This window comes from Marmota marmota, unplaced genomic scaffold (genome assembly GCF_001458135.2).
Source record: "Marmota marmota marmota unplaced genomic scaffold, marMar, whole genome shotgun sequence".
NCBI lineage: Eukaryota > Metazoa > Chordata > Mammalia > Rodentia > Sciuridae > Marmota > Marmota marmota.
In genome coordinates, this window is record NW_026000229.1 from 42,003,092 (window position 1) to 42,075,180 (window position 72,089).

Here is a 72,089-nt window from a genome sequence, read left to right on the forward strand (position 1 = left end):
GAGAATCTTTGTAATATGAGAAAAATTAAAGCACAATAGTGAAAGTAGTTAAAATTAAAAAGTAACTCCCTTATACATTTATAAGATATAATCCCCAAGCCTAAATCTTCAGAAATAATGTCCTATTGCTTCCAGTAGATGTGATATAGGAATAAGGGATAATAAAAAAAAATAGCTGTTCAAATGGTGAAGTTCTCAAGCAACATGAAAAATCACAAATGTGTAGTCAAAAGCCAGAAAGAAGTCTTAACCTGAACTTAAATGCCCTGGAAATAGTTAGGTCTCGATTTGCCAAATCCTCCCACTTGACCATTCAGGTTTTGTGGCACCATCTCTCCAGTCGAGGGTCAGTGAGCCCTCCAACCCCCAGGCACTTGCCCAGGGTGCCACCGATGTATGATGCTAGGTCATTATGGAACGCAGAACCAAGTACTCAGGCTTTTCTAATTTTCACAGAAAATGAACTTTAATTCAAAACTATGCCTGGCTAATTAAACTTTCCTGTGATCTAATTTGCTCTAATTATTTCCATAAATTGAGATGCAACAGGGGTTATATAAAATTATCCTAACAGAAAATTGGGTTTTAGTCTGAGTTTTAAGCAAAGATGGGGAGTGTCAAAATTGTTGCAGCCTGTTGCTGGATGTGGATACCATTAAACAAAAATCAGAACTGTAGAAAGTGAAATGCGTTTTTCTCCTCTCTGAAAGCTTAAACTTTCATTCTTTGAAAATACTTAAGACTGAGGTTATGTTGCACAAAGAGAGGGGAGGGTAAAAATCCGTGGGTAAAATGGAAATGGTTATCACAAATATAAAAATATTACGCTGAACCAGAGAAACTTCTGAGTTGCAACAAACACAGATATGGATGGAATTAGTTCATAGTTCAAACTGTTAAAATAGGCAAGAGTTTAGATGCTGGAATAGACTTCATTTCTGCTAACTAGGTCACTTTTTACTTATTCTAGTATAAACTTTGTAATCACACAGGACCTGGACTATACCCATGAGAATAACTGTCATCTCTAGAAGGCTTATGAAACTGCCTTATAAGTTTTTAATCAATTAAATAAATAAAATTAAACTCATCTATATCTTTAATGTACCTCATTGTAGTTCATTATGTAAGACCCCCATATGTTCTGTATCATTAGTGAAACATTCTCAGTGGTGTAATGTCTTATGTACACATGGGGTAAAGTAATGTGTTTTTCATTTCTTCTGCACATTTTATTACAGGGTGGAGATGCAGCAATTTTTCACTTAGGATTCCATTTTGGTGTGGGAAATGGGTAATAGACCTAGAGTCAAAGCTGCATCTAGTTCCTCTGATTTCAAAATTCAGCAACTGGTAACGTGTTGAGCATGGCTTTTCTACGTTCTTCTCTGGTCAGTGCTCAGGGACAGAGAGACGGTGGCCGTAGTCCCTGTGTGTCTTTTTTAAACCACCTGGGTGTGTATGATTTGAGGAATATGAATCCCTTTATTCTCAGCCCTTTCCGCCAATGATAATTGTAGTTAATGCTCCAACTCTTTAAAGGGAAATTTTAGTTTACGGAAGACAAGAAACCTAGGAGCCCCTACTTTCCAAATTTAGCTCTCTCAAATATTTGCTTTGGGGATGATACATTAGAGTTTATATTTTGTTTTGCTTGATTACTATAACCAGAGCTTTCTAATGACCTCATCAAAAAAGACAGCCTCTCTAGAGTGGCCTGTAACTCTCTGGATGACAGGAAAGGCTGTTCTATAATATCTTATAAATAGCTGGGAATGGATTCCACAGACTTTGTTTTTTAATGAAAGGTTACAAGCTACCACACAGAGATATGAAAGTTAAGTATTTCCAGGGGATGTTTCAGGGGCCCTAGTGTTAACAGCTTCTCCATTTTGCTGAGCTTATTTTAGCCTGCCCTTTCTCATTGATCTACAGCAACAGAAGAGCAGCTAACTTCTCATGGTGAGAGCACTAAATTGTCTGAAATGTTCTTCTCTTTTTCCATCCTTTGCCTCATCTTGGCCTAGGAAGGAGACGCAGCAGCAACCACAGCCCCCAGCTCCTCCCTGTTCAAGACCCATTTCCCTGAACTGTGCAGATTCTTCCTAAAAAGGAGGTCACTGTTACACAATGTTTCATTATAAGACCACTGCTGAGCAGAGAGTCAGTGGGGCTCAATTAAGCGTTCTTGGGGTATGTACGGCTGTCTGTTGTGGGTTCGTATGAGATAACATACTTCATTTTCTTGGGGTCCACCTAGCAATATTCACTTTTCCCATTCACCACTTGAAAATATCTATGACCTTTTCCATTCCTCTATTTTGTGTGGATTATGATTACAAAATTTGTTTCCTTTGAAGTGTCTGTGTTAGGATCAGAGAATTGGGTTAGGAAGAAACAGTTAAAAAAAAAAGTGAAAGGAAAGGACAGAAGAGACTCCCATGAGTTGTTGGGAAGTTAAAGTAAGGGCCCACAAGACATCAAGTCCCTGTTGTCTACTAAGTATCTCTTTAATAATAAGGTAGGGAGACAATGATGTTGAACAGTTGTGTTCTGTTCAGCATCACCTCCTTGTTTGACATTAAGCTTGATGTTTACCAAGGCCACAGCAGAACTGGTTCTCCCCACACTCCTCAAGCTGGGATGGTTGCAGGGAAGCCAGCACATGAATGACGTGATGGCTGTAGTATTTTGTTGCAACAAAAGAGCTGATGAAGAACACACACCCTGGCTATTGAGTGAGCTGGCTTCCCTGATGCTGCCCCTCTGCTTTGTTTTCTAAATTTCATACTCTACAGTGAAGAATGGGTACTCAAATATAATAAATTCAAACTGGAACTCAAAGCTAACTATTTGCTACTTCCTCTAACAGATTTCCATCTAATTCATCTGAAGTGCATAGCATCCAGCATGTGATATTCTGTTTGTAGACAGGAAGGACTTGCATACAGCTGTGCACATTATGTAGCAGACAGATGTGGGATCAGGGCTGCAGTTGATACAGTTCATGTGAAGAAAAAAAACAAAACAGTTCATTAATGCTAATTCTCTTTCTTACCAGGCTCACTATTTGACCCAGACCCTCCACTTGGTTTATCTGTGAAACTTAGTAGGTTCAGTTTCTTCTTAGTGTTCTACTGTTTCAGAAAGGAGTTAATTGTGTTAAAGCTTTTGGCTGAAATCTTGGATTCCAAACTTTAAAAAACTGAATGCTCTCACTTTCCCTCCTGCTTCCATAACTACCTTCTCCAGGGACTGGTGAGTTTAAGCTGAAATTGGATGGTTACAAGTGTTAACACCTGCTACAAGTTCATTCGTTTCTGCTGGTTTCTTAGCTGTGTCGGATGTTTCAACAGTTTACTCAGTAAAAGATGGAGAGGAGAGCAGTGGCCTTGTCATAGTGTGCCATTTTTATTCTCAGTGGCTTTTCTCATTTGCTGCCCTCACGGCCCTACTGCTTCTCCATTGTGACAGAGCCCTGTGCCCTTTGTATCCTCATTACCCACGGGTGCAGCAGTAGGACCAGTGAAGGGGGCCAATTGCTCACTTTTCTGAGGGAGCCAGAGGCATAAGGGGTAATTTTGAATTCTCTAGATTTTTTTTTCATAGCATATATGTAAGCTGGAGTTAGTGATGAACATGGCCTATTCTCCTAGTCAAGAAGATAAAATTTAAGGAGGTTTCAGACTAATGTGGGAAACAAGAAGCACATGAAAATATCTTATGAGCTACTCTCCAGAGTAAAAAAAAAAAAAAAAAATTGGAATGGATCTTATCTGGGAATCTGTAGTTAGGAAAGATGGGAGGAGGAATTGGGGAGAACAGCAAGAAGTAAGAGGTTATGGTGCCAGACTGAGCCCACCGCTCCCGTTCCTTCATTGTGAACTACTCAAGGCAGGAAAGTTCCCAGTTCAGAATGGCTTGCCCACCCACAGCTGCTCCCCTGAAGTAGAGGTCAGTCCCAAGTCAGCACAGTAGAGAGAGAGCACCTGGGAAGGTGGCATCCAGTCCCCAGTCTGATCGCCTCCAACTATGCAACCAGCATCCATTTACAAAGCTCTCCTGTTTGCGGAGATAGAGATTTTGAAGTAACCTACCCCTTCCATGGGCTCTGAGATGCTTCTCCCTTCATTCATCTCTTTCCTTTTCATTTTACCATTTAAGTCAACCTGTTATCTATGTCCTTCTATTTTCTGGAAGCACAAGTTATGCCCTGCTGTCCTATTTGGTAATCTGCCTTAACTTGCTGTTTATAAAGTCACTTCTTATTCCAAGTCTGTTGATATGTCCATGGCCTTGCCCAGCTAGTTCATTCTTCTGTTTCAGTTCTATCAAAGTCTTTCCTCGTCCCCAGAAGGTTTGATTCCATCTCTTTTCTGAATATCGAGGCAATGAACAACTAACAGTGATCCTAACTACACCACTTCATGCTGTTTGGTAAGATCTGAAATGAAGACATTTCTATTTCTCATTTGCACTTGAAGTATAGCATCTCTGAGCTCTCTCTAAAAGTCCCATTGACCCCAAACCCTGTTACAGAAGTTAGAGGTCTTAAGAAGTTCTTTCTTTCTTCTTCATTTTGATGGGATGGAATATGAGGCCAGGAAAGTTGAAATACTTTGCTCAACTTACTGCTTTTTCTTTAAAACATTTTAAAAACGTAAAATTTGCCTCATGGCTTGTTAAAATACAAATCGCTAAACTCTCTGACGGGGAAAGCGAATGACTGGAGGGGGAAAGCAGGGCTTTCTTCCTTTAAGTACTCTGCCAAATTGCCTCTAGATTGACCTCACCTGGAGGCTGAAGCTCTGAATGGCAAATCCGTCCATGATAGTGTCCAGCTGAGAAGCAGGAATCTCACTCGTACCTACTATAAATCTAGGAGTACTGCATCATGGAGACAAGTAGGGCATGGTATATTGATGACTCCTCAAAATGCAGCTGCAGATGGAGGTACATCAAGGACTTGTGGGCTGGCAGGGCTTTCCCATTACCAGTCACTGTTTAACATCACAGGATAGATGATCATATCCACGCAGAGACCCTATTAGGGTGGCCAAGGAAACACTGTGGGTAATTAACATCTCATCTTCGGATTCTGAGTCTGATTTAGTTCCATTGGAAAGGCCTAGAGGAGGCACGCAGTTCTTCCTTCAAGTGTCCAGGTGTAGGTGGGGTTTGAGAATTTGAGAAGCAGATTGAGATCAACCCCAATGCAGAGTGAGAACAGTGGAGGCACAGTGTGGCACAGGAGGACAGGAGCACAAGGGAAGGTACCTGATGCTGCTATGACTGCCTTTAAGCCACTGCTGTTGTCTTTTCCATACACAGATAAAAATTTACCCAAATTATTAAAGAGCTGAGAGAAAATTCCCATCACAATCACATGGATGTTCTGTCAACAGCAGTAACAGTAGCAGTTACAGAATAACTACAGATAATTACAATCATTTAATTCAAAGTACCAAGTCACTTCATGCAGAACATGACTCATTTATCATTATTGACCTTAGAAGAAGCAAATTTACCCAAATCAATAAAGGTTCCAAATATCCATTAGAGCAGACAGAGATTGGTTACAAGTGTTAGGAGCTTCTATATACCTGGATTAATAGGAGGAAGTAGATCTGGATGCTTTTGATTAATGAAGAGATTTTTTTTTTTCCTTTTGAGACAGTTATTTGAAACAGAATTGACCTTAATTTCTCCTTTAATTCATGTTATGGAAAGTCAGTTGTTTTTGTTAAGAAGTTTCATTCCCATTAGTTGCTGAAACATAGTGTAATTACAAAGAGAGGTAATCTATAAACAGGTAGAGTTCACCTTTGCTTTTAATGGACTCTTTGGGTGCTCCTGAATATTCATGTGGCAGAGATCAGTCTGGTGGGAAGGAACTAGACATCATTGGGTTTGTCTTTTAAATAACTGCAATCAGCTTCTTCATATTCAGACAAAATTCACCCAAATTATGAGGGAGGAGAGGAAAACAATCCCATCACAATTAAGTGGATGTTCTATAAACAACAGTAGCAGCAGCAGTTTTGGAGCAAGTACAGTTACAATCTCCCTGTAAGAGAAATAAGGTTTAGGTTGCTTTTGAGAATTCGGTTTTCAAAAATAAAATTGAATATTGAGGGAAATTGAAATAATAAGAAATCAGTTCAGACACTTAAACATCAAATAGGATAAATTGATCTCCATGTGTTTCACACCCACTAACTCACTTAGTCCTAATGCTGGGGACTAGAATGTGAGAAAGGTGAGAACTAGAGGGAAAATCCTCCTTCCTGCACAAGCTACAAGCAGAGTATGCCCCACCCAGCACCCCCACCCAAGGTCCTAGGATAGAGAATTCAGACTTGCAAGTGTCAAAAATGTGATAGATGGTGAATGCATTACCATGAAGTTAACTATTGTGAGAAAACGAGTTGTAATTCTATTTGTTCTAAAATTGTCAAAATTGCAAGGTCTCCTTCATGACATAAATTAAAATGATGAAAACCTATGAATGTCATCCCATAGGAAGACCTATCACTATAATGTCAGATTGTTCTCCTACTCTACTCACCAAACTCTCAATAATATCTCTGGATTTTTCTCTCCTATTGGCTGGTAGGGTAACTGAGACTGGGGCCATGGAGTCAAGGTCACCCTGATGCCAAGTGCATGTATATGGCCCCAACAGTCATCATCTTTCCACCATACTGTACTACCTCCAGGATTGTTTGGGTGATCCTTATCAGGCTAAACTCCCCACAAAGAGATCATCTAGAAGAACTAAATCAACAAGAATAAGTGATCTTTCTCCCTCCAGTGGGGGTTTCGTAGGATCAGGTGCAGCCTAGCCCACCCTTTACATTGATTTGTTCTTGTAAAGAAGCCAAATTCCACAGCCCTCTCACTGAATATGGAGATTAAAGTCCTTGAAGAACTGAGAAAATTCTCCCCAGCTAAAAATCGAGCACCGCAGGAAATCCAGGTACTGGCAGGGAAGGAATCAGCTGGAACCACTAAAGAAGCAATTGCTTCCTTAACACCATCTGGGGAAGAAAAGCTAGGGAGTGGAGGTTGACAACATGGAAGGAAAGCTCTAAAGGAAGAGGGGAAAATGCACAAGAAGCATAAGTCCCTGGGACTGAAAATTTGTTCCATTTGTGTTTCTCTGCAGGAAGAAATAAAGAAATGCTGACAAGGCATGCCAGTCTGAATCCCCTGAGCAGTTGGCCTGTTTGACTTTGTGTGATGGTGGGCCAACCTGTGTGCCTGCCGGCTCACACCACTGTAGCTCTTCAAACACATTCTATAGATCCCGCTAATAAATTCCGTTTGGCTGCAACCCTTTCCCAGTTCCAGGCAGTCGCCTCTGAAGTGTAAGTGCAGCCTGTCTTGAAGCCAGGCTACTGCCACTTACTGGTGATCTGTACCTCTTTGGAAAACTAATCTACACTGCATTTAAAGGCAGGAAGCGGAGTTTGAATGAAAATGCAGTACCATGGCTAGAGGACACAGCTCTCACACCTTCTGCAGCTCCAGAATAAGTGCTATGTTTTAAAAATATATATGTATGTGTTGGCAACATTGAAAAGGGGGCTAAAAAAACATCCCCCACAGAAGTGAGAGCAGCAGCAAAAGAACCGTTAGCGCCCTGCTGACAGGAACAATAGAGCATATGGACATCACACTGCGCTTGCCAAGCAGACTAGGGCAGGATGATCAAAATGGAGTCAATCTGCCTCTCTAATAGCAGAAGAATCGCCTGTGTGAACACTGTCTCCAAGTGTGCAAGAAGGCTCTCTAATTGCCTGAGGATGGAGGGAGAGTCAGTTCAAATTTTAGCCAGGCATGCTACTTCACTGGGTGTCTATATCTCAGAGCACATCCCCTGGTGAGTCTTAGGTGGCCAGCATCAGTGGATCCAACACCTGAAACTGCACTAAATCAGGACATCACCCATCATTGACTCTCACCTTCTTGACTGTCACAGGGGCGGGGCTAATTCAACTGCTGCATGGAGTGAGGCCTACAAAGCTCAGCTCAGGCTGATGGCTTTCGCTGTCCAATAGTAACTTCCTGATTCCCCACCTAATTTTCTTCCATAACCAATCCTGTGCCCCTTCTCATTATGGCTTTCCTTAGAGAAAAGAGCAGAAAGGATGCTAAAATCCAGATTATACAAATCCAGTCACCCTAAAGTTACCTTATGTCTATGTTTATTTGAAAATTGCTTTTGATAATAACGATTTTGGTATAGAGCTGCATTGTTTAGGTCATCAGAAGCAGGACTCTGATATGGCTAAGATTGTGGGTTTAGTGATCAAATAAGCTTGACATTTCTTAATAGTTCTACAAGTATCAGAATCAGATGGTAGGACAGACCAAGCAGAGCAGAGATGTTCTGGACAGGCTGCCCAGGGTAGGGCAAGGACACTGCACAAAAGCACAAAGGCATGGAAATGAGCCTAATGTGCTGTAAATCATCCTATTTCAAGGAGAAAAGAAAGAGGGGCCACAAGGACTGTAACCAGAAGGTGATTCCTGAGAACAGGATTCAGTCTGCCTTTCCAATTGGCTCAGGACAAAAGGTAATTAAAGTGCCAGGGAATGGATGAAGAACACCCATGTTCATTTACTCAACAGAAGTTGAAGACCAGCTATATGCAAGAAACTGGGGTAATATCTGAAAAGTCTAAAGGTGGATTTTTTTTTTTTTTTTTGGTAACAGGGATTGAACTCGGGGGTGCTTGACCACTGAGCCACATCCCAAGCCCCATTTTATATTTTATTTAGAGACAGAGTCTCACTGATTTGCTTAATGTCTTGTTTTTGCTGAGGCTGGCTTTGAGCTCATTATACTCCTGTCTCAGCCTCCTGATGTAGGTGGATTTTTAAACATTCATTTGGGACTAGCCTTTCAGAGGCAGGAAATCCTGCTACTGGGGATCTAGGGGATCATGAGACCAATTTAACCTGGGAAAACTAGGAATAAAAGGCAGGAATCTGATTATAATAAATATGGAGTACCATAAGTGCAGCAATCTTTTCTTTCTTATACCCCAGTGTATCCTAGTGCTCAGATTAAGATTGGCAAATAAGAGTGTTCAATAAGTGTCTATTGAAAGAGGAAAGAATTAAGATATATCAGAACTGAGATATAGATAAAAGAATTTTGATGTAATGTAAAAATTCGGATACTTAATCTGCAAATTGATTACATGGGTGTGTTCATTCAGTGAAAGTTCCTTGAGCTGTATACTTGTGATTTCTGTATCGCTACATACATATATTTTTTATCAAAATAAAAATAAATTTGGAAAGCCATTCAATGAGAAGCTGAGATATCAATTAAACCAAGATAAAGCCAATTTACCTAGAAGAATCCTTAGTCCATATAGGTTTGTCCAAAAGTTAAAGTTTGAAAAAATTGCTATCAGAATTATCAGTGATCTGAAGACTGAAATACTCAGGTTTCTGGGATGCAGGAAGGGAAACCAGTCAGTTTACTACTATGAAAGTTTACAATGCTTAAGATCAACACTTTTTTTTTTTAATTGCATCTTTACTGAAAGGGGAAAGGGACTGAAAGGAGAAAGCTGATGGCTTGATGGAGCCCATGAACCACCTTGAAAATGTTTTCCATTGCTGTGGATTAATTAGTAAATTATCTACCTGAAAGCTATGTTAAATCAGCACCCTAATGTTCTCTGTTTTTCCCCATACAAACTGATAGATCTAGCTGGGTGTGGTAGTGCACTCCTGTAATCCCAGTGACTAGGGAGGCTGAAGCAGGAGGATTGTGAGTTCAAAGCCAGCTTCAGCAAAAGTGAGGTGCTGATCAACTTGGTGAGACCCTGTCTCTAAATAAAATACAAAAATAGGGCTGAGGATGTGGTTTAGTGGTCAAGTGCCCCTGAATTCAATCCCCAATCCCCATTAAAAAAAAAAACAAAAAAACAACCTGATAGATCCAAAAAGCACACAGTCTAAATAGACCCATTGGGCCTTTTATTCTGATCCATGACTAAACTACTATCACTAACATAACTCTCAAAGGTATATTTAAAGCATAGATCCCTCCCCTGAGCTTCAGACTCATGTATCTAACTGCCTGTTCAACATCTCAACTTTTATGTCACCGGGCACTTGAAATTGTCACAAATATATCCAAATCTTTTAATCCTCACTTCCTCCCCTCCAGTTTAAACTACCATCGTGTTTCACCCAGACATCTATGAAAACATGCTTCCTGATCATCATCCTTCCAACCCTCAGCTTCCTATCATCTGTTTTGCAGACAAATGCTAGATGATTTTTAAAACATTAATGAATGACTTTTTTTTCCACTTGAAATGTTGCAATGTCTTCTCGTTGTACTTCCATTAAAAGCCAAAGTCCTTCCTGTGACATTCCAATCCTGATCCTGGATTATTGCTTCTACCCTTTAATTTCACCTCTCAGAGATACAGTCACAGTGATCTCCTGTTAGTTCTTTGAGTCTGTAAAATCATTTGCTGTCTCAGTCCCATTGTTCTTCTACTCATTCAATGGTTTAGTTTTCCTCCATTCTTGGATCACAACTAGAATGTCACCCATCACAACCTTCTGTGATAATCTTTCTTAAGCAGAGTTCTCTGCACCCCTCTGACCCGATTCATTTTTTTTTTAGTACTCATTATAATTTATTTACTTCAAATTGGTTTGTTTTATTGTATATTACCTATCTCCCCCACACTACTAAAAACTCCATGAAAGCAGAGCCATGTCTTTTCCTTACACTATCGACTCGGTACCCAGAAAATGCCTGGCAATAACAGGAGCAGAGTAAATTCTAGTTGAATGAGCAAATCTGCCATGTGGGAAAAAAGAAGAGAATGTATGAAAGAAAAGAAATAAGGGGGAAAGGAATGAAAGGAGATGGCAAATGGGCATTGGTATGAGCTTTGATGCTGATGAGGTTAAGGAAGAACTGAAATGTTGGCATATTATGTGCCAGGTGTGAAAAGAGGGGAGAACCTCAAACAACATAATTTCCTGTCAGACATAATTTTAACATACCAAAAAAGCATGTTCTCTCAACTAAAAGCCATTCAAATGCAAAAAATGGCTTCAAGAAAATTAATGTCATCATAGTAGATAGGACAATGCTAACCATCATAACAAATAAGTCTCCCAAGTTCAATGGTTTAACCCAGTAAAAGCTTATTTCTTCCTTGAATTAGACTTGAAGTCTAATATGGGGATTTACAGTTGGTTAGATCTTGAAGAGGTGAATGAAAGACTCTGCCGTCTTCAATTTGTGGCTCCCAATGTCACCTATGGGGTTGACTCCATTCCAGCTAACTGGCAGGGGTTGAAAAACAGGAAGAATAAGGAGTGGGGCATTTTCATTGTTGAGCCCCAGAAGTGGGGCATTCCATTTCTCATCACATTCCTTTGGCTGGAATACAGTTTCACAGCCTCACCTGACTGCAAAGGTGGTTGGGACATGAGGTTTATATTTTGTGTTCAGTAAGTAGAGGGAATGGGTGGGTAATCAGCTGGCGGTCTGTGTCAAAATATTCTTGTCTTGAAAAACGCCTTTCAAATATTTTATTCAAGTTATCAGCTATGTAAAAAAGAAAAGGTGTTTACAGCATGTGACTGGCAACTTTAAAAATAGAATGAGCTCATTTAACACACACTTTGTGATAAAAATTCCTTTAGGTGTTCTGGGGCACCTTCCTTGAAGTCCTAGTCAATCTTACTCATTCAAAAGTGAGCTGCAGGAGGCAGGGAAACGTGCTCTCTGCAAGAGTCCCTAAAGTGTTAATGTGCAAGGTCTGTGTGCAGAAGGCAAGCTGCCATAGATCTCACTGACTTTGGCAGCAACTCAAGGGTTATATTTTTCTCAGGGATGAAATATTCTTGGATAATTGTTCCAACATGTGAGACTCAGATTTTTTTCTTTTCTTTTTAAGATCTCAGGAAATAAAGACAGACAAAAATACCTACTAAGTTATCTAGTCCACCTCTTGGGAATCCAAGTAGATTTATATAGTTCCAGATATTTCACAGGATAATCCAGCTGTATGTGGAACAGCTAGCCACAGACCTCCCTGTCAGCCTGCCTTTATGGTGCATAACACAAAACCCCACACACGTGCACAATCATCATCCTCTCAAACACAGGCAGAACTGGCTTTATGGATGTGTGCAGAGTGAACAGATGCCTCTGAATGATGGTATGAGAGATGCTGGAAAAAGACTTCACGTCCAAAAATATTTCCCTACCTACTGTGGAATACTTTCCTAAAATTTTGCTATGATTGAATACATAATGTGAACCTCTCACCTTTGTGTGAATTAGGTCGCCAGATCCTTCTCCTCTAGTTCAACTTGTTAAGATTAAGACATCAATATCTTAAAGATAAAATAAGATAGAAAAAGGTAATTGTGGAGTATATTACCCTGTCCAGGATGAGGAAGCCAGAGAGGCAGCTCTGGGCACCTGCAAATAGGAACTAAGTGTGCAAAAAAGACATTTATGTCATTAGTAAGTAATGTAGATATTTAATCTTTTTCACTTATATTAAATTCAATTACAGCAATTCAGTTCTGCAAGATCAGTGATAAACTATATTTTTTTCTTTTGAATAAATTCCTATAATCAAATCATGTAATCTATTTCACCAAAATTTTTGAGTTGAGGGTTATGACTCCCTCTTGAGAGCCTCTTCTAATCTCCCCATTTCACAGACGAGAAATTGAGACCTAGAGGCATGAAGTTCTCACAGTGGCAAAGCTAGAACTATAACTCAAAAGTCTTCAGACTTCTCATTCATTCTTCTTTATATTATATGTTGATATTTAGTATTTAGTAAGTTTTTTCTCAGTGCTGGCAATTTGGATTACACAAAGAACAAATATAATAAGTGCCTGCATCCAAATATATTCATATTTGGGAGAGAGTATAATTAAACCTACACATATAAAATTCTTGGGAAAAAAGTATTGATATAAATAGGAAATACCTTTTTCCCTTTCTGAATGTTTTCTTCCTATGAAGAAAAATGGTAACTCGGGCTTCCCTCTACCATTGGAAGGTAGAATTTATTTGGAAAGAATAACCAGGCATGCATAATTCTGCTCTGTTCTGCTTGTGAGTATTCCTGACTAAAGAAGGCTCAAGTTCTCTTCTGCATCTTCACACTCTAAGTCTTACTAGATAAAGTGGATAAATCCATCCAACTTAGAGCTTCAGTTACAAGGCCCAATGAATCTCATACTAAGCTAGGTCCTCTCATGTAATCTTTCCTCTTTGTTTTATTCAAGTTGTTTAATTCTAGATTTGACAAGAAAAGTGCTATTTATTAGTGGCCCCCTTGGACAATAATTGCCAAATAGTTTGGGATTTGAAATAAGGGTGAGTTATTGTAGAAAATGGACCTCATGATGTCACCCATAAGAGTATAAAAGATGAGAGCAGGCATGGTGGCCTATGCCTGCATTGTAATCCCAGTGGCTTAGGGACCAAGGCAGGAGGATCTCATGTTAGAGGCCCATCTCAGCAACTTAGCAAGACTTTGTCTCAAAACAAAAATTAAAAAGGGCTGGGGATGTAGCTGGACTCAATATCTAGCACCAAAAAAAAAGAGAGAGAAAAAAAGAGAGAAGGTGGGGGATAAGAAGGAGGAAGAGGAGAAAAAGAAAGAAAAAAAAAGGAGAGAATATATAAAATTGAAAAAGAGAAGGATGTCACAGGGAAGGAAAAATTACAACTGACCAGTGAAGACACTAACTGTTCATAGAAAGTAGAGAATGTGTGTTGAGGAAGACAAGACTAAAATCTCACTATAAGAAGAAAGTTCCCAGTCAGAGGTTGCAAACTTCAAAATCTTCAAGGGCTAGACAGATGAAAGTATAAATGCATACAGCAAGTAATCATAGGACAGCAAAATATAGTGGGGTCTATGGCAACTAATTCAAATGTATATAAATTTTTCTTTCATTCTTCATGATAATCAATGAGCAAATCTAACAAAAACAGAAGAAAAAGGAGACCATTAGAAATCAGTGCCTTTGTCTCTTTTGCATGTCCTCTTAAGTCATGCTTGGTTGGTTGGTTGGCTGGCTGGCTGGATTTTTACTCCCTTCTCTATTCTGGTAGTTCACCTTTGAAAAAATGCAGTGCTCCATTATGTCTGGATTCCTTTTAAAATATGTTCCCCACCATTCTATAGAACACAACATTACAGGTATTTTCATGCCACCTAAAACCATATTGCTTCAAAATGAGGTTACTTTCAACCAAAATCTCTAGTTCATCTTTTCTTGTGTCACTGATAAGATATATAGGCCACCCTGTACTTGAATAGTACAACCCAGGATATTTTTCATGTTCAATTTCACCTAGTTATGGATGGCCCATACTTTAATTAACAAAATGGAACAAATACTCGAGTACCCATTGGGTTCCTTTTCTTCCTCTGGGTGCCAAGAAATTAGAGATTAAGTAATCCCACTATTAAACAGATCACAGACTGCAAGAAAACTGAGAAATAAATAAAAGAAATCACAAAATGGTAAAGATCACAATGGATAGTTTATAGAAAAGGATCTTAGAACAAAGAGGAAGAAGCATTTTATCCTACTAGGAGCATTGAGGGAAAAGTACCATATTCAAGCTAGTACTAAAAATGGTAAAAGTTGTCTATGGACCAGAAGATGTGTAATAGAGGGCTATTTACAGATAATGGGACTCCCTTAGGGAAAGTTAATAAGTAGTGAAAAAGGCAGAATACATGAAGAAATTGTTGGACAGGCTAGAAGGTAGGGTGCACAGAATATCATGGTGAGAAATAAACACTGGTATCCAAGTAGAGAAACATGGACTCCAAGAGGAAGGCAAAGAAGAACCACCAAGAAGTCATAAAACAAGGAAATGAAAAGTCTCTGTCTTGTGGATTTTGAATTTATCATGCAAATTATTCACTATTCTTTTTTGACTTCTGTTTATTTGATTGTGACTTGTATATTTAATATAAGTCATTGTTAGGATATTGAAGAGGATGGTCAAGTCCAGAGCAACCTCTTTCATGCTTTTATTAGTCCAGTCATCTGATGACAATGGAAGAAGGGAAGATAGGGAGAAGAAATCTAATGGAAAAGATGCCATGTTCTGTATATTGAAGAATGTTAGGATTTGTTGGCAGTCTGATTATGCAGAATGATGGGAAGGCAGAATCAAGGAAAACTTCAAGGTCTCTAACCCAAGCAAATGATTCTAGTTCCAGAAATAGAAAGTATGATTTAAAAAGAAGAGAGGCGATTGTAAATGTGCTGATTCTGGTTTGGGAGCTATCAAATATTGGAAGTTGGGCAGGACTACAAGACATAAAGGTCTCAGGGCCTATTATAAATGCAAGACTGAAGTTTGGGTGAAAGATCACAGTTAAAAATGGAGATTTGGATGTCATCCACTTGGATGTATATCTGAAACCCTAAGGGTGGACAAGATTTTAGGAGAGATGAAAGTTGAAAAAGTTAAAAATAATTAACTTAATATGATTTTTTTCACATCTATTCTATTACTGGATGATAGGTGGATAATGCAAACAGATTACTTTGTGAATTTCTCTTCTCTGTCTTAGTAACCAAGGCTAATGGGAAGAGGAATCCTAGATGAAGTAAGGAGAATTTCAAACATTCAAGGGTTACCCCCCAGGGGTGGTTCATAATGGAGAGTCACAGAAACAACTGAATCCAGATTATAGTGTATGTTTTGAGTTTAAAATAATGTCCATTAAAAAAAAAGAATCTCCTGCCTTTATTTAAATATTTATTCATCACAGGCAAAAACGGAGAAAAAGTGTGTGTGTGTGTGTGTGTGTGTTTGTGTGTGTAATTAGATAATATCACACCCCAGGAAAACAATGAAATAGTGATGCCATTTGTATTTAATAAAATATGCTTTTATTCTTTAACCACTGAGCCATTAAGGTTCCTTTGCTATTTTATTGCTGATTTTTGTGTGTCTCTCTTGAACCCAGCCACCCAGCTTTAAGGCTCCCTTCTGGTAAGTAGGAGGAGGGGGTGGGAGAGAGACCATGTACTTTATTTGTGTTTGTTTGTTTGTTTGTCTTGCAAACAATTCCTCTCCACTAAAAAAAAAAAAAATCAAGAGTTTGTTCATAGTACAAAATAATTGTCCTGAACCCTAATTTCTTTATTTCTTATACATTTTCATTAGAAAGCTTATTTTTAAGTTACTATAAAGTACCAGGAAAAGGTGGATTTGAGTACTGGTTTTGTAAAATTCTACAATTAAAATGAAAACTCATAAAAAATCATTTTTAATTCAATTTCTCTTTGCTTCCCACATCCTATAACATAGGCACAGACAACCTGTCCCACTGTATCCCCTTCATTTGAGGTGATTAATTTGATGGGGAGGGTTCCCATTAATATCATCTCCTTTTGCAGAGGCCAGCTCTCTTCAGAATCACCTTCAAAATGGTTTGACCAGGAACTAAATTTATGAATTTTGAAAATATTGTCAGTCAGTATTGAATGTATTTACCCATATAAAATGAGTTTTGTTTCAACACACTTTGCTGCCATCCATGATAATTGGAAAGTCAGTTTGAGCTATCTTCTAACGTGCTTTTTAAAATTGACCAAGGCTCCTAGGAGCAGCTTCTTAAACCAAATATAATTAATTTCTATCTGTCCTAGCTGATCACTGTAGGCTGACTGTCTCTCAGTATTCTTTACTTTTAATGTATTTTTTTATTCCAATAGAGTATATCACCCTTTTATCTTTTTCTTTTCCTTCTGCAAATTGGCATTTTCTGTCTTCTAGGAGTCTCATTACTAGCCAGTGATTTTTCTCCACTTCACAATAAAGGAACTAAACTGGGGCACCTGCAAGAAAACACACTTACTTAACTATACAGTACATTTTCTTTCCATTTCCGGATTCTTCCTCGGTGTGATCTTTATGGTTTCGATAGCTCTCAAGTGTCAACAGAGACCTGAAACTTTTCAAGCATTGGCTGCCTACCTCATTCGCCCCTCCTTTCCTCCCAGGCAGCATCCTAAGTAGAATGGAATGTCGAAGCACCTGATTGGCTCATGGACAGAGCATTCATTCTCAGGAATGCCCTGTAGATACCAATTGAAACTACATCATCCATAAAAGTAATCCATAGACCCATTTGCTTTTCATTTTTGGCTTATGATAGCAATAATGACTATAACACAGGGCCCAGGAATTGATGACCAGCTGGGGTTAATGGCCCTTGGCTGCACTGTGGGCTATCAACTCCCCCAGCTAGTCATTAATCCCCAGGAAATGCCCCATACCTTGATCGTTATTACTTAATTAATGCTTCTTTCACTTTCAGCCTAAGTGGTGGGAGCACTGTAACCCTAACAGCAGCTTGCAATTGGAACTGTGCATTTCCACTCAAATACTGGAATTCCCTATGGCTGCATACATATTTTAAATTTTTCCTAGAATAGTTGATTATGTTTGCCTCAGGCTTGCTTTTTCCCCTTCTCCCTCTCTTACAAAAGGTGGGGGATTGTGATGTGAGGGTTTATTTTTCAAGTGAATATTTGCTACTTGCATATCAGAGCTACAAGGTCAAAGGAAACTTGACTGTGCTCTTCTTGTCTTTTGTTTTTAGATTATCTGGATTGCTTTTTCTTTTTTTTTAATCCAAAGATCTAAACGCAGAAATAAATAGGAAAGAAGGGGATCTCCCCTTCTGCAGTTGCTCAGAAGTCTTCACAGTCCTTGAAATGGCATAATAATGGAATTCATTTGGCTGTTGTAAAACTCCAAATGCTTTCATAACTAGTTAAATAATATCTGAAATGGTATTAACATTATTATGTATCTTATCTTCAGAAGTTACTATAAACTATCACTTAAGAGTAAGTTACCAGGTTGAAAAAGGAGGTTGGTTTTGTTCATTTTAGTGGTAACTGGCAAATGTGAATGAAGAAAAAATATAAGGGGAGTTTTGTAGTATGTTACTACAGGGAACAATCCAGATGCTGTTTGGGGCCAGCTAGATTTATACCCAAAGAACTGCCTGTTTATGAACCAGATACTGATCCCAACTGATTTTAATTTCTTGTGACTCAAATAAATGTCTACACTTATTCTCAGCAGAAGCATAAAAGAAATGCAGTCTTCTCTCTCTATTCTGAGAGCAACTGATGTTATCTGGAGAAATATGTTTCTAAAAGATTAACAGTGATTCATGACCAATAGAGGCTCAAGCATGTAGAACAACTTAGAGGAGATCATTTGGGAAGATCCAAACTGTACTGCTTTATCTTCAAGTTTGAGAATCACACATCTTCAGGATGAATGTTAAAAGTAGAAACGTACTCACCAATGGAATCTCTGAACCTTAAAGCTGGGCAAAGCATTTTGCAGCAGTCATTTAGCTCCCTGACTCAACTTCATATGGGACAAGGCATGGAACCAACTCCAATAGATAAAAATCTATTCTGAATATAGTTGTACAACCACATCCCTAAATGTATCTTCAAGATAAACAGTTGTAACTGATAGGTAATTTTTCATCATAGTCAAGTTTGAGTTCATTTTCTCTTCTCTTTTCAGGGCTGATGGAAATTTCTTGTCTAAACCTTAAAGATTTTTATTAAATTGCCTTCTCTTCAAGGCCCCAAAAGAAACAAAGCACCTATTCCTTTATCCTTACTTCTGAAGTCTTATTCCCTAGAATTTGTCATCTTTGTGTTATTAGTTCCTTGTAATTTCCTAAGATCTACTTTGGCTGTGTGTTTGCAGACTGTGTGTAGTTCAAGTGTTAGGATCTGAACAGTGCAAGGTATTAATCAAGGATTTCCTCTTGGCTTTTGGTGTCCGCACTGAATTGCAAAATATTAGAGTCTAGGTCCTTTCCTGATGATAGCCTGTCAAATACTTGAGTGGCTTCAAGATGGGTGCCCTGACTCATTTTTCTAATCCTTCTATTCTACAACATACAAGAATATTCACTGTGGCTGCACGTTGTACTAGTCCTGAAACACAAGAGGTTCAAACAAATAAACCAAAAAGGCAGAGTCCATGCCAGGAAGGAATTCACAAGCTCTAAGAGACAAACATAAACAGACACAATTCAGATCAACAGATCTGTGTCTCTAATAGAAAGTCCAAGGAGTCATGGATACACATGCAGGAGTACCTAATTCAACACAGAAGGTTAGTGACTATCCCCAAAAGGTACTACAAAAGTGTAACTATAAGAAGGTAAAAGAGTTAATGAAAAGGGAAAAGAAGGACATATAGGTAGAAGGAGCAGCACTAATATGGGCACAAAAAATATAAAAACAGGTGATCCTGGCAAATGGTCTGTAGGTTATTCCTATTGGTCCTATGGATACATCTACTCAATGCATTTCTGACTTATTTTTTGATGTACCATCCAATCCTACACATTTTTTTTCTGTGTCCTTTCATTTCTACAGCTAGTTTTCTGGGCAGGTCTGATTTCCAGGGCCACCGTGTCACTGTTTAACCAGTCTGATAAGCTCTGTGCTCCTGTTCAAAATCCCCCCACTATCCCTCTGGATGCGTTTAAGTTGAACAGGTAAACATCCTAAACTCGAGCTCATTGTAGATTATTTTGTATTGTTGACTTGACGTGATATTAGTATGTCTAGTAATATGCAATTCTGTAGCAATGCTCAGATCCATCCAGACTTTTCTATATATGTGTATTATTTTACTCTTTGTTAACTTTAACCTGTTATCCACACTTAGAATGCAAGTCAGTTTTATTGACTGTGGGAGAACTACATAAATCTACTTTATCATTGATATAAATGTTAAATAGTATATAATCCAAAAGCAATATGAAAATAGGATAGATACTGTTGATTATGGAAATAATTCCCATTTTATTTCCTAATACTTTTATTATAATGAAGCAGTCTCCTTTACATTCTTTAGTCATGTGCTATATAAAATTGAAAATATTAATAGAATAACAATCTACAGAGTACTGAATATTTTAGACATTCTATTTAAAATTGTAATTTATTAAAGTAAAATCATTACATGAAATAAATACATATTCTTATATAGATAGTAAGTTATAGTGCAATATAAATATAGTCGTAAAAATACTTTTTTTAAAAAAAATCTAACAAGCTTTGCATTTTAGAATAATTTTAGAAATACAGAAAATTTAGGATGTTTGAGTTACCACATACATGACATCCAAATGACTATAGTACATTTGTCACAATGAATATCAGTAATGATACATTCTTAATAGTGAAAGTCCTCAATTTATATTTCTTTAGTTTTTACTAAATGTCCTTTTCCAGCCTAGGACCCCATCTTGGATACCACCTTATATTTAGCTATAATTTCTTCTAGGGCACCTCTAGATTGTGACATTTTCAGACTTCCCATGTTTTTTATGGCTTTGACAGTTTTGAGGAGTATAGGTCAAGTATTATATAGTGTCCTTTAATTTGGGTTTTTCTGATGTTTTTCCTCATAGCCAGATAAAGATGTGGGATATTTGGAGAGGAAGACCATAGAGATAAACTGTCATTTTCATCACATGATATCAAGGATATGCTGTCAATGTGACCACCAAACACTGAAGGCTTACCAACATGATTTATCATTTACCCTTGATCACCTGACTGAGGTGATGTTTATTAGTATTCTCTACTCCATAGTTACTATATTATGAAAAATATTCATAAGCTAATGTAAACATCCCTCTCTAGTTTTCACCAATTTTACCTAGTCTCATAAATGAATGTTTTATATTTTAAAGACAAAAGATAGTTAAACAAATTCAATAATTCAAGAAATGTAAAATTAAATATTTGTTATACTATAATTGAGGTGCCTTTCCATACTGTGTCCTTTAGAACAAACTCACAGGGAGCAAGCCACACTTAGGGAGCAGGAAGTAATGTTGTGCCTCCTTGAGGGTAGTGTATATTTATGTTGGTTGGAATCCTTCAATAGATAGTTTCAGCATATAAAATTCATTAAACAATAATAATGTTCTAAATCTGTAACTATTTGTTTTTTTCTAGAAGAATGATAGGTATAGATATCTGAAGTCTATATAATGAATCTGGAAGGACACATAGGAAACCAAGAACAATAGGAATAAAAACAGGATTGAAAGGCACCTCACATACAACTGAATACAATAATATATAGTCTTATCATTTTTTTAATTGACTGTTCATATCTAGTTTATAAATCATCATTTGTGAGAAGATACAGGAATATTCACTTTGGCTTATGAATATTGTTTTTATAACATATGACTGTGCTAGATTAGTGATCTTGGTGATCATTCTCAGCACCTCAAGATGGATCCCAGAGAGTTCAGTGTGTACATGTGGAAAGTCAATGTCAAAGGCTGGTTTAGATAATGGATAGTGTATGCCAAAGTTGTGAGTCTGTGTTTGGTGGTAGCAGCAATCAGGCAAGAGAATCAATAGTCTGATTAAAAAAAGAAAGCCCAAGAGTCTTCTAAAACTAAAAAGTTGATTTGCTATTTTAGTACATGTCATTGAATGTAAAAACTACCTGGGTCACCAGATTTACTAGGAGAATTACCCTCCATGTAGGCTTCAACAAAGATTAATATTGGCATTGATAAGGAGAAATGCTGTGTTAGGTTATTCCCTTGAAAGGTGCTTTTCTCTGTATCTTATAACCAGTGATTCTCAAGGGATAAATAATTTGAATTGCATCTCACAGATGCATTACAGAATTAGAGTCTGTTTTGCTTTTGTACTACGGTAAGCTTCCATTATTCTACATAAGATATAACTATTCTATATATGAGACAGGGGTTCTGTTACTTAATATTTCATTAAAAAGAATAAATCAAAGGCTTAAATGTTTTTAAATAAACATGAATTTAGGAGCAAAATATTGTTGAAAAAGTAAATAGAGAAATGATAAGAAAAAACATTTTAAAAGCTTAAATGAAACTGTACAAGTCATATAAAACCAAGAAAAATGGATACATTTAAAAGCAGATCATATCTGACTAGCTAGAAGGGAGAAATCAACATTGAGACGAAGACAGAAGTGTTAGCACCTTGAGAACAGGAACTTCTTCAGATTTTATACACATTTCCCCACAAAGCCTTGTATAAAGCCTTGATTTCATATCGATGGCTTTGGATATATAGACTGTGACAGTGCCTAGACATGTTGATTCTTTTTTTACATGATCCATAAATTGTCAAAGAGAAAAAAAAGGAGAAATCATAAGGCTGACCAAGGAAAGTCAGACAGAGAAACAAGCATAATGTGTTTTTAGAAAATTGGGTTGTCAAGTGCACATTTTAGACCTTTCACTTGTCCTGAGAAGGTATAGATAGCTTCTCTTAAGCTTAATGCATGTGATCCTAGGCATCTTTTAAAAATTATATCCTCCATCATTAGTCGGACACAGCCCATACTATGTAAAATTGTATGCCAAATTTCAACTGATATCAGATAAGCTCTCTCTGCTTTTACTGCCATAACATAGTATAATAAACTGGCAGTTCTCTAATTGGGAGGGGACCATAACTTAATCCTCATACCCCAGGCCACTATAAAATTTTATCAGTGTTGCTCCAGTAGGGATGGAAACAGAAGTAATGTCGTCTGTTCCTAATGTGTTATTTCAGGTCAGTGTCAGAATTACAAATGAAACTAAAAGTCTGTTAAGATGAAGCCCTTACTCTACAAATTTACCAATAATTGAGACAAATCTAGGATTTATATCATGGTGAAATCTAGCAATTCAGATGGCATTTGAATAAGTGCATTATACACCCCTGAAATCTAAAGTGGATAACATACTGGGAAGGAGAATGACTTCTCTGATTGAAAAAGGCAATGCCATTTTAATTTCTAGTCAATATGTTGGTAACTGGGATGTGCTGGCATATAAATGATCTCAGTCATATCATATTTGAAGATATAAAATAAATTTTGACTTCAATTTTACTACCAGATAGTATTAGGTCATATGGATCTTGGTCTAAAAACAGAATGGATTCTGTCTAGTGTTTCACTTGTTTCACCATTTCTAGTAGATAAGACGCTGTCATTAACAACTACATATTGATTTTAATTAGAAAGGGCACTCCACCATTAATATGAGTTGTGATGCCACTAAGGCAGTTGTCATGGGGGGATTAATTAATTAATTGTAAATTAATTAATTGAGAATGAATCAAATAAACCCAGGAAAATGAATACAGAACTTGGGAAGGGGGAATTAAACTCACAAAGCAGATTGAAAACCCAAGGCAATCTAAATTGTTAATCAAGACTAGAGAAAATTAAGCAACTCATTAAAAGAGAATACCTGTTGTTTTTGAGAATACAAAGTAATAACAATAAAAGTAAGAAATTAAATTTTAACAATTTCCTTAAAAATGGGATGTGAAATTCAGGAAAATACTAAGATTTTGCCATTCTATGCTTTAGACCAATCAAAATTATTTGAAGTGTGGGGGTATTTAACACTCATCACAAATTTGATCATTTTATTTTCTGTTAATGTTTGAAGAGGAAATCTCTCAGGCATTGGAAAGGAAATGAACATGCTAAATTGGAAAAGTCCATTATGAAAAAAGCTGTGCCTACTTATTTTTTTCTGTTTTACTCTCTAGTTACAGGATTCCATCATTAGTGAAACTGTGTTATAGCCCTAAACAAAATAGTTAACTAACAAGCATAGGTTATATTTGGAGTACAAATGTTAAAAGTAAATACATCTTACAATTTCAGCTATAAATAATAGGCAGGTGGACAAAGACTGATAAAAACATACTAAAATTAAAATATTTACATTTGGATTATGGTGTGATGTTCTTATTTAAAATGTTTAATATATCTGTACCTGAATGAAAAAGGGAAAATAATCAGGAGGCTTCCTAATAGGCAATGAAGAATTATATGTTGATTACAAAGTATTAGGATTGAGATAAAGCATGTGGAGCCTTGAAGACCACTTTCAAGACTGATTTTTTTTTAACCTGTCTGAAATAGAGGGCCATTAAGTGTTTTTTGACTAGAGAATTGATATGATACATTTGTTTCACAAAGATCAACATGGTTTCTTTACTGACTGTAAGGGGCAAGCACAGAAGCAGAGACCAGTCAGGAGGCTATTGTGATCATCCAGAAAAGGAATGAGGAAGGTCAAACCAGGTAATAATAAGAAAAATGATCCAATGATCCAATTCTAGATACATAGAGTGATAACAAGATCTCCTAACATAGTGGATATTGAATACGAAAAGAGTGAGAGTGACACCAAGGTTTTTGGACCTTAGCACTTGGCAAGATGACATTCCTTCAGCTGAGAAGAGGAAAAAAAACCGGATACAGCAAGGTTTAGAAGAAAGATAAAAAATAAAATATTCAGATTTTGATCTGATTTATCTGAGATGCCTAGTATATATCCAAAAAGAAATAAAAGAAAGCAGTTGAATTTATGAATCTGGAGGCTAGGAGTCTAGGCATAAAAATGTTTTTTAATGCCATGATACTGGATGATTTCCTCAGGGCAGTGAATTTGACAGACAGTGAAAAGGGGTAAGGACTAAGTATTGGGCACACCAGTGTTCTACTGTGTGTTGTTTGTTTTTGAGGCAGGGCCTCATTATTTTGACCAGGCTGGACTCAACTCCTGGGCTCAAGTGATCCTTTCATCTCAGTCTCCCAACTGGCTGGAATTACAGGTGTGAGCCACTGTGCCCAGCTAACATTCTAACCCTTCATCAAAGGAGGAGAAGCAGCACAAGAGGCAGAGGGACTAGTGAGTTAGGATAATCTAAGAGAGGTTGGGGTTCTGGAAGCCAAGTGAAGAAAGTATTAAAGGGAGAAAAAGCGATCAATTGTGTTGATATGTAGCTGTGGGTTAGTACATTTATAAAATGTGGAACTGACTCTTTAGAATCTTGAGCAGTAATTAAATAAAGGTTATTTATCATCATAGTTTACTATGATCATGAGTTAGGGATTTGAATCACAATTTTATCACCCCCACATCTTCAGCTAGTTACTTCATAATATCTCTGAGACTGGTTTCCTAGACATGGCCCTCACAGATCTTCTATAAAAATTCAGTGGAATAATTTATGTATAGTCACCTATGAAATGCTTATGAAATAACAAGTTTTTATCTCTTTAATTATAGTATGTAATACAAATGATGTATATGTTAACATTAACCCAAATTATTTCATTCTATAACTACTTACTATATCCATTATATAATTTATATTATTCATAATATGTATGACTTCTATTACTTATATAACAACTCATAATTAACTCATAATTTATACATTTGTTCTTTCAATTATGTATCAAATATTCTTTAGCATTTACTCTTTGCCACAGTTAATTTCTCAACTTCATGTGAGGAATTTGAGCAACAGCTTTGTCACCTACCAGCTACCAGGTGGTAAGGTAGGTGACCTTAAATAAGTTACACTAACTCTCTGACCAAAAAAAAAAAAAAAAATTTCTCTATTTGCAAGGTGGTGATCAACATAAGCAAAGTTATACTAAACCTCCCTGCATCTACACAGGCATTCACAAGAATATAGGAATTATTAGTAGTACAAAAGAGAATATAGAGGATATGAATAATTCATGGTTTTCACTTTTATTAGAAATCAACAAATTTTTAAAACAACATTAAATATACTCTGATAAATAATATTTTATTTGTTTATAATTACTTATCCCTCTTTTCACAAAGGATCTGAGACAGTTTAAAAGATATGTAATGTAGTAATCATGACAAAAAATAGAAAATCATGAATGTATATATATATAATATATATATTAGAGAGAGAACATATACACCCATATAAAATAGTAGGTTTTCTATTGCATGATTCCAAATATAATTCAGACCTTCCTAGCAGCCAAAGCTAAAGGAAAAGATAGTCAACATTTCTCATTATCAATAAAAAGTACATTCCTGTCACTCATAAAAAGCAAAGTTCGTTTAACATTGAACTGCAAAAGATATTTCTTAAGAATGTTTTCATAGGACACATGGAGTGATACAGATTACACCCTCAGTACTTTTGCAGCGAATTCAGTTGTGAATTTCTTGTAAATGTTTCTTCTAATAACCTTCAATAAAAATCAATTTTTTACCAAGTCCTAAGATAAAAAATGAAGTAACAATAATTCCACGGCAAACAAAACTAACACCATGCAGATAATCACACTAAGAATAATAATATGTAATATCATAGAATTGTAATAGTCACACCAAGAATCTAAAAGTGTTTTTCAATTTTTTGTGTATCTTATATCCAATACATTTTGTTTGTTCACTTATTTATAAAGCATGTATGTGCATATGTACATACATATATGCTATTATATTTATACCCATTAGAATTTCTCAAGGAATGTTTAGGCTTTAAGTCATTGTAATAAGTATTGCTTCTCTTTTAGGTATTTTTTTTTTCAGAGTTGAGGATCAAATCCAGGACCTTGTGCATGCTAGGCAAATGCTCTGCCACTGAGCCCATTCTTGGCCCCTCTTCAAGAATTTTACCACAGACTAGCTTGTAGACAAAGACCTAGGGAACTGGATTCGGTATCATCGAATGAGGACAGAGAATTATTCTTAATATTCTTTAGAATCCAAACTGTGAACTTTTTAAGACTTTCACCTGAACAGAGTTTCAGATAGTGCTTTGTGATGGTGAGACTGCCTATCTTCAAGATGGCAAGATGGTTTGTGGTTAATACCAGAATTTTACTCAGAACTATTCATGACCACATGAACAATTGCTCCTTTGAAGTCCCAATGGTAAATCCTATTAAAAATGTGTCTCTCCAGGGGTATAGCACTAGAATTTTCTTTACATAAATCCAAATGCTCATGAAGGTCTCCTGGGCCTGGTTTACATGTCAAAGAGAACATCCCAAGTCATGTCACTTTAGAATTTCATATTACTTTCTGACATTCTAACTGGCAAAGAGGTTTCTTTTCAGTTGTCTTTTTTGTTTGTTGTTGTTGCTGCTGTTGTTCATTCCCCTCTGTGACAAAAGTTACTGACCAGTCCTGATTTTCCTTTAAAGATGCTCTGGATGCTATTGAGGAAATGTCAGAAATAATGAAGAAAAATCCTAATATGCTGTCCAACTGAAGTCCATCTTTTGAGATGAAAAACACTCATAATGAAAATGAGTTGACAGCTTACTTGATGATATTTACAGCTGGATATGACGTCAATCGGAAGGATGGTACAGATCAATTTTAATGGCAAGCAGCTAAGCACGCTTATTGATCTGGCAGCTTGCTACTCTACAAATGGCAAAGACCATTAATATGCTAGCACCAGGGACATGGGAGAAGCATAAAACAACAAGTGACTTTGAGCCTTTAAAGAAGATAATTTAAGAGTGCTGATTTGATGATCACAAGGGAAAGTGTGAATTCATGATTTAACCTCCATTCACTACCTCTCAACTAAAAATTGATTGCCATTGAAGGGGTCATATTTCATTTGAGAAAAATTTAATATATTTTATAATTTCCTCTTTAAGCTCTTTGCTTTTAAAATTGCCATTTGCTGTCCAGCTAATCCTAAATTTTTTTTTCCTGGAAGTAAAGAATCATTTTTGCAAAAGCAGTGTGACTATGTAGGTGAAACATGGATCAAAAGCATATAAGGATATCATGTTTCCTTCCTATTTGCTTCTATACTTCCTTTATCTCCTATAGGACAATAACACCAGTCCCTCCCTTGAATATAAAAATGGATGTGATCATGTCTATTAAGTGTTACTAGTACACATTTATTTTAGTAACCAGTAAAAGCTGTCAGAGGTACCCACATAGTTGTAGTCAATATTACAAATATATATCACTTGAATGTGGCTGCTGCTATTGAAACTAAACTTTTCCTAGTCTGGAGGAGATATGAATACCCCACTGCTCACCAAATAAACTTTTCATTTAGACATCTTGCACCGTATTTTAATATACCTAATGGAGTCTTACCAAATGGATGTTCGGTGGGCTGTCTGTAATAATGAACTTCCTAACCTCTAGAGATGCAGTACATCTGCTCAGATCAAAATGTGTTGTTTATGAAGCTCCCACACTCTAGAGACATATGTACAGTACCAATGTGAAAATAACAAGTTTCAAACTCTTCAAATGGTTCCTAGTCAGACAGGAAAGAAGGATCACAGTGTGCAATAAAAACCCTTCTGCAAATTTACAAAAGGTTCAAATCCTTAATAACAGAATATGATGCACAAAGATATCTTGATATATGTGGTCTTCATTGAAAGAGGAAAAAAATTGTAAGTTTCAACTTCAGGAGCTTTGTACCATACTGTATAAATCCAAATGACTCATTAAGATGAGAGTAGAGAAGAAAAAAATCAGGACTTCATGATGATTTATGATCTCTTAGAATCAAGACTTTTTCTCCTTTCTTTCATAATGATGACTGATAGACTGAAACCCATTTTCTTGCTTGTTTTTATAAGAAATTTAAAAAATTCACTTCACCAATATGCATAGTCTCAACACCTATTGGTTAATACTCAATTATGGCCTTCATAGGTCATTTAAAACAACTTAGCTCTTTATAAATCTCGGTACCTATGTCCAAAGGTAAAAAGGCAGCTCCAAATAATGTACTTATAATATTGCCACTGCTCTGTTCTAAATGCCATTTCTACTTTTTCCTGCACATTCTTCCTGTGGCCTTGTTCAGTAGGATTATTATTTCACTCTGGCAAATTTTGAGTAAAATAAAATATCTTCTTAAAGATTCATATCCTATTAGTATATTCCAGACAAATAAGGATGGTGAGGGAATCCCCAAAATATGGATACGTAATTTATTTCTAGCACCTCTTACTTGCATTAACTCAATATTAGGATTTATTAATATTTATATGGCCCAGTGTGATAGCATATACCTGGAATCCCAGTGGCTCTGGAGGCTAAGTCAGGAAGATCACAAGTTCAAAGCCAGCCTCAGCAACAGCAAGGCACTAAGCAACTCAGTGAAATCCTGTCTCTAAATAAAATACAAATAGGGCTGGGGATGTGATCCAGCGATTGAGTACCCCTGGGTTTAATCCCCAGTACCAAATATATATGTAACTTAACATCCCAAAAATTAGAAATATGAAAAATAATCTACTGAACAGCTAAAGGAATTAACAACTCTAATGCAGTATATGAATATGAAATGCACATTTTCTATATTAAATATTGAAGATGTTAAAATTAGTAAAGCTGCTAATAATATGTTTAATAAGCTTTTTGAATTTAGAATTTTTTAATATTAAAGGTGCACAAAATGAAAAATTTCAAATAAAGTAAATGCCCATTGGTCCCCTGAGCAGATCCCTGTCATTGGGTCAGGGTGAGCCACCATGAATGTTGAAGGACTACACTTGACCATGAGAATCACCTCACTGGGGAAGTCTTAGATACATGTGCACACACATAAGACACAAGACAAAGTAAGCAGCCCATGACCAATGTTTCTAACTCATGTGGCCTATAATAAGTCAAATCCTTGCCTCATTGTAAGAAACTATATCTATGGTGCAATTTGTGCTCCAGAACACCCTGTGGAATCAGGCTGTGAACCACACATCTTTGCTTGGATCCTTTCTACTCTCTGCCATATTCTACTTCCTCCCTTTCTCCTGGCAGTTTTCACTTAATAAACAACATCCCCTCCCCTCCCCCCCCAAAAAAGAAACCCTCTTGTCTCAGGCTCTGCTTCTAACAACCTGAACAAGAGATCAAATAAGTGCTGCAATTTCCAAAAACAAAACAAAAAATACTTCTGATGCCCTAATAAATAAAATCTTAGTAAGAAGTTTTATTTTAGTGAGAAATCTTTGGGGGGAAAATATGTTTCTGCAATAAAATTAAATCACAGAAAGTGAAAATAATTTCATACTTTAGAATTCAAGTTTCCATCTTTAGAAAAAATTAACTTGATATGGGATCTTACGTATATCCCTAAACCTTGCCAGCCCCTAATGCCAATGTTCTAGCAATAATTTGCTCAGGGTTATTTCAAAATTCAGCTCATACAGATTGCTCATCTTCCCACTTAACTAACTCAGTCTCTTTCCTACTGTATTCACAATTTTGTATTTTATCTTTATAACTTCTAGGGCAAGGTCTTGAGCAATACTTTAGGCAGGGGAAGTTATTAAATACTTGTTAAATCTATTCACTTGATTATATGAATTAAAACCTAAGATATAAGAGCAGGAAAAGAGGTGTCCAGTCAGTAATCACACAGCTAGAGAGAAAGAAATGGGAAATAAGACATTCTTATAACAATTCCAAGGCAAGAAAGAGAAAACCTTATCCCTAATCATTGTTACTGGCTCCAGAGAGAATCAGAGAGGGGAGGGGAGGCCATCAATAAATTACTCATGACTCCCTGTAAAAGAATATTTATTTCCCTTCAATTCACATATGCTGCTCAGAATGGAGTTTCCTGGATTTTCTAATAAGAATCCAGGTTATACAATGGTAATTTTCAGATTCTACTGTCTCTGCTGATAGGAAGCTCCAAAACGAAATAGTACCTGTGGACATCTGTGGACATCAGAAAGGGGACCAGCCATATGTCCATCCAGAGCTGCAGAGACTTAGGGGAAATTTGAATGGATTTAAACAAGGGCAGAATTTACTACTGACAGAAATATGGTTCCAAATTCAGGATACATAAGCTAACTTCATTATTCTTTCAAGTTCTTTCCCTTGGTTCTTTGGATTTCACATTATTTTGGATGACTCCCCCCCACACACTTTTCTCAAGATTGGTTGCTATTCCAGATTTTCAAAGGGCAGGGTATTTTTAAAAGATAATGTGAGTAGGAAAAGAGTGATGGCTGGTGGTCACACAGTTTGTGGTCAAACTATCTCCCATTCCTGTCCAGCAAGCTCCCCGTACCACTGGGTCTGGGCCTTGCCTGGATGTCTCTGTTAGTCTGCCCAGATGAATACTTCAGCTATGCCCTCTTTTGGCACCATCTATCCAGGCTATAGGACCCTTTTCTTAGGGGCTTAATGACTTTTCTATTCTCATCACTAATTTGTATCTTTCCTTCTCCAGAGACAGGGGAATCTTTCCAAGTCTTAGGGAAAATCCTTCCCTTTCTTTTAATGTTCACCTCAAAAGCACTCCTTTATCTTGCAGTTTAGGGTGTCAGTGGAATCTTATGTTTGTTTGAAACCACAAATTTTGTCTGCTGTGCAGTGGTAGATTTACCCCTACAAAATAGTGAACATCTGGGTCTTGGGCCTTGTTTTCACTTCTTCCCAAAGAATCACATGCTAGGTACTGTTTATGCACCTTCTCCAAATTTATAAATTGAAAATTTAACCTCCAAGGTGATATTAGAAGGTGGAGGCCTTTAGAGATGATCAGGTCATGGGCTCAGAATCCTCATGAATAGGATTAGTGCCCTTAGAACAGAATGTCTACATGTGAGGACAAAGAAGGAAGGCACCATTTCTGAGGAATGGCCCTTTCCTGGACACTCAATCTGCTGACACCTTGATCTTGGGCTTACCAGCCTCCAGGACCATAAGAAATACATGTCTGTGATTTACAAGCCTCCCAGTTTGTGGCATTTTGTTTTAGTAGCTCAAATGGACTATGACACATATTATCTCCAACTAGGGAAGCTCTTGTAAACTTAACGTATTTCTCATACATGTTGAGTCAGTTCACCATCTATGAGAAATAATTCAACTTGAAATTCATGGAAGTATATTCACATTTGACTGTTCCTGTTCATTAGGTGACTCTCTGTTTCTAGAGATGTCCATGAAATACCCTCTTTAAATGTTCACTCAAATTATTCCTCTATATTAAAAAGTCAGTTAATGGTATTCTTGTGTGTCTGTCTTTCTTCTTTGCCCATTAGAGACTGTCTGCCAAGTAAATCTTCAGTGTTTTCAAAATAAACATGAGAATGGAAGAGAACATTCCTTAAAAAGATCAGGAGTCAAGAAAGATAAGCATCATATATTTAAGAGATACTGTCTAGACTTTAGAGACAGCACTAACATTAGCAAATCAGTTTTAATAGTTATCTGTATCAGAAGTCCAAAAACCAACTATAAGAAAAATTCTTAATGTAAAAAACGTAACTCTTTATCCATGGAATAAAAGAGTTAAACTCTTTTTTTGTTCATTTGTTTTGTTTTGTTTTTTGAACTCCCAACTAGTAAAGTTTTTGAGAAATATTAGGAGATGGAATAGAACCAAGTTGAAAGGTAGTCCCTTTACTTTTTGATTTATTTCAATCTCTTTTCACAGAGACAGCCATTGAGACAAGTATTTTTTTTTTATGTCAACTCACTGAGGACTGACTGCAGTCATCGGAAAGATGCAATAATTGATTTCAATAATTAATTCCTGCTTGCCGAAGTAACATTGCTTATGCACTCCTCCTCAGGCCCCAGTTAAAAGGAACTCAGAGGCAGGAGTGCATAAACAGCTACATTACTTTGGGGAGCTAAAGTCCCCTAACATACTGTAGATTTGGGAAGAGCTTTTAGGCCCGGGGCTATTTGAAGTTAATTCCTATATGGTCCCCTGTTACCGCATGTTGTCCATGGTTTCCTAACCATTTCAGAGGAAGACAGAGCCAAGTTGAAAGCTACACATCTTTGCAACAATTGATCTCAGTGCAATCAGAAAATCCATGTTTGTATTATACCAAAAGTTCTCTCAAAAACAAAAGGGAGAGAAATGATTCTAGAAGGCAGGGCTTTAGGAATAAGGAGAGTTGGAAGTGGCAAAATAATCAGAGATGTATGTCAAGAGTAAAATATTACTTAGGAAACCAAATGACCCTATGTGTTTTCATTTAAACTATTTCTAAAGCCCAAACCTCTTCTACTTACAGTCAAAAATGTTAAAGTGAAGTAACTAACTTTGTGGCCCTTTCAAAAGGATTACATAGTCTGTGATATCTTGTATGCCTAAAATAAATAGAAAGTAAAGTGACTCCATATGATAGTTTATAATTCACCTAAGTTATTTCCATGTATCTTTAAATAGTATTTTGTATACATCAATATAACTATAAAAAGATAAATCTCAACTCAGACATGATGTTTTAGAATATTATTAATGGAAAGACCATTAAGTATTCTAGATCTTTGCGAATTTAATACTGAAAAATATCTTTAAACCTACTCACAGATTATATATCCAGCTTCCCTTGACCTAAAATGTGTCACAACACAGATTTTTCTCTAAATCAGGGAATTTACAACCCGAAACTGATTGCAATGTCAAGACTTTATTGTAAATTGAGACCTATAAAGGGCTGGAAAGCATAAATGGGAACCAGGCCCTTATTAGGGATTGGACCACGCATAGTCATGCCCAGCCAGGTACAAAAACCAACCTCTTGTTACTACCTGGTCCCATGGCGATAAGTTTCCTGATGTAAAGAACAGATTAAAAGTAAAACTAGACCAGGTGTTTTTCCTATTAGATGGATTAAGTCAGACCAAACCTAAAATTAGGAAAACACGCAAGGCTGATTTACTATTGCACTGGGATGGGTGACTGCACTGGGAGCCAAAGCGGTGGCTGCAGAGCCAGATCTTTGCTTATTAATGGGGCTGTGGGAGCAGGAAGGCCTCACCCCTGACTGCTCTAAAAATGCTGAACGAGGAACTCCAGCCTAGTGATGAAAGCTGCTCTCCAAAGGCGGACCTCAGTAAAAACAACATTAAAATCTACTTCAAACACAGCTGATGGTATAAGGGGCAAAGGAAAAGGCTAAGTTCACTATCTTTCTTAATAAAAATATCTCAGGAATAAAAGTACCAAATTAGCCTAGCTCAAGTGATATTTTTTTCCTTCAAATAAACTCTTGTTATGACTAAGAAATCAACTTCATTGAGATTCATGTAGGCCAAACGCAGACCATTCAACCCCAAAGTGTTTCTTTGCATGCTGAGCTCTGAGTGTTCAATGGATTATTGCTGCCTTAAAAGTAAGGCAATTTAACCCACTGCACACAGGACAAACCAGGTTTAACCAAATAGAGTCAGAAGGTTCAGAAACCCTGTTGCAACTGCTACTCCTTTGACTGTAGTTTAATAACTGAGTATCGCTCCTTGCCAGGAACTTGACACAAGAAGAAAGAATTATTTGAAGAATAGCCTGTAATCTTGAAGCACAGAAAAACCTAAAGCATGCTTTTTCAGATAGATAGTGTATTAAGTATAATATCAAATAATCTTTTTGACAGGTGTATCCCTGGAACTGTCTTCTTCAAAAAGTAAATTTCTTCCTAATTCTACTCAGTTGTTCATATCCTAAGCAGTATCTTTAAATTAGTTTTGCCCTTGCTCTTTGTTGTGCTAATGCATTTGTTTTTACATTCCCAGAGCCAGCTGTAATGCAACAAAAGGATAGGTGGATACAAATCCAGACCTGGGTCAGGACTCCTGAGCTGTCACAAATAACTGTGACTTTAGTTATGCCACATAAACTTTATGAACCTCAGTTTCTTTATTAGTATAAATGAGGTCAAGTGTGTATTTCAGAATAGTTATAGGGGTGAGAGATAAGATCTTAAGATCATATCTATAAGAGCAGAGGTCCATATAGTAGAAATTCAGTAAGTTTGTACCAATTATATTCCTGCCCACCTCCCTCACATTTGCATTATTATTACAGTTGTCAAAAGAAAGAATTGCTGAAGATCACAAAATCAATCTCAGAGAAGGCAAGAAAGCAAACCTAAATCTCCAACAAAGTACATTTCCAATCATGGGGAATCCTCAGAAGATTTCATTCTTTCCTGCTTTTGCAAAGACTACATTAATGAATTTTCAAAAATTAAAAATATTCACCCCTCAGAATTCAATATAGGATTAAATAACTGTCATTTTTTGCTGACCATGATTGAGCTAGAACTGGGTGTCTTCAGGCAATCAAGGGGGTTCACATTGCATATTGGGAGGAGAGAAGTGGATATAGACAAGTCTCAATATAAAACAAATAGCAGAGAATGGGAACGCGACTGATAGTGGGATGTCTGCTTCCAAAAGACAAGAAGGTAAGTGAGGGGTACAGTCACAACTAGGGAGAGAAGAGCCTAGCCAGAGAGGGAAAAAAAATGTCTCTTTCTGTATTCCACACACACATACAACACATGCAAACATACATAAAGAGTCACACACACACACACACACACACACACACACACACACGCATATAAGCTGATAGGGTGGTAGTACAGTTTTGCCTTTCTTGCTGCAACAGGCAGCTTCAGATAACAATCTCTATAAGTGAAGGAAAATAATGCAACAAATATTATACTGAGACTTCAACAGGCAGCTGGGAAATCCGCTGTTTGTATTCATAAGCTATTTGCCAGCAGATGGAAAAATATTACTTTTGTAGGAACAAATGGTATTCACCTAATTTATGGCCCATATGGTCTCAAAAATACTGTTCCTCCATTTCTTGTGGTCAAGGGGACATTATCAGAATCACAATATAGCAACAAGTGTATTTGTTGTGTTATAGTTAAAGCTTGGTCCCAGGGTTTCATGAACTGACTTCCAGACCACTCACGTATAATCAAATCAAGCCTTTATTGAAGCACACCGGTGGTGGCTGACCAGAACATAAAGCTGTTCCCCTGATCAGCCCCAAACAATTGCAAGGGCGCTCCTTATAAGCCTGAAAACCGCAAAAGGGATGTTCAGGGGGTCTAGCCAATGCAAGCAAGCCAGGTTACAGAAGCGGGACAGTGCAGTCAAGCGGAGGGAAGCCTAACCAATCACAGTTAGCCCAGTCACCCCAGTTACAGAAACAGAGCCCCGTTACCCTAGTTACAGAAACAATACTCCATTAGGTAGTTCCGTGTTCTTAAAGGTTTCTATAGCAAAAGGAAAAGAACATCTTGCTCCAGTCATGACTCTTCTACTTGGCATGGTTGTTTTACAGGATGAAGTTATAAAACAAAATGGAGTCACATTTGCTCCTACTATCACAGTTGTACCTGAACGTGCTAATTTGGGCCTTACCTGTGCTTTATCAATAGTCAAGAACACCTTTTTGAAGTGTTTGACCTCATATGTTATTTTCATTTGTAGAATGACAGAAACATGGTCAATTGTAACACAACAGACCATATTCCAAAACAGATGTAGTCAATACATCGTTAGAGTGTGGCAGTAATATGTAGTAACATGGCTATAATACAGTAAGGTGTTAGAGGTGGTGGTGTCATTGAATGATAGTACAAACAGACTGGTATCCTTGTTTGTCTTTTCAGTAGGGTTCTTGACACTTCTGCTGGCTTTAGGGAAAAATATCTATTCTCCCCCAAAAGAAGGATTCTGTCACTAGACATTCCAACTTAGAGTAAACATATGCTAAAAGCATCCTAATTTGTGATTTTACTTGTACTTAATACTTTCTTCTTAAGTCCAGAATTCATGCAGCCTTTTCTAACTAATAGAGTTAAGTGAAAATTTATGTCTATTGTCAAAACACTTAATCCAACTTTCTACTATAGTCTGTACAAATGTACTTGTCAACTGTGAGGTAGGGGCACTGTGACTGGGGGTGAGATGGGCCATGTGTTTCTGTTTGTAAAGGAGCTCCATGAGACTGTCATCACTCACAAACCTCTGTCCCCTTGAGGACAAGAGTTACCCGTCCATGAGAGAAGCTGTCTTTGATTTACTTACAAATGAATGCTTCTCAAGGTAGGTACCCTAAATGTCGCATATCTAAGAAGAGTATTTGTAAACTAGTTCTCTCACAAACCACATTTTCAGTAAAAAATGTTGATTAGTTCATGGTCTGACATAACACTAGCCCTAAATAACATAAACATCTCTCCAATTTCTTGACACAGTATTGTATATTCTAAATTTTAAAGAACCATGATGGAAAGTCACCAAGTAATAGATCATGTTTTGAGGACACATTCTTTTCATTAGCATTGTTGTCCCATATTTATTTTTAAAAGCAAACCATTGTAATAGATGAAACATGCTTGGTGTCCACATTCATCTTTATAAAAATTTCAAATTTTACAGCAAGTTCCACAGAGGTTGTAGCTCTGGTGTTCTTTTCAGAACTGTTGCTACAGTAATCGCCAGGCAAAATGAAATCTTAAGAACCACCCAAATGTCTCTCTGTCTAGAGACAAGACTATACTTAACCCAAAAAGATTGCTTTCTATGCTATTTTTTTTTAAAACCTCAGAGGAAGCATATAGTAGTTAGATTATCATGATAACTGTGCAATATCTGTGAGTAATATATACAACTGCCTTTTTATGGCTACAACATTAAGAGTATTTCCATTCATTCCATTTTAAATTCTATTCAAATGTAAGTGTGATTCACTGTTAAACAGATACATAACCTATGTAACTCAAAGGAGAATGGAATGTCAAAGAATGAAAATTGTTCTACATGAAAATCTTGTTATATTACTTTGGCAGCTTTAAACTGCTAAATTAATGAAAATGTTCAGGTGTAATTCCCTTTATGCAATGAAATACTTCTGAAAATGTCTGTAAAGTGAATCATGTTGAAAGCTTCCTATTTAAAGGAATCATATAGTAAATACTTTAATAAAGTAAATACTTTTTCCATGAATCGAATCATATATTTCCCTAAAATGACACTCACCTGTACTTGAATTTATTTTAATATTTGAGGTAGCTGCCATAACAAATTGCATTGAGCCCTTTCGACTGGACCAAGAGGAAAATTTTCAGCCTTGGAGGCAACCGCCTTTAATAGTGTCTCCTTATTCCAAGGAGATTTTATGCAATATGCAGGCAAATATACGATAAATGCATGTATCTATTATGTTCTACTCCATTTTGAAGCTTTTTTAACTTAATACTATATCTGCATGCTCATGTCATATGATAATGTATTATTTCATGGCTGTATGACTTTCCATTGTTTGAATATACTATCATTTATTTAACTATTTCTCTATTAATGGAATTTAGTTTGATTGCAATATTTTGTTATTATAATAAATGGTATGGCAAATAGGCTTATACATGTAGCCACATTTGCATGAATATATTTGTGGAAGACATTTCTAGAATTAGGAATGTAGAGTCAAAAGATATGTATATTTTATATTTATAACAAATTGACAAATGCCCATCATAGAAATTAAAGCAATTTAGACTCATATAAAAATGATGCATGAAAGTATTTATTCCTCCACATGCTCAACAACATTGGGATATATAAAACTTTACATACAATATCCCATTATAGTTTCAATAGTATTTCTATTGTTATGAACAGATTAAGCTTTATAAAAGTCTTTTAAAGGCACCATTTGGGTCATTTTTTCAGTACACTGTTCATATTCCTTTCACACTGTTCTATTAGGTTGCTGGTAATTTTATCATTAATTGCATAAATTCCTTACATATTAAGAAGATCAACCCTTGTTCTACAATATGATTTGTGTTTATAAGTTATTTTTTCAGTTTATTATTTGTCTTTTGAAACTGTTTTATGCTGCTTTCCCCATGCATATTTTAATGCAAATTTGTCAACTTAAGTTTCCAAGTTATATGTCACATTTAAAGAGGACTTTCCCACTTAGATTTTTTTAATCTTTATTTTCTTCTATTATCTTAATGACTTCAACATTTTCATTTAAAACTTTAGTCAATCTGAAAAGTATTTTGTTGAAATAAAGGCAGTAGGTAGTGAACACATTTCAGCTCATTGTCTCAACACCTCTCCTTAAATTAGCCACCTTTCCCCATTGACATGCAAGGTCACATTTACTATATATCTTCATATTTTGATTCATTTCTGAATATTCTGTTTTACTGGTCTATGTGTACATTCATTTCAATGCCTAAGAGTTTAAATACTGCAGCATTATAATGTGCTCTGACAACTAACAGGGCACAAATCTCCTCTTCACTTTTCTACTTATGGATTTTCTTGGCTACTCAACTATATTTGGTTTATTCCTCAAAAATCTTTTAAGTTGCCTTGTGTAGTTGCGAAGAAATAATTTGAAGCCATTAAATGTGTAGGCCACTTTACACTTGATACCCATAAGCACCAATCTATCCATGCAATATTAGAAAATTCCAGTCCAGTTGTAGCATTTTAGTGTTTTTAGTTAGTAGCATGTTTCTTATATAGCGATCTTGCAATATATTGTTCTGTTTATTTCTAAGTATTTTTAAATGGAATATTAGCACATTGAGGGAAAAAAAGCTACTAAAATTTAAATACAACATAGAAATCACACATTGAAACAGGAAAGAGATTACCAATAAATAAAACTTAATCAGATCATCAGACTTCTCATTTGCAACCTCTAAAGCCACTAAATGGTGGAATGTCAATCAGAAATTACTAATGATAAAAATTAGTCATACATCACAAAGGAAAATAATTTTAGACATTCAATGAACTAGAGAGTAATCAGACCATTACTCTGTCAAAAATAAATAAATAGGGACTCTAAAAAAATAACAAATGAGCCAAAAACCAGAATGCATAACAATAAAAGATAAAGAAGGAATTATAATAAATAATAAATTCCAAATGACAGAGGTAGGTGGGTTGTAGATACCATAGGATAACAGAAATATGTTATGAATCTTTTTTGAAACTTAATACAGAACAAAAAGCCATATAGACAAGAACAACAACAACAAAATAACACTAAACTATTTGAAAATTAGGTAGAGGAGAAGTTGAGCACTTCACAATCTGATTGATACCAGAGGAGGGAGGAGGATGGATGAGTGAGGTGATTATCTCAGCAGTTTCACCTTATAGTATCTCGGCAGTTTCACCTTATAGAGGAGTGAGGAACTGAAGAAACGGCCTCTCACTAAATGAAATGGTATCTTCTTTCCTAGAAATATGTGTAAGCATGTGAGAGCTGGAAAGGGGACATAACCATGAATTAAATGGAGAAACCTGGAAATTTTTCCAAATTAATCATGGAGACAAATAGAGAATATAGCAAATCCATAAAAATAAGGAAAGGGAAAAGATTTTTTAAATACATAAACTAAAACTTGAGGCATAAAATCAAACTAGTCATACTAAGTAGACTGCATCTCTTCTTAAAAGATAAAAACTGTTTAATTGTTTCTATAAAACAAAGTCTAACTCTATGTAGTTTTTCTAAAAAGAAAAATAAAAGGTAAATGCAAACCAGAAAATGAAAATAGTAGTGGCAATATTATTGTGGGAGAGACTGCAGTTTAAGAACTCAACAGTTGTAACACATTTAAGATGGGGTCTCATTAGATGGGAATGATCTCAATAAAGTTAAGCAAATTTTAGCTGCACGATGTCCTCTCAAAAGCTAGAAGTTCCTGATTTGTATACCTGGGAGTACAATATTCAGTTTTTCTCAAACTTATTTGTTTACTTCTGTAGAGCAAAGACAAGTGTTCTGTAGGATTCCCTGGTGTGTGCGTGTATGTAGGTGGGGGTGGGCAACTGCCACATGCAATCTTCCAGGTGTAAAACTGCCATGTCAGTGATAATGGTCAGATTGTTTTGTTGTTGTTGTTCTTGTTTGTTGGTTGATTTTTCTTGGTAAATCTCTTGGATCTTGGCAAGGGAATTACCATGACACCACATTTGAGTTTAAACTTCTTGAGGCGTACCGAGAGAGGTATGAAAAATACTAAAGTATTTCACATTTTATTTTTTGCTGGGATGGTGCTGAAAGGCCATATAAGATAAGTTGACAGCAAAAACACAATTTTAAAAACAATATACACATTGAATACAAGTGGAAGCAATTGGTTATGGCACCAAAGACAAAGAAATCCAAGTTCCCACATTACATGTCACCAACTAAAACCTGAGCTACTTTAATCTGTATTGTTTTTTACTGTTTGGTTTTGTTTACTTTCCCCCAGAACTTGGAATGAGAAAGAGTTATCTTCTTAAAGCAGCAGCATCTCTAAGAGTTCAAGCATGAAAAAGCACAAGAACATAATCAACCATACAGCAAAGACCTCAAGGATAGATGTAGGGGTATGATCAAATTGAGGTGGGGGGGAACAAATAAGCAAAAGGCAAATGGCTTATATAAAATAGTTCATTATTCCTTAATCACCTGACAATTTGAGGCAGGTCTGTTTCTGTTATCAAGAGGCTTCCAACTATGCGATGATACAGGGAACAACATGCCTTTCATTTTTGGCTCCATCGTCTCCTCTAAGTACTCTTGGTCATTTGCAGCCAGCCAGCAGAAGTAGGAAGGAGAGCATGAGGAATAAGCACCTCTTAAAAATGTTAGCCCAGAAATGACACAGGTAACTTCTTTTCACTTACTACAACCCAGTGAAATGGCTCCATCCAACTATAAAGGGAGACACAAAATGCATTCTAGGGGGTTGGGTTTGTGGCTCAGCAGTAGAGCACTCGCCTAGCAAGTGAGGGGCCCTAGGTTCGATCCTCAGCACCACAATATGTTCTTGTGCTTTTTCATACCTGAACTCTTAGAGATGCTGCTGCTCTAAGAAATAAATAAATAAATAAATAAATAAAGGTGTTGTGTACAACTACAACTAAAAAATAAATATATAAAAAAAGAAAGTGCATTCTAGTTGGGTGGCTGGAAATAAGAAAAATGCATAGATCTTGGCAAGCAGCTAACAACACACAAAGCAAAGAATCTTCTATCAAGTAAGTGCTAAGATTCTACATAACTGTGAGATCTAAATGAAATAGCACAAAATACTACCTGGAGATTGCTCAACTGGGAGTCCAAAGAGCAGTGGGAAGTACATTTTCTTTTTTTAAATGTGTTATCTAGAGCAATTTTTTTCCTGTTATTCATTTATTAGAATTGCCTTATACAAGCTGCGTGTATGTGTGTGTGTGTGTGTGTTGTGTATAACAAGATGCTTTGAAAGACAGACACTTTGAAGGATAGACACAAGTGTGTAATACATTTAGCTTTATGTTCATATTTTAAATGGATATATCAATGTGAGATATCACATTTTTTAATAAGAATTAATACCAAGGAAATTAAGAATCACTAATCATTGGCGTCTTTTTTTTAGGGGGGGGGCAGGTACCAGGGACTGAACCTAGGGGCACTTAAACACTGAGCCACATCCCCAAACTTTTTCATATTTTATTTAGAAACAGGGTCTCACTAAGTTGCTTAGGGCTTCTCTAAGTTATGGAGGCTGGCTTTGAACTCTCCTCCTGCCTCAGCCTCCTGAGCCTCTAGGATTATAGGCATGTGCTACTGAGCCTGGCTCAAACATTGACTGTTGATACCTTTTCTAAAAATAAAAAAAATAAATAAAGTAATTGCTATCCTTCCAAAAAGTTCCTGTTAGAATTTCTAAAGTTTGGAGAGAGTTTGGATCTTCAGGTTCATGAAGACACCATCTGGGAACTATGCTCACTTGTCATCACGTGGGGTATCAGGTATAAACAAGCTGTCTTCCTGACAGAAGAAAACACCAAGGAGCTGCAAGACTAGACAGTTCTCTGTAATGCTGGTGGGCTGGGCCAGGCCAGGAGTCTATAGGATCATCATCGCCTTTACAGCCTCTGTCAAGTCACATCTCTGGAATCTGTGTGGCCAGACTGATTTTTGCCCAACCCTCATGATGTTCCTGTCTATTCACAACATTATATATACTAAAATGAAGGGAGGGAGCATTCAAAGAAGCAGACAATTAAAAAGAACACACACATAGCACCTCACTCATTGATTTTTAGGGACAAAGGACTATCCACACAGTATATCTTTGTTCTTCAGTTCTGCACAATATTGCTTGACTAACTCAGGTCAAAGAAACATTCTAATCCATTAAAAAAAAAAAAACATAGCCTGACTTCTTTGATCATTTTAAAATCAGTTGGAACATTTCAATAGAGTTTCAAAAAGACATAAGGCTTCCAGTTTCAAATCAGGGATGTGAAAAGCTGTAAAGAGAGTGACTTTTCCCTTTTAAAGCAATAACAATGGTGAAAAACTGCATTAATAACCTTCTGAACCTATCATAGCACTGAGGTTGAAAGACAAACACAAATATCAAGTCTAGAGACTGGTGTTTTTAGGAAGAAACAGAGCCTTTGCTTACCTGGGAAAGATCCTCCAGTACACTATATATGCTGGTAAAAAGATTAGGCTAGAACATTTCTAGCAAACACTAAATGCTTGGTGTGGTCTGGTATGAGAGTGCAAAATCCCAGGGACTCACAGACATAAAGGAGTTTGTACATTCTTTCAGGATTTTACTCTAGGAAACTCTCAAAAAGACTCTTGAGAAATCTTAGCCTGTGATGCTAGCTTGGGGAAAAGGACAGAAGCTTGTATGAGACATCTGCCCAGAAGAACAAAGGTCTTACTGTGCAATGTGAAGGACATCAGAATGGTCACCTGAAGACACTGGTAGAAATCTACGCTGGAGGAACAGAGGGGAACTCCCTTCTTGGGGAGAGTACATGAATATTTTCTAGGCCCACCATTAGATCAGGGCCTCTCTAATTCTGAGCTTTTATCATATATAACATTAGATAACATCCCTCTACTTCACCCACCTCATCACACTATCTGTTGTAGAAAAATAGCAATGGGTACAGTTGAGAGAGCTGGAAGAGACAGACTGTCCCTGGGAAGCAGCACAAAGGGAAGACCCAAGCCAAGGGGAGAAGCTAGCAGACAGAGTCACATAGAGAAATATGCTCAACAAACTCCATATTCATTCCAAATCCTGATTAAGCACCAGCACTAACATTCTAAAAAAACAAAAGGCATAATCATCTCTAAGAAAATAAAACTGACCTCAGTATTCATTGTCTTATACAATATGTTCAGCTTTCAACAAGGAATTAAAAAGTTTAAAAATAAAATTGGCAAGGGAAAAAAAGAGACAATGAAATCATCAAAACCAGGCTCACATATGACCATATGTGCACATCTATGATTAGTATGTTAAAGGCTGTAATGGAAAAAGTAGACAACATGCAATGTTCGATAGGTAATGGTGTCAGAGAGGTGAAAACTATCAGAAAGAATAAAATAAAAATACTAGAAACCAAATATGCAGTAACAGAAATAAGGGATTTCTTTGATCTCATAAGTAGACTGGACAAAACAAAGGAAAGAATCAATGAATTTCAACATATCAATAGAAATTTCACAAATGGAAACATAGAGAGAAAGAAAGAAGATAAAAGAAAGGAGCAGAGAATACAAGATCTACTGGGTAATTCAAAGGGTCTAACACACATAGTTTGAAAATCCCAGAAAGAAGACAGAGTGAATGAAATAAAAAGTAAAATATGAAGACATAATAGTAAAGTTCACTGATATAGCATTATTGAACTAATTAATTAATTAACAAGTGATAAATCCTTATAGAAGAGATCTAAATAATGTCTTTATTCCAAAAGATGGAGTGGTATTTTTCTCCCCTCTGCAATAGGCAAGACTTACTAACTCATTGCCATGGTTTAGTGTATAAAAGAAAAACTAGTACCTTCCCAGTGCAGAAACTGAGTTGATATCACCTTAATCAAGTGATCAATTTTAATATCACCCTTGGTAAGTTATTTTGATTCCATATATTCCCTGATGTGATAAGAAAGACATTTTACTTCTTGATATTTTTCCCAAAACCTATACTCCTAATCTCTTCATGAGAAAACACCAGATACATCCAAACCAAGGGAGAGATTTTCCATGAAATACCTGACCAATACTCCCCCAAATTAACAATGTCATGAAAAAAAAAAAAAGAATAAGAACTTGAAAAATCTGCTATGAGGATTAGATGAAGAATAGAACATAATTTCTTGGATCTGATGCTAACATAGAAAAAGGAAGGACATGGCTAACTTTGAATAAATCCTTTTAATATATTGTCCCTATATACTTCTTAATTTTGACAAATGTGCCATGTTTATGTAAGATGCTAGTGTTAGGAGAAAATTAGGGGAAGGCACACAAGAATTCTTTGTACTATCTTTGAAACTTTTCTGTAAATCTAAAATTATTCTGAAATTCAAAATTTTAAAAATATCTGCCAAGCATGACTCTATAATCTATAAGTAGGATTATGTATAATAAAATGCTGGTATTATATTAAAACACACATACAGGAACTAGCACAAAAAGAAACACTCCTTTTAATGGGATGCCCATATTTTAAAGTTATTTTTACACTTATGGAAGTGTTATATGTAGTGTTTTGTTTAAAGGTACAGTTTTTTAAAAGCATAATTTAGTTACAGTGATAAGCTCCTTAAAGTCTATATAATGAGGGAAATTTTTTGTGTTTTTTTTTTTTTTTAAAAACCTTGCTGGGATTGCATGCAGTGATAGAGATGCCTTTAAGAATGTTTCACAGATGCTTCAAATCATTCATTTCTCATAAACATATGGGGTCTATTCTTCCGTCACTGTGCGTAATTCCTATTGACACTAATGGGAACTGTGCATGCATATCACTGTAATTTGGTCTCTAGCAAACTGAAAATCATCACTGTAGAGATGAGAAGCAAAACAACCAAACAAAGAAAAAAAAAAACTGACTCTCTAAAACTCAGATTCTAAAATCTCTTGTCACAAAAATTCCAGATTTGGTGAATTAATCTATAGTGATTTTAACACAATAAAGTACAAGTCAAAATGTCATAGTTATAAATATTATATTTGTAGGGCATGATACTTTCCTCAAGACAACAAATTACCTTTTCTCAACTATAATAGAAATAATTAAACTTTTTTTTTTTTTTGGTGCACCTGAACAAAAATCCCAGAGCTACAAGAATAGCCAATAGTTGGTAATGCTATGTGTTGTGTATTTTAAGGACTTTTATTCAGAACTTTATAAATTGTTTATTTAGTCAAATGTCTTTTAATAAGATTTTTATCCCCATTTTAAAACTTGAAACTAAATGTAGAATCAGAATACACCCATAAAGAAGAGTCTCAAATTAGGAAAATTTGTTCAGTGTTCCATTGTCCCATTTCCACATAAGAAAACATAGCAAAGTTCCTAGTTGTGTATCTCAGCAGTGTCATTTTGGCCAGGTTCCAAGATGCAGGGGGGTTGCTTCAGATCTCAGTGGGAGGCAGCCATTATGTGTTTGGGAGAAGCCATTGGAAGCTGGCAGGTGAGCCAATTCTATCACCGAGGAGAAAGTACTGCTAGTAAAGTCACCTTGTGACAAGTGTCTCCCTGCTGTGGGTTAACTTCCAGAAAGAAGGTTTGGAGAACACATAACAGTTCACAACAAGGAAATCAAACAAAATAAATTGGGCATAATTTGACACTGTTAAAATAAGAAGTGTCACCAGCACTGCTATGAAGTGGGAGTTATGAAGCGCTTTAGCAGAGATTAAACATTTAGTTAGACAATAAAATAGCTTGCTGGTCAAACGAAAGACATTATTCTTAATGCTTAAACTGATAGAAACTAGTGAATAAGTCTTTTTGACAAGCAGGGCTGCCAAAGAGTAGTAACTAGGTCTTAAGAGGCATGCATCTGTTCATGTAATTGTTAGTCCCCAAGCAGAGAGGAATAGCAATGTTAAAAAAGATAACAAATAGAACATGATGTTTTACAATATTTTCTCAACAAATTACAGAGAACTGACCAGAAGAAGTATTGTGCACAAATATAGTTTTCTTTTCTAAATCTACTTAGCTCTTTGTAAACTGAACAGAAATATTTCCACAGTATAGTTTTTCTCACACCAAAACACTGTCATTCAATTTTCAAACAAATGCTTCTTCAGCACATTCCCAAATGGTTTAAGCTATATATGAAATGCCCGGTGGAAAGAAGATGTAAATCATATGAAATAGATCAAACAATTATTGGAAGAAGTTAGTAAAAAGTAAATAAACAAAGCTGTGAAATAGTCAAAGCATCTTAAGTGTTTTTGTTTTTTTTTTAACCTTTGTAAGAATATCCCATATGTACTTGTCTTTGCAGGTGCCCATCACTCTCATTCAGGTTTTTGCTCTTGCAGTACACACTTACTTCCATAATCTCACCCCTTATCCTTATTTTTTTTCAATTCTAGTTTGTCTGAAACTGCTATTAGAAAGAAAACTATTTAACAAATTCATATTAAAGGTATGAATTACTAGCCTCATAAACTGCTTGCCTTCTAAGGCAGTGCTTCTCAAAGTCCAGTCCCTGAACTATGTTAAACACTCATGTTTAGAGACCCATTTATTGAATTAGAAATACTGCATATTAAACAATTTCCCCCAAGTGATTATTCTAACAAAAATTAGAAAACTAAGTTAAGGAATCACTGTCATAGAAAACACTTATAACTCAAAATGGTGACCTCTAGAATTTCCAGAAGAGCAATGAGGGAGGTATTTCTTAAAAGATAGACCTTTGGCATAGTGTTAGTCAGTTTTGTTGTTGTTGTTGTTATGGTTGTTGTGACCAAAATACCTGACAAGAACAACTTAAAGGGAGAAAGATTTATTTTGTCTCACAATTTCAGAGGTTTGAGTCCATGATTGGCCAACTTCATACCTTTGGGCCTGAGGTGAGGCAGATCATCATGACAGGAGGCCCTGGTAGAAGAAAAGTGTTCAAGTCAGGACATCCAGGAAGGAGAATGTGGGAAAGGGGAGGAGTCAGGGACAAGATAAACTCTTCAGGGCATGCACACAGAAACTTACTTCCTCCATCTAGGGTCCCACCTCCCAGTTGTCCATTCTGCTATCAATGGATTAATCTACTGATAAGGTCAGAGTCCTCATGACCCAATCATTGCCTAGAAACCTCACCTTTTAAATTCAACATGAGACTTTGGGGGACATTACAGATCCAAACCATAAGTGTCACTTTTCAAATCATACCAGAAATCTCTGTCTTGGTATGGCCTTGGTTCTGGGTAATACTGACAATGTTATTAATAAACTACCACTGGTCTACCTCCTTCAGCACAGTATATGAATAATCCTTGAAATTATAGAAGAACAGAAAATCAAGATTTGTCTTTGCCATCTAACTTATGAATTTGCAACACAGATTTGCCAACATACAAAGGCTAAATAAAGCCATATCCTTTTGTCACACATAATGATGCCTTAAATACAATAAAAATAACTCGTATTTAGTTTTCTTTGATCGTGCAAAGAAAAAGTGAACAAAAGCAAAGTTAAGTTTAATTTCAGTTTTCAAAAATGCTTAGATTATGATTTGACCAACTGAGACTAAGTTTTCCCAAATGTGTCCTATATCCACCTATCTCTGGACATTTGCCCATGTTTTCCCCTTCTCTTCCTCACTAACTCATGGTTATCAATGTAGGAGACAGTTTGATTGCTTCTCTCTTGAGGCTCCAGCTTAGATACACCCTCCAAATTTTTCTACTATTTGATCATGACTAGGAAGACATATACTTTCTAACTTGAATTAATATTAAGTATGTGGGTATGCACATTCATATATGTGTAGAAATATATTTATACACATACATGTCATATACATGAATGTTAATGTAAATACTATTATAAATACATAAAAATCGTTCATACTTGAACATGCGCTGCTGAGGTAGAGGATCCATGCTGTGCCAGATGGATGAGAAACATGGAAATGAAGTATATCCCAAAACATGTCTAAGGAAGAAAGAAAGAGGACTAGGGAGAAAGCATGTAAGAGAAGGAGAGAGAACCCTCTCTAGACAGGCAGGAAAAAAAATTAAAACATTACTAGTGCAACTTCCATATTTAAGCAGACTATCCATTAAATGAGGGAGGTGGGCCACTGTGGACTTCCCTTCTCACTTTTTTTAGGAATTTACCTACCTACACTACTGTATTCACCTTCTCCCTGAATTCTGTAACTTACTGTGTTGAGTATTTCTCATTCCTAACCAGATATTTCTTCTTAATTTCATATCCTATTTCATATTCAACTAAGCATTTCTACCTGATTGTCCCAAGAGAATGAGAAACTGTGCAGTGTCCTCTTCTGGGTACTGGGGATATGGCAGTGAATGAATGGACTGAGCTGCTTCCATCATGGAGCATATGTAGACATATGGTGAATATTTATCACATAGTAATAAATATGATGAAGAATAATGATTTAGGGTCAAGAGAATATAGACCACGAGAGGGAAACTTTCAGTACTTTTGCTAATTAAGGAGGTGACTGCACCCGAGACTTGAGGAGAGGAAACCAGCAAGTTAACTGTAAGAGGGAAGAGCACTTGAGAAAGGGAGTAGTAAGTGTGAGGGTCCTAAGGTGCATCATTTAGCCTGCTCCAGAGGCAAGGAAAGAGGAAAGTCAGAAGACCATTTTGGAGTCTCTTGCAAGTTCCTATAGCAGAGGTGATTTGTGCAGAACAGAGAAGCAAAGGGTCAGGTTCAAGATCTAATATAAAGGTAAAGTCAATAGAATATCCTAATATGTGGACATAAGGAATAAGAAAGAAATCTAGGAACTGTCTGAAGAGGGGTGCCATTTCATGAGACATGAAACACTACAGAATGAACAAATTGGTGGTAGGTAGTTAAAAAAACTGTTCTATTTTAAACAGTTTTAAAATAAACAGTGATATTGAAGGTTCAGGTGTAATGTTAGGCAGTGAGATACAGTCTAGAAATCATAGGGAAAGTCAGAGTTTAAGAAATAAATCTGAGCTAATCACATGAATATAAATGAAATTGATAGTCACATAACTAGAGATGACATAGGATGTAATAATACCTAGAAATGACAAAAGGGCCAAACAAAGGAACCAGGAAATTACTCTTTTCACTGCAGTTCACAAACCACTGCTATATTTCCTGCTTATCCTTCAATATTCAACTTAAACAGTAGCTTTTCTGTCAAAACTTCACTGCTGTCTTTGGCTTCTTAGCATCCTGTACTGATCGTTGCAATAGCACAAATGGCACATATTGGGTTTTCTTGTCATGCCAGTAGACTGGAAACTTCTTGAGGTTGGTGCTGTTTTAATTATCATTATATCTGTGTTATAGTCTATGGTTATTGAAACATACAAATAATCATTAACTTTGTTAGCCAAAATAAATGAATTTATTGCCTATGTTAGTTAAAAATGCATATTTTTATTTAAAGATTTTGCTAGTGTAAGGTAGAAGCAGTTATCTGGGTCCTTTTAGTTCTGTTCAATAACCAGCCAAGATATTTTTTATATTATGAACCTTGGCGATTAGTAACATTCCAAGGAGATACATATAATGTTTTTAAAAATAGAGCACAAAGCCCCTAGAGGAAGAATTAAAAAATAAATCTGCTATAAAGATGTCCTATCAGAAATCTAAAACAAATTTGGCTAAGTTTCTTGGCAAGAATCCTAAGCACATTGAGTGGTTGAAATTGTAGGCAATGGGAGAGAAAAATCTTTCGGACCACTTCTTGAAACACTTTTACAAATTGAAAATAATCTGATCTATATGTTCTCTTCATTTTTATCTAGCTCTTATTTCTTTGATGCCAAAATAGTCTGCAACTATAATAGTTGAACTATTATAGAAACAAAATAAGGGAAATTTATAGTATTGTCCATTATTTAGAAGAGGCTGTAAATCTTACAATTCATCCAAAGCCTTCCCTAAGATTAATATAATTTATCCAAGGACTCTGTTGAAAACAGATATTAGGTGCACATTTATATAATAGTTGAAATCTGCTGTTCACAAATACCTTATAATATCAATGGAAAGCTTACTTTTTAAAAAAGAAATGGAAACCCCCTGAATTTATATCTGATATACTATATAATATTCTAAGGCAATTCTTCTTTACACATTTGCACATTCACTTGGATTTGTGCATAGATTTTTTCATCCTCTTAGGCAGTTGTAGAATAAGTGGTGAGAGATCATTTTTTAGTTTGGTTTGGGATCAAGGAAATGGTTTCACCTATCTTGGCATATCTTCTCATCTCTTCTTACCCCTTCAACCAAGTCAATGTTGTTCACATTCTTCACCCTTCTACGTTTTCATACTTTAGGCAAAAGATAAAAGAGAAACTAACGTGAAACAGACAAAAGAAGGCTCCATGAAGTACAAGAACAGCTTAAAATAAAAAAAAATAGGAGCATAGTGGCTTGCTTCCTTCATCTGAAATGAGATCCCAGGTGAGGGTTTGAGAGCTTTTATTGAGGTCTTCGGGAAGTAAAGACTACAAAGATGAGTAGTGGACTGTCTTCAGACAATGTAGTTGCAATAATTTTGGATTCAGTTTGTTCCATAAGGTTCATGTGTTGGTTGGTTCCCACTGTGACTATGTGGGAGGTAGTAGAAACTTTACATGGTGGGGCCTTCAGTCACTAGGGGTGCTTCCCACAGAAGGGAATATGGACTCTGAGTTCTTGCAAGAGCACGTTGTTATAAGAATGGCCCAACCCTGCAAAACTCTTTGCCTTCCTGTTTTGAGATGTGATCTCTTTCTCTCATACATGTTCCTGCCATTATAAAGCCATATGCTATTAGGCTTTCACAAGAGGGCAAATCCACAGGATCATTTGATCTTGAACTTTCATGCTTCAAAACTATGAGCTAAATAAACTTCTTTACTTTATAAAGTTATTCTGTTGGGATTTTTCTTGTGGCAATGAAAATGGACTAATATAGTGGTGATAAAATTTTCAGAGACAGACATGAACAGCCAGTGGTAACTTCCCCAATAAAATTTTACTCCATTAGGATAACTGTTGACCAATTGTTGTGAAAATTTACAAAAACAAAATTAGGTTACAGGTCTACTGCTTCCTCAGACTTCTTTCTCCCCTTGCCTCCTCTTGTCATACTTCTGATACTCCAAAGCTACTGTCCCTCCCATTCCAGCACTAATGCTCACATTATGAGTCCTAAGCATCTCCCTTGGACCATGTGGCTCCCTCACAAGGCCAATGCTTCATGATCACAAAATAGTAGTATATTTTCAGACCTTTGTAGAGGTTTTGCCAATTCCATAGGCAAAAGGTATAAAATACTAAAGTGAGGAAAGTTAAACAGATTTATTTATTTATTATATAATAATATATGGAGTCTAATAATATGCAAGATATTTTTGAACATTTCATATGTAACTGGAACTATGCTAAGCACTTCATGTAAAATAACTTATTTAATATTCACAACAACCCAAGAAGGTAGATACCATTATCTTCTTTATTTTATAGTCGAGGAAACTAAGGATAAAATTTTATTAAATTATGATTTTGATAGGTTAAATAGTTTACCTAGTTTGGGGGAGGAGTGAGGTTCCAACTGGACTTTTTAACTCCAAAACTAAGCTGTACCTTCAATCAGTTGTTACATGGTCTTCCTATAGAATTGTATCAGAGAATTTAATAGGCTAATGTGATTGTGAATCTTCAAGAGGGGAATGCAACATACAGCTCATTCATTTATCATCCCCCTTTTCTATACAGATCCTGAGACACTTGCAGAGAACACTGTTTCCTGTCTTACCCTTAGGTAAGGACAGATTTCCCTGTTTCTCTCTCACTCGTCCTTCTTTGTTCTATTTTCAGGACAGATCTTAGAGTTGTGCATTTTGCCCTCTTTAGATCTTAATTCCAAATTAAAGGAAACCTTTTACCACCCCAAAGCCAAAATATTCATATATCTTAGTATTTTAGTCCTTTTGAGATAGTATGTCTTGTGCCTATGAATCCTTCTGGAATAACGAAAGCTTCTCATGAAGATTTACTAAATTCCCATGGCCTGAGGACCCAGGAGAAGCCACTAAGTTCACTTTATATCCTTAGCTAATTCTTCCTATATCTTCTTATGTTGATTCTTCTATGGGGACAGATGTTGCCTTTTAGTGCGTTTTATAATGTTTACCAGTGCATTGCACACAGTAGGCACTCAAGTGTAATGAGGGTCTTGGCCTCTGACTCCTACCCAGCAATAAGAATCTATGCTCATATTTGAGATATAACTTATTCTTCATACATTCAATCCAAAATATGTTTCATTCTGAGTGCATACCAAGCACATCAGTATTTAGTTCATGTTTTAATAGGCCAGCTCTCCGTGTATCAAAAGAAAGCAGGAGAAAGCATTCTTGGTAGCTAATTGTGACCATGTTAAAATCTGAAAGTGGAAGTTCTACTGTAGTTTGCTCTTCACGTTCCTCTTATTACTACACTGTATTGAAACATAACACATACTGGTATTCATATACTTTTAACACAAAGTTCTATACAAGAATATAAAGTGTGTTTTTCTATATTAGACCTTCAACGTAATCTTTCAAAAAATGTAAAACTAGTTAAATAGAAACTTGATAGGGTTCCTTTCCTTCTCCCACTACCCAAGTGCCTCATAAAATAGATCTTTATGTAGGCCTAATTGGTAATGCACTTGCAGACGCATAGTTAGTTGCCCAATCGCCTAAGCAACTGGGTCGCAATGGGTCTAGATGTATTTTTCTGAGGTTCTCTGCTGGCAAATAGCTTCAGTGATTTAGCCCATGGAAAACAAGCCTTGTTTTGCTTAGTGTTTTAGGTTAGGGAGTGGCTGGCAGCATTCTGTGAAAAAGTGACACTTTCAACACTGTAAGTGATTTGCTGACTTTAATTTAACAATATCTAAACCATTTTAACCAACAGTATCATATAGCTTGGCACATTATACCACTACAGATCTTCCGGAAAGGATGAAATGGCCAAATATTTACATGCATTCCGTTTTCTTTACATATTTGTATTTCTACCATTTTGAAAATTAGAATATAAACATTCTGTTTAAAAATCTGTTCTCCCCCACGTACTACATATTCAAAGAGCAAACACAATTTTTTCCCTTTGGGGTGTGTGTGTGTGTGAGATATATATATATATATATATATATATATATATATATATATATATATATATATATATATATACAAAATACATAGGTGTATTTGGATTTCCATATTTTATATATCTATATCTACCTAACAGCCCCAACTCTTTGTTTTATGATGTGGAGAAATATTAAAAAATCTGCTGTCCCTGTAATTACATTGCCCTTTGCCGTCTCTTAAAAAAAGAAAAAAGAAAAAAAAGGTGGTGTTCAAATTTTCCCCCTGTTTTATTTGCACCCTATTAACAACTGTTACTGGAGCTTTAATTATGCCCCGGTGATTGCGGAGTTGTGGCTGACTTGTGTCATTTTCCTCCCAGGGGATGCTTTATAATTACCAGCATCCATCGTGGCTGCCTGTAAGCTGATGCTTTTTTATTACCAGTTCAATAATCACTGCATCCTTGTGAACATCTGCTCTGCAAGCCATGCATCGGGGGTCCCAGCGCCTGTCACTTGATGTTCCCTCACCACGGTGACCTTGGTGCCCTCGCCTTCGGTTTATATCTAATTTGTTTACCAGAGGCTCTGTCCAGAAAGTCTCCCAGGAATGCAATTAATACACTACATTTGCAAACAAAAGAAAATTTTGCCCTTTCTCTCCTTTCTCTTTTTCCAGATTATTGTCTTACTCTTAGATTCTATAATTTCTATTCCTAGGAGAATGAATCCATTTAAGACTTGGGGGAACAAGGAGAATGAGAGAGAAGTTTATCTGAGAGCTATCATCCTGTTTATATTGAAAGTAGGTGAATGTTTCAGTGTATGTTTTTCTCTTGAAAATATAAGATGGTGAAGAGTGAGTTACAGAATGACATTTTTACATTGAGTAACTTCATCCATGTGAAGGAAAGGACACTTCACTTATACCCATTCTTCTTGACCTCCTCTCTCCTTTCCTTTCTTTTCCCAAGTAAACCTCTCTGCTCTTTGTTTTCTGGAGTAATTCCTCCCTCTGCAATCATTCCCCTTCAGGTCCTTTTGTATCCTTCTTCTGTCTTTCCTTTCTTGCTTTCCTCTTTATGAAAACAAAATGTCAAAGATAAAAACGTGTAAAAATAACACATCTTGGGCACAGCTGCTGGTCTTCCTGATGGTGCTTCTGCCTTCTGACTCGCTATTTGTTACTAATAAAGCTAATCTGAAAGTTGCTTGCTAATCCTGGTTATGTCTGATTTTTTAAAAAAACATAAAAAATGAAGTTTTAAAGTTTCAGTTATTTTTATAAGTATTTCAAGAGCTATGCTGATATGTTTAGAACAGATGAGAAAAAGGTTGACAGAATTCATGCAATCATTTCACATGTGCACATGACCTTGCCCTTTCATGTACATAAGTGACATCAGAGACCATTTCACAAATGTCCAATACAGGGCATGTATTTTTTGACTGTAGCAATTCCTAAAACCTCAAACTTAAGCAGAAATAGCAGAGGTCAAATTTTCAGCAAATTCAGGGAGAAGGGAGGTTGTCTGTTCTGCCCAGGTTATTAGCCTCAGAGAATATAGAGGAGGGGGCCCTATCTTTTTTTATATACCCAGAGGACCTGTGTTCTACTTGGTTCATAGTGTACCATGACCAAATGTTCCTAAAGTGATTGAATTGTTCTACTTTTGGATTAAATTCTGTTTAAGAGACATTAACATTATATACCACTTAGTCCCCAGACCTGGTTTGAAATACACACACATACCTTGTCTCTGTCTCTGTTAATGTCTCTCTTTGTCTCTATCTCTATCTTGAAGAGTATTACAGAAAACTTTGAGACTTCTTGTCAAGACCATTATTCAATGGTCAATATCAGACCAAAGTCTGAGGCATCTTCAAACAAATTTACCTAAACTTCTGCAGAGAAACTGAAATGGGAACTAAAATTGTACCTCTGGAGGCAGAGAACAAAAAGTTGTTAAAGAACAACTACTTAGTAGGACTCTTTTCTGCCTTTATCTCCCTATATTACTAAACCCCCACTCAAGAAAAGAGTCTGAATAATGGCTGCTGTAGGATCACATTTTACAAAGAGTAAGAGAGAGCAGACAGTCTTGCTGCCTAATCCTGGCCCAACTCACCAACTGGCTTGGTGATCAAGCCTAAGAAATAGCTAATTGAGATGTGTAATATCAGCCCTGGGTTGCTTATGTAAGACCTGAATTTGTATTGAAGGACCTAACAAATAAAATGAAGACAACCATAAGATAAGTATACCATAGGAGAAGAGCTTAAAGGAAAAACGGATGAATGGAGGAAGGGAACAGATGTGGGAAAGAATTAAGAAAAGAGTGGGGGAGGAAGGAAAGCGGGCCACAGCAAACCAAATCTATAGTTGGAATTTTTTTCACTACAAACAAAATGAAAATAACAGCAAAGTCTGAAAATTATTTTTTTTAAAAAAATATGGTTAGAGTTCAGACAGGAATTTTTAAAACTTTATAAATAAATCATAAAGAAACCCAAAGAATTAGAAATCCAGAAAATGAAAAATTACATGAAATAATTTAAATTTAAAATCTCATGAGTTATACTTTATACAGAATAAGTAAATAAGAAGAAAATGCTGAAAAAATTACCCCAGAATGTAACACCAAAAGATAAAGGAATTAAATATAAAGTAGTAATAAAGAGATAAGGAAATTAACTTGTGAGGAGAATTCAGTGTACTTTTCACTAAAATTCCAGTAGAAGAAATTGGTAGAATGGTAGAGAAGTGAAATTTTAAAAGGTAATATTTGAAAACATTCCAGGGTTAAAAATGGGTAAAAATGTCAAATTTGGGGAAAATGAACAGCCTAAAATACAGTATTTTTAAAAATTAATGTCATTTTGAAGAGTTTCAAATGTTTCAACAATAGAAGAAGCTAGGATAATGAATCTGAAATTGCTTACATAACCTCTCTATCCCGTTACTGAATATATTCTACATATTTCAATTTTTATTTTACCCCTTAAAATTTTTTTTCTCACAAGTTTTTTTGGTAAGTTGCCTTTACTATGGCCACTTTTTGAAGATAACATGAGAATTAATTTAAAATGGGGACTCACTTTACATTTTTATTCCAGTGTTAAGTGTATCTTGCATCAACTTTTGTTTATGTTGCAAACTTTAAATCCCCAGGATTCTATTAACACACACTGCCATTTAAGTCAACAAAATACAATAAGCAAATTTTCACAGCCAGTCAGTTAGAAACATAGAATAGAAAATTGGTTAGTCTGTATTGCTAAATAATAAAGGTGCATTATTTACTAGAGCACTTAAGATATTTCTAATGCATGTGAAACTATTCCTCACCAAATTTTTATGGAGGGGAAACTAGCCAGAAAGGATTGAGATTTTTATCTATTTTTTTAAACTAGAGTCATAAAACTCAGCTAATAAAAGTATAAATATAAGTCAACACACTTGAGTCAAGGGAATCATAAATTATATAGGGTGATTAGTTCTTTGGTAATCAGCATTTTATTTCAGTTCATTTGAGGGTCTGGGATTTTATCTGTTGTGATTGCCTATCCATGAAGGCAAAATAAGCAGGATAAGGTTACCCTCTGTCCCAGGGTTTAGAGGAAGGAAGGAAAGACAGAGGACAGAATAGGACAGTGAGGGCTATTCTGGTGTCAGTATGTGAAAGTCTTCCTGAAAGACAGGATGGGCTTATTCTATTTTACAAGGTTAGGATCTCAAAACCACCTCAACAGCTGACATCGCCAGAAAGGAGTTCCAACATGTCCTCCCTCTGCCCTGAATGGCTTCTCCCAGCCTTCCCTATTATTAATGCCTGACTCTTCAGATACTCATAGCATTCTCTCTGCTTCCTTCCTTTGTTCTCTCACTTACTATTTGTCTCTCCTTTGCAGGACTGCTTGATATCCATGTCAGTCCTCAGGACTCTTTGCCTCACAGTAACCCTTCAGAGGAATACTGCTACCTGGTTTATCAAGCCCAAGACAAAAAGAGGGCTCAGTACCCTCAGTCGAAACTAATGTCCTGGCAGAATGGAGCCAGAAAATGCTTCAAACCCAGGATGTCAACAAATGCTATTCATAAGAAGAGGTCTGCTATAAAACCACCCATGAGAGTATTGGGGGAGCTGTTGGACAAATGGGTGCTGCTGAACACTAGGAAGTGGATACTGGAAAGACTATCCATGTTGCAGGAGTTTGGCACTGGTCAAGCTACCCTGAACTGAAACAAAACTGGCTACATAATTTTCAGGGCTGTATTAAAATGGAAATATGAGATTCCTGGTTCAAAACAGTACTAAGAATTTGCAACAACAGAGCACTAACCAAGTACAAGGGCCTTAACAAACACAATTTGCCTGCCTAACTAGGTAGCTCCAGATGCAGCAACTGGAGGCTGAGAAGACACCTCTGCTGCAGGAGCCAGATGATAGAGAAGCTGTCCATACCACAGAAGTCTACCAATAGAAGCATAAGAGAATCTGGAAGGAAAACTTCTTCATCCTGCAATATATTTTCAGTGTCCTCAAGACAAGGGAAAATAATTAAAGGGTCTACCTCTATTTTTGAAGATCAATCAATCATGAGTAGATCTGGAGCTAATGGGACAACAAATTGATAACTGGCATGAGGAACAAAGGTCAATGACATTGAAATGGTATAAAATCATAGGCCCAAATAGAACTTAAATTCACAGATTTGACCTCATTAACATTTATTTCTCTATTTAATTTTTTGGCTGAGGAAAAAGTGGCATTTAATAACATTAGTTGGCTTATTCCAGTTTTCATGGAGGAGCTATCACACCACTACTGAGGATCTAACATACGATTTTCTTGATCAGAATAAATATAGCCTTAGGTCAAATTGCCTAATCCTTGCACTGGTCTAATAAGAATACTGTGGCTCTGAAGCTGTTAATCTAATATCTTGGCCTTTATTCCATCAGTGTATTTCTATCTTTAACAGTTTCCTCTGATTTTTTTCCTTTTCAAAAGAAAAATTGAGTCATTCATTCTGTGGTTGTTACTTCACTAAAAACATTTCAATAGAACAGGGGATTAAGATGCACTTGACAGACAAACCCATTAGGTCTTTTCCTGCCCTGGGCAGGTTCTTGGCTTCTTGCTCTGTTACCTGATTGGCAAGTATTGAAACTGACTGTTGGATATGGCAGTGAAAACCCCAGTACATTAAACCCAGAACATGTGCTTTTACAAATCCAATACTTAGATTGAGAAGGGATTCACCACTGAGATCAGTCAGAACAGGTGCTGCCCTAACTGCTCGCATGGCAGCTCCCTACATCATGGCACTTGGAAAGTACAGCTTGTGGAAGAGGCGGCAACAAAGCCTCAGATGCTCTGTTCAGGCCTTAGGCCATGCAAGGCACAGGGAAGATGCCATAACTACTCCGCAGCTTCTGCCTAGGCAACCTTCCTCATTTTGAACTGTTGACAATAATGGTGGGTAACTAGGGACATCAAGGAAAGAACTGACTTTTAAAATATCTTTCCTCTTAATTTCCATCCCTGAGAACTGTACATAGAGTAGGAGCAGGCTGGGCCTGTTCCCTCTCCTCTGTCTCTCCTTTTATATCATTCTCTGCAGATTCTAAACCCCATGAAGGCAGAGAAGCTATGCCTATTTCACTTCCTTGGTGTGTTGCTACCCGTTGGAACAGTACTGTTAGAAGTTGCCACACAAAGCACGCTGAACATTGGGTCTTGCCATGGTACCTCCATGAGGACAGGGATTCCTGTCTGTTCTGCTTGCTGCTGCATTCTCCAGTAAACTTTAGGAATCACATTTCTTTCTTTTAAGAATATGCTTCCTTTCAGTAATGGCAGTGTGAGATGGCCTGCTTCGTCCCTTCCCTTTTACTTCTCTTCATATCTACGCCATACCCCCAACTCCTCATCAGCTGGGTGGTAACCTATGAGCCCATTTCATGAACACAGTTGTTTAGTTCAGGAGTAGCTGATTACAGCCCTCCCCTGAGATTTCAACCTCTGACTGGAGACAGATTTAATCCATTCTGGTGGCAGCTCTGTCTGGATTAAGAAAAGATAAAGTTTATATGAGAGATGTAGGAGATGTAGGAAAAAGCTAAACGGAGATAGACCTTATAGCTTCTAAGACTGGTTTTCAGTCATGACTGAAACCACCTGCCTCTCTGGCTCTCTGGTGGGTTGGATCCTCAGCTCTTCCTGGGTTTTTATTAATCTGTAGTCCTCTTTCATTCACACCAGCCCAGAGTTTAGCCAGAGACTGACATTCATCACCCCAATGTCTGGTTTTCCACCAAGAAGCCACAGTGACCTTTAAAAAAAATTGCTGTTTTTTTTTTTTTTTAATTCTCCAATGTTTCCCACTGCGTTCAGAATAAAATCCAACTCCTTAAGATGGTTTACAGGGCTGGGAATGTGGCTAAAATGGTAGCATGCTCGCCTAGATGTGTCAGGTACTGGGTTTGATTCTCAACACCCCACATAAAAATAAAATAAAGGTATTGTGTCCACCTAAAAAACTAAAATATATATATATATATTAAAAAAAGAGATGGTTTACAAAGTCTCTGCCTTAATCTTTAACCCCACTCTACTCTACTGTCCCCTTTTTGCCCAACCATCTTTAAACTCCCCAAACAATTGCAATACCTCCTATTCATCATCTTTGCCCAAGCTGGTTCCTTTACTTAGGATGCTCTTTCTATCTTCCCTGTCATTCAATGCTTAGCTCAAATGTCACTTCCTCAGGAAGAATGCCCCTGAACAGTGAATATAAATGGCTACTCAACCACCCAATATTTCAGTACATTCTTCATTTTTGATAGAACATAATTATCTCCTCTGTGATAATTTTCCTATACATTCATTTACAAATTAATTTACAAATAAATTTTACAAAAAATATTTTATTCTCTTTCTACTCCTACTCTCCACAGGAACAAAGACTTCATGTGTCTTATTCACCTGCACATCTCCACTGCCCTAGAACTGTGCCTACCATATAGTCAGTGTTCAATAATTATATTGTGGCTGAATAAATTCATAACACACCTTGTCATCCCAATTCCAGCCGTCTACCAGGTTTCAAATGAAAAGCAAGTAGCTCCTCATAAATAACAAAAAAGTTGGGGCAACTATTCATGCTATTAAAATACCTTTGTTAAAAACATCTTTTTCCCCTAAAACACATAGTACATAGGACTCTAGCATTTCAACAAGTAGGAAGACTCAGGATAATTACAATATAGCTACATACATAATTGCAGACCATAGATGGTTGAGAATCGGGTTTAGGAATGCAGATATGAGCAAGACTTCATCAAATCCTTACTCTGTGGATCTGTTCAATAAAGATGAATTAACTCTATGAAAGAGATTTGACAAATCAAAGGAGTTATATTTACTAAGACTTTACTGCAGACTGGCATAGTGTTTATATGTGTTAGCTTGTTTAAACCTCATGAAACCCTATGAGGTAGGTACTCTTATTTAAAAGATAAGGAAACTTGTTCAAAGTCTCAGTCTCAGCAAGAACTCCAGGACACAAACACAGGCAATCTGCTTCATCCTTTTAACATCATCCTGCATCAGTGGTACTTGCTCTGAGTACACCAGAACCACCACCACATTTGGGCAACATTATAGAGTTAACATCTAGTTACTTGATCTGATGATTCTATGTAGCCCATAACTGCATTTATAAAGTCTATCTGGTATCTCTTATATGCTCAATAAGCAATTGAAGTCACTGGAATAAGGATAATTTTCTTTTTAAAAAGTATGAATATTAATGGTAGATACCACATAGCCAAGTACAGGGCATTGGTGATGGGGGAGCAGGAGTGCTTCTTTATTCCCACTTATTATTTTACTTCAGCTCATGAATAACTAGATGAAGTTTGTGGTTTTCTTTCCAAATCAATGAAATGATTTTCAACTTAGAAGGGTAATTTAAATTTATTGTCCATATATCCATGTCATTTCTACCCCTCCTCAAAACCTGATATATTTGATTATTTAGGAATGCTTCAACTTTAAAGCCAGTGTCTACATGATGAATATGCAGGTCTTCATATCAAACACCCCGATTAATGATAATGTGATCATTTGTCAATGTTAAGTTATCAACATTCACAGAAGGCCAGGCATGCTGTTCCCCACCCACAACTCCAATCAAAGCTGGCTGAGTCTCCACCCACAAGAAAAACATCAGCCCTTTAAGGCAGCATGTCACATTGCCTGCTGACAGACTCAAAATATAAGAAAAATAGTTGTGCATTTGTGTTTAAGTGCTGCCTTATGAAAATGAGTTTCCTTTGTTTTTTGGTATTGAGGGGGACACTCACTTATGGACAGAAGCTTTATGGACAGAAGCTTTAATAAAGGACTAATTTTTTTAAAATTCTACTGCTAGTTTCTCTTCTAAGTGATAATATTTTTGTCAAATAATGTACTTTTGAGCCAGAGTAACTACAACAGTAGGCAGAATCTCTCCTTTCCCATCTCTGACTAGAATCTTTTAAAGAAGGAAAAGTAGAGCATAGTTATACACACACTGATATGTGAAACATTATATTTGACCATCTTTACCTTCATATCTCTTTGGTGGAGAAGGTAATTTACTAAATTATCTAACTGTTCCTGACTAATTCTCTAAGAACAATTATAATTCATTTTACTTTACTTTAATCTCAGTAAATTTGCTTTGAAATTAAAAACTACATATAACTATAATGAGCTTCATTATAGGCCTCTGAAATATCTAAGGACAATAAATTTAACAATGGTGTCCAGGTACAAAGATGAAAAGTAACTGATTCATACTTGATGTGTACAGCTATGGACAAGATAGTTTCTTTCATTGAACCTCAGTTTCCTCATCTGTAGGATGATTTAAATAATACCTAATACATAAGGTTACTGTAAGTTTTACATCAACATTAATGTAAATCACCTAGTATAGTGATTAAGATTGGGAGACACCCCATAAGTTATAGCTATTATTGTTATAATTGATAACAATTCTTGCCATTATAATAATTACTTATAACCTTTGTTAAAAAATAAAAGATTGCATTACTGACAGTAAAGATTATTTAAAGTCAAAATTAGGAGTTGTCTTTGATAATGAGTCATTTTTTAGCAATAATCTCATCTATTCTTATTCTCAAACATGTGAAATATTCAAATTGTACTGTCCAGTTGTAAATATATTCTACTATTCAAATATATACAAAAATGTTAGTAGAATTAACCCTTACTTTATGTATTATAGAAGAGAAAAGAGCTATTAAGTCAATATTCCTTAAGCAAACTTATATAACTTTTATTTTTCCATTGCTTTCTTTGATTTTTTTACAGGGAAAATATATAAAGAGCTTTCTGTTAGTTTAAGGGTTAAGATATGAGGTGTCCCTCAAAAACTCATGTGTGAAAAAATGCAAGAGGTGAAGTCATTTTTAGAGATTTTTAGAGGTGAAGTCATTAGATTATGAGAGGTATAACCTAATCAGTGGATTAATTCATTGATATGTATTAACTGGATGGCAACTGTAGGGTGTGGCTGGAGGAGGTGTATCACTTAGGGGTTTGCCTTTCGGGCTTATATTTTTCCCTAGTGAATGGAACTCTGTTTTTTCCTTGTTGCCATGTCATAAACTGCTTCCCTCTGCCACATACTTCTGCCATGGTTTTCTGCCTTACTTTGGGCCCAAGCAATGGAATTGGCCAACGATGCACTGAGACCTTTGAATCCATGAACCAAAATAAACTTTTCTTCCTCTAAGTTGTTCTTGTCAGGTATTTTGGTCCCAGAAATGCAAAGCAGGCTAACATGATATTCAACATCCTCAACTTATCAGCAGACTAATTCTATTTTGACACTTGTTACATGTTTTATTTAGCTAATCAATATTGTTTCTTAGGTTTTATTAGCACATCAAATACATGACTTTTAACTCGGCAAGGAGAAAAGTTTTATGCTTATAACTTACTCTTTGTCCTACATAATTAACAGTGGAAACATCTTTAGCTGTCCTAATTGTAGAGAATTAAGCCACAAATGAAAGAGAAATATTTACAATCGAGAATGTTGCCCTTGTCATTTCTTCAATTGCTTCTACCTTTAGAAATGCATCATGGAAATAGAAATTTTAAATTACCTAGGAGGGCTCTCAAAACAAGTTCTGTTAGTTTATCGAGTTTTAAAAAGTCTTTGTAACCATAAAAAAAGATTTGAAGCATCTTTATGAGGGCTGAGAGGCAATGTTGAGAGCTAACAAACTAGACACTTGGGTAAAGTCTAACATCCAAAACTTCTGTGAGACTTATGAAATCTGCATAACATAGGAATACCATCTGCATTCTTGTCCTGAAAGTTCCCACTGAGTGTCGTTTAAACACCAGTAAGAGTTTCTTATGCTTCTCAAATGTTTTGTAAAGAATCATCACATGCAGTGTTTTTGGTGTCGGGAGACAAACTTCGCCTATCTTACCTTTCATCCCAGCACAAACCAGGTCTCTTCGGAATCATTGTATTAGATAGTCGTTAATCACACCCCAAGTCTTCCTTGCAGCTTGTGTGGCCACTCTACTCAGGATCTGTGCCTTTCACTACTATGGTACTTCATCGACTTGTTTTATACTTAGGAAGATGTCTAGAATACATAACTTCTCATAGTCTACTAATTAATTCCCTTCATTCCTCTTTCATTCACTTTTTTTGGGGGGTGGTGTGATTAATTTCCATTATTGTTATTCATCTCCACAAAATGACATGACCTGCTATGTTTCCAAAAATAGGAGAGGGCTCTGTAGATACCATCTACTTCTCCTCAGAGAACATAGAACATGTGGTCCCACACACAAAACAAACAAACAAACAAACTATATATATATATATATATATACACACTATTTATATAGTGTGTATATATATATGTGTGTGTGTATATACGTGTGTGTGTGTGTATATATATATATATATATATATACATGTACATACACACATATATATGTGTGTATGTGTGTGTATATAACATATACACACACATATACATTTTACCTCAGTGGAAAAGAAGAGTACGATTTTATAGACCAGTGATGTCTAACATTAAAAATCATAATGTCACACACAATAGCAATGGTACCATTTCATTTCAGTGACATCATTCTTCTTCAAGGGAAAAAAAAGCAGAAGTGATAAACTGAAGGGTATAGATCACTGGTAGAGAGCATGCCTAGTATATACTCCCCAGTAAAGAAAAGGAAGCAGGGAGGAGGAGGGAAAGAAAATATTAAAACTGCAACTTCTATTTTATTACACTGCATTAAGTAATGAAATTGTTTGCCAAAATTGGTCATTTTATTTATTTTCTTGAGCAGAGAGGGGGCAGATTTTTCAATAAGAAATATTTTCATTATCAAGTTAAAATCATGTCTTCCCTGAAATTGTACTATCATTAACCCATTTATAATCAGTTATCAGCTTTTCAAGTCTAGAAAATATTTTTTTTCCATAGCAGTAATATTATATAAGAAATAAGCACTTTCTCTAATGAGGATAGGGCCAGAGTCAGTATTCCTGCTGCTCTCACATGCTTTTCTATTTGTTCTTTCTTCACCCAATTCCAGTGTCATTTTCAATAGAGTTTTCTTTTTCAGCAGAAAATGCTTTTAATAGACACTTTGCAAAGAAAAAGATAAGTGGTCAATACCATGTGAAAAAGTGTTGAGCATCACTATCACAGACATTTAAATGAAATTCCCAGTGAGAATCCATTACATTCTTTTTAAATTTAATTTAATTTTTAAATTTTTTATTTATTCTAATTTGTTATATATGACAGCAGAATGCAATTTATTTCATATTACACATATTTTAGAAAACAATTTTTCAAGTCACTGGTTGTACACAAAGTATTTTCACAGCATTCATGTCTTCATACATGTACTTAGAGTAGTGATGTCTAACTCATTTCACCATCTTTCCTATCCCCATGCCCCTTCCCTTCCCCTGTCCCCCCTTTGTCCAACATAAAGTTCCTCCATTCTTCCCATGCCCCCCCATCTCCATTATGAGTCAGCATCCTCATATCAAAGAAAACATTTGGCCTTTGGGTTTTTGAGATTGGCTTACTTCACTTGGAATTGTAATGTCTAACTCCATCCACTTACCTGCAAATGTCATGTTTTTATTCTCTTTTAATGGTGAGTAATATTCCTTTGTGGGTATATACCAAAGTTTCCCTATCCATTCATATACTGAAGGGCATCTGGGATGATTCCACAATTTAGTTATTGTGAATTGTGCTGCTATAAACATTCTCAGCCCAGTCAGAATGGCAATTATCAAGAATACAAACAATAATAAGTGTTGGCGAGGATGTGGGGGGAAAGGCACATTCATACATTGCTGGTGGGACTGAAAATTGGCATAGCCAATATGGGAAGCAGTATGGAGAATCCTTGGAAAACTTGGAATGGAACCACAATTTAACTCAGCTATCCCACTCCTTGGTTTATACCTAAAGAACTCAAAAACAGCATACTACAGTGACACAGCCACATCAATAGACTTTTGTTTGAATTCCATGTACACCATTCCATGTTTCCACTATTAGGTAAAGATGAATAAACAAACTGCTCCCAATTCACAAAACTGGTTTTTGTCAAATTATTAAGGGATTTCATGTTTGCATTTATAAAAGAGCATCACTCATTTTTACTCTCAATGTTTCCTTTTCCCAGTGACCAGCCTCAAAAACACTTTAAGCCAAGTCTTTACCTAACTGACCTAACAGATCCAGAGCAGAATCATGGTTAAGGATTATCTGAAAGACAATCCATACTAGGATTAATTTTGCTTTTACTCTGGTTCATAGCTGAGCCAGCAAATAAGTATTGTGAAGGATATATAAAGAGATCATGTGTGTGTGTGTGTGTGTGTGTGTATACATATATATGATCTCTTTATATAAATATATATGTATATATTTATATATACATATATATGTATATGCATATATATGTATGTATATATACACATATCTATACATTTCAATAAATTAAACAGATCTTCCAAATGCTGTTGCATTTTACTGTACAATACCCATAAGTCACATTTGACTATGTCACTAGGAATCTTATAAGAAGATATATAATTGTTAGAAAGTCATTAAGCTTGTTGCAGAGGTTATAAAGTTTCCAAATCATACAACAGTCCCACAAGTGTTCTACCTTGATAGATATAGATAGCCACTATAGTTTGATGTGAAACAAAAGTGCTTTATGCGTGTCCTATAGATTACTAGGAAAAAAATGTACTGGAGGATTAATATTTAGCAAAATTAACCATCTTTTTTTGCTTTGCAGTACATTATTAAATGAAATGTATGTATTTTACTGAGTGTGCATGTTAGTGATGAATATAATTGTTACAAGTACAATTTAGTGCCACTACATCAATTCCTGCAAAGGCATTAGCTGTTTTACCCAGCAATGTTTTTGTGCCATCCATACAAATGTCAAAAAAAAAGTTGATGCTATAAACCACAAGATACAAAAATGATGAATATTTGATATATTGAATAACTTCTACACTTTGAATATTTGAACCACTTCTTTTTTTGTCAGGCATTCGCAAAACACACACACACACACACACACATACAAACACACACCCTACCTGGTCTCAAAGAGTAAAACAAGAAGCAAACCTAAGCAATACAGCAAGTCCAGCCATGGCCAAACAGTCATACTTTAGAAGGAAAAAATACAATTTGGCCCATGAGATATTAACTTAACCTTCAGGTTAACAGCTAAATCTTTAATTCAACAAGTCAGTTGGTACTGTCATGATTTTCCTTTTGTCCTGATTTTTCATCCAGCAGACATTCAACAATGTCAACTGTATAAGCTATTGTAGGAACTTCTCCAGTCATATTTCATTTCTGGTTTGAAAAACTGTAATAAACAATTTCTGCTTTTTATGAGCTCATCATGTCTACGTTTAATATCTCAAAATCATGCTGCAGTGTAACTGGCACCTTAATACTATTCAAACATATTCTAGTGCAGAAGATACAATAATATAAATTTCTAACATCTATAAAGCCAAGGATAGCTTTCATCATATTTTCTTTTTTTACATTTTTTCCAATTTCTTTGGAGTAGATTTTTGTTCCTAGCTTTTATCTTTTTCTGCAATGCTAGACAAAGCATGCAATTTCTCAGCATAACTACATCAAAAAATCTAGTCTTATAATCTCCTTTTTAAAGTCAGTAACCTAACTTTAAATGCAAAAATTTACTTTTTTTAAAATTGTAACTTTAATTTGAGGCATAATTGGCAAATAAAGATTAAATATTTATAAAGTATACAATGTGTTTTGATATAAATATGTACACTGTAATATGATTACCTTATCAAGATAACTGACAAATGCATAACCTCATATAGCTAAACCTTTTCAGTGATAAGAATACTTAATATCATGCTATTAGCAAATTTCAAGTACATAATAATTATTAACTATAGTCACTATGCTGGTTGTTAGATTTATAGAATTTATTTATCTTGCAAAACTGAAACTTTATGCCCTTTGATTAACATCTTAAGCAGACCATATTGTTTTAGAATAAGTGTTACTAAATACTAAATACAATATAAATAAATTTTTAACATTTGCAAAGTATTTTAAAATCTTTTTCTTAATATTATTGTAAAACAAGTCACAAGCTCTAGTTCTTGTGACTTATACTTCTTATACTCTGTAGAGGTAGAAAGAAAATTTTGGCATTTAAAAATAACATTAATGAATTACAGAGATTATAGAAAACATAACCAAAAATAACTGGTAAAAGTATTGTAGGAGCAACTGAGAACAAAGAGTTAATTTTTAAAACCATACATGTATTTTTATCCTCAAACCACTACCTTGGCATAGTCTATTTAACACAAGAATTCACCAACAAAAACAATTATTAGTTGTCAGATCACTAACACCAGCACAAGTCATGTGGTATCTGGAAAATGTTACTGTACACTCATGAGAAAATGAGAGTGAAAAGGCAACTAACATCTTAGTAGTAGCATGAAAATCGTTTTCTCCCTGCAGATATCTGAAAGGTCTTCGAGGACCCCTAAGAGTACCTGAGCCACACTTTGAGAACTACTGCATCTATGTTGTTATAGGCAGTTATCTTATCATTTGTATAGAGTTTCAGATTTTGAATGGTGAAGTAGCTGGAACTTCTTGGCTCAGCAACTAAATTCTGGCATTATTACAAAGTTAGAGGTTAAAATCCTAATTAAACTCACCTGGGATCTGGGAATCTTACAAAAACATTATACTGCCAGTTATGGAGCAATTCTGTAAGTTCATATAAGTGAGCATGAATATGACTTCCCAAATTTTTCAATTTTAGAGTCATATTTTTAGATGACAAATATTGGGCTGGGGTTGTGGCTCAGTGGTAGAGTGCTCCCCTAACACGTGCAAGGCCCTGGGTTCAATTCTCAGCACCACATACAATAAATAAAAAAGTATTGTGTCCAACTATACCTAAAAAATAAATATAAAAAAGATGACAAATATTTGCAAATATTTCACATGAAAACAAATGTGCTTTAAAAAAAAAACAACTTTCCATTCATTGAAAAAGAAAAAGGCTAGTATGAAAACTACTTTGGATAATGTATGTAAACTACATAGCATAGTGCCAGGCTCATAAGTATTAACTAGCCATCTATTTCTCCCTGCCCCAAGAATATCTTTCTTCAGCCTAATAACAAAAAATTTACCAAAAATTCCAGGCAAGAATTCAAACTTGGAATTGATGCCACAAAAGATCTTGAATGCAAAATTTCAAGAAATATGTATTTATTATAGCAGGATCTTGCAAATACTTTAGAAAGATTGAAGTTGATTTTAGATGAGAAAGAGATAACCTTGGGTTGACATCAAACTTCAAGACTAAATGTATATAGCTGAGCAACAAATCTTAGAAATTCTGCTTATAAAGTTCTTTGAGGACTTAGGATGCCAATATTTTCAGTATTGTAAAACCTTAATGTCTATGGTTGGTTATCACCAACAAAACCCTCACAGTATGGAGTATTTGCTCCTATATATGGATGTCATTTCAGGCATGTAAATGATACTAGGACAGTAAGACATTCTTGTAGCTATTTTCCAAAGGGCAGTACAAAACCAAATTGCTCTGAATTTATTATTTTTCTATTTGTGTCTCTCAGTGAACCCATCCCAACTGCCCTTAGGCAGACTTAGAAAAAAAATAAAGAAATTCTTAACACAATTAAATCAAAACATGCCACACAAGTGATCAGTAAGATAAACAAAACAATAAAACAAATATCAATCCATTCTCAAAACTAACATCACCTTTGAAAACAAAATTCTCAGCACTGAGTTCCCTAGAGCATATGTACCAGCAAAGTGATGGATCCTGGCTATGAAATTAAAATGCCCAGAATTTGTTAAAACAATATTGGAAACTGGTTCCATAAAGGATCATCTTCTGCATTGAATGAAATGTGCATCTTACATTCTAGATATTAAATACATGGAAAACAAGCATTTTGATGTAGTGGATGGCTTCAGGGTCCCAAAGCCTGAGTTTATAACTTGGCTGAATCATTAACAGTTGGTTATTAATAAATATTTATTAAATGAATAAAAAATGTGATAAACTCAGATGAGTCTAACAAACAGTTAAGTAGCAAGCAATTTAAAACTAAAATAACAGCACAGAAAAGAAAGAAAAAATCTTATACTATGCTATATATGATCGAAATGGCTTTTAACTAAAGAGGCCATTCAAGAGACTCCTGCTTTGTGAAGGAGGCAGGAATATATATAGCCCTCTCTACCAGAGCCACAAACAGATTGTATTTAAGGATAATGATAGTAGGCACATTTGCAGAAACTAGAGGATTTTAACGGTTCTGAAGTTCAATTATCTGAAAGAATTAGCACAGTAACAAGTTAGGAATGAAAAAACTAACTTATAGAAATAAATGTAAACACTTGAAATTATTGTGCTATAGACTATGACTTTGAAAAACTACAAAGATGGAGAGTTCTATGGAATTGGTACATAATTACAAATACAAAAAAAAAAAAAGTCATGAAACAAATAGGTGATGATGGAGGGTGACCTGACTGGTGAAAGTCAACAATTAATTCGGAGAAAGGAGACAACAGAGGGGTACAACTTTGAGGTCCCAGACTTTGTCACCTCCTGGTGGCTCCTAATTAAGATTTTCATGTATATCTTCTTAGGGATCAGTCTACTCTATGAATATTGCTTACTTCAGTTATAATAAAACTTAACAAATGGAACTGTGATCCAGCTCCTCTGAGATCCAAAGTACATCAGCATTTCTTTATATTACATGTCCAATTTTGTCAAATATCTCTAACATGTACTACTTTCTGTGATAATTTCTCTCCTTTGCAAGTATCATCCTCTCAAGGCAATGAGATAATTCATGGAGATAACTTATATTGGGTCAAAAATTTTATGGAGTTAGGTATTATTGTTTGTTTACCTTACTGTTTCCAGTTTTAGTTTCTGACAATTTTTCACTTCTTTAACTCTCTGTGAAGACTCAAGGTAGGTTAAAAGAAGATACATCTCAGACAGACTGCTCTATTTGGTGTATTCATGGTTTGGTAAATATTCTGAAAAATCAGGATTATTAATTAACCCAGTTTTAAAAATTTTTATTGTCATAATTATTTTTATTTTTATCCCTCTTATAAATAATAAATGATTCACTCTTTAATCTGTACAGTCTTGATCAGCTGTGGATGTTTTCTGCTTTGTGATTTTTTTTTCAACTCTCACCAATGTAACCTGAAATTGAAACAACCTGTGGTACTTCTGTCTTAATCTCTCTGATGAATTTTCATTATCTCTTCTAACTTATCTCCAGCCATGGCCCACAACACAACAGAGAAGTTTACTGGCAAATAACAGCTGGAGCCTTCATTTCCCTTGAGGAATCTGTCCTGCCTCGACATAATTTTTTTTTTCAAGAAATGTTCATTCCTTGAAAGTCTGTATTCCTAAATGTGAACTTCAGAAATAAACTATGCAGCCCTTTTTAAATTGGAGCTCAGTTTCTCAAAGATTGGTCTATGAAGAGAAACAAGGAAAGAAGTGAGAT